At 43.2% G+C, this 52,008-nt stretch overlaps 2 protein-coding genes and 2 long non-coding RNA genes across 4 annotated transcripts; 1 reads left to right on the top strand and 3 right to left on the bottom strand.

The window, feature by feature from the left end:
• Window positions 1-26,359: 26,359 nt before the first annotated feature.
• Window positions 26,360-28,107, bottom strand: LOC133743507 (uncharacterized). Its single transcript, XM_062171467.1, has 4 exons — window positions 28,001-28,107; window positions 27,315-27,384; window positions 26,750-26,801; window positions 26,360-26,476 (listed from the first exon to the last, which is right to left on the bottom strand). Exons 1-4 carry the CDS (start codon window positions 28,095-28,097, stop codon window positions 26,360-26,362), a joined length of 336 nt encoding a protein of 111 aa, XP_062027451.1. The 5' UTR covers window positions 28,098-28,107.
• A 5,003-nt stretch (window positions 28,108-33,110) lies between these two features.
• On the bottom strand, window positions 33,111-35,092 carry LOC133745699 (uncharacterized). The gene is made up of 2 exons (XR_009863743.1): window positions 34,875-35,092; window positions 33,111-34,675 (listed from the first exon to the last, which is right to left on the bottom strand). It is a non-coding gene; the product is annotated as an uncharacterized LOC133745699 (long non-coding RNA).
• Window positions 35,093-38,735: 3,643 nt separating this feature from the next.
• Window positions 38,736-40,635, bottom strand: LOC133707477 (protein ECERIFERUM 2-like). The gene is made up of 2 exons (XM_062133054.1): window positions 40,114-40,635; window positions 38,736-39,871 (listed from the first exon to the last, which is right to left on the bottom strand). Exons 1-2 carry the CDS (start codon window positions 40,558-40,560, stop codon window positions 38,990-38,992), a joined length of 1,329 nt encoding a protein of 442 aa, XP_061989038.1. The 5' UTR covers window positions 40,561-40,635; the 3' UTR covers window positions 38,736-38,989.
• A 7,963-nt stretch (window positions 40,636-48,598) lies between these two features.
• Window positions 48,599-50,843, top strand: LOC133707478 (uncharacterized). Its single transcript, XR_009845129.1, has 3 exons — window positions 48,599-48,796; window positions 49,020-49,070; window positions 49,838-50,843. It is a non-coding gene; the product is annotated as an uncharacterized LOC133707478 (long non-coding RNA).
• The last annotated feature ends 1,165 nt before the right edge of the window (window positions 50,844-52,008 follow it).

Here is a 52,008-nt window from a genome sequence, read left to right as displayed (position 1 = left end):
ATGAGGAAGGATCTGAAGAGGGCGTCCGTGAAGAAGAAAAAATGCGGACCGACACATGTCAGCCAGCCAATCAACCTAATTTTGATGCGGGTCCCACACACATTATCTTCCCTGGAGTTAGACCCCGGCTCTGTGCGAAACCACCGAATCTTTCAATGAAATCAAACACAGAGAAGAAAAGAAAAATAGGAATAAGAAGAGCAAAAATGGTGTGTTTCGTTACCTCCCCAAATTTTAGTGCTTTACTCTAAAATCAAAAACTACTGAAGGGAAGGGGAGCTTCGATATGAAGGTGAAGCATGAAACGCATCATCTTTACTTACTCTGTTCTGATTCAATACAGTCGAGCATCTCGACCTTCCCTTGATTCTCAAATATATTGGAATTTGATCATCTGGCCGTCATTTCTATTTTGCTCCCTCAAAGTTGCCCAGGTCCTCCCAAAATAACAACAACAAAGACCCAACTCCGGCAAATTCTTCGATCTTTCACTTTTCCACAATTTCTCTGTCGGATGATGATTGTTAGTTCCTAATTATACATGGGTCTTAATTTGTTAATGTCTAAAAGTCCGGCGGTAGCTGAACCTTTGTTAACGCTGATCCGATGGGCGGATCGATACTTATGGTGCTCTCAAAGCCTCCGCTACCTGTCAAGTAAAATACAAAGGGCGTCAGAGGGAGACCGCGTTGGGCGGTCTTCAACTCTCCGATGCCTAAGTTAGTCAATGTATTTGTGTTGACAAAGTAACAGTAGGTAAGTATTGAATGCGTAATTAATGAGGAGAGAGGAGAGAACCTTTTATAGGTGAGGAGGAGGCTGACCTCCTCCTTGTTTTCGATGTGGGACTGATGTGCTTCAGTTCCCAGCTCTGGGAGCTACTGATGTCATTTTGGCACAGCGCGTCGGCGGTGACCTGGGGGTGATCCGACGCTGTGGTTGTAGCCCGCCTGGCGGTGTGTCTGCATGTCATTCTTTGGTTGGAATTAGTACCTTTGGCGGTACAATAAGCGTGGCCCATTATAGTTAATTATGCTTGCAAATGTACATGTATGTACAAGTCCCCCAAGTCCCCAGTCAAGGAGGACAATCTTGGTTGGGGAGTTGCTCGGCGGTTTGAAGCGTTTTGTTCCGCTAGACTTGCAAGAGCATAATTAGCGTCAGTGCGTTGTCAACCATGGATTTTGTGAGCAAACGCTTTATACCCTTTCGGGTGGGCCCCTGCTAGGCCCCCCAGGGAGTCCCCCACTCCCCGGCTAAGATAGACCTCCAGATGGTCGGCAAATTGTTTGTTGAGGGGGAGCTGCACGGAGCAGATGGTGTTGGGTAGCGAACCCAATCTTAGTACCCGAGTGACGGGGGTCAACGTGCCTGATCAGGGCCGTCGTACACTGTTGACAAGTCCCCGTGTCCCGTAGGGACCGTCTGACCGTAACGCCGCGTGGCGGTCGTTGTCAGAGTGAGGCGTGGCCTCGGGATCCGCCGCTGGCGGATATCCCCCCACTGACTGCAGCAGGAAGCAGCGTCCAGTAGACGTGCCTGGCGGTACTTCATTGAGCGATATTGCGGTGAACAAAGCACGCAACTTGCAAGATGAAAAAGGGGGTCCGCTAGATGTGTGTGGCGGAAGACGCCCCGCTTGCAGGATGGCAAGGGAGAAGTTTCGCTGGCGGTGTTTCGCTCAGCGGATACTTCGTCTCTTGGAAGATGACAAGGGAGAAGTTCTGTTGGCGGGGTTTCGCTCAGCGGAGACTTCGTCTCTTGGATGGTGACAAGGGAGAAGTTCCGCTGGCGGGGTTTCGCTCAGCGGATACTTCGTCTCTTGGATGGTGACAAGGGAGAAGTTCCGCTGGCGGGGTTTCGCTCAGCGGAGACTTCGTCTCTTGGAAGCTGACAAGGGAGAAGTTCCGCTGGCGGGGTTTCGCTCAGCGGAGACTTCGTCTCTTGGAAGGTGACAAGGGAGAAGTTCCGCTGGCGGGGTTTCGCTCAGCGGAGACTTCGTCTCTTGGAAGGTGACAAGGGAGAAGTTCCGCTGGCGGGGTTTCGCTCAGCGGAGACTTCGTCTCTTGGAAGGTGACAAGGGAGAAGTTCCGCTGGCGGGGTTTCGCTCAGCGGAGACTTCGTCTCTTGGAAGATAACAAGGGAGAAGTTCCGCTGGCGGGGTTTCGCTCGGCGGAGACTTCGTCTCTTGGAAGATGACAAGGGAGAAGTTCCGCTGGCGGGGTTTCGCTCTGCGGAGACTTCGTCTCTTGGAAGATGACAAGGGAGAAGTTCCGCTGGCGGGGTTTCGCTCAGCGGAGACTTCGTCTCTTGGACGATGACAAGGGAGAAGTTCCGCTGGCGGGGTTTCTCTCAGCGGAGACTTCGGACAGTTGGGGAAGTCATCCCCAGTGGTTACTTCCACCAGACGCTTCGTCTGGTGGTGGTTGACACGTGTCCAACCCGTAGAGGGTTAGCGTGCGGAGGTTTGTCTCCTAAGCCTGGCCGTCTTCTCGCCATAAATGATAGTAATTATGGATTTCGTAACCGAGGCGATGCCTCGGTTAATCCGGAGAGTAAGTGGAGGTCTGCGACACGTGTACGGCTGTTGTGTGATGTCGTTTTTGAGCGGACGGCTGAGAACGCGCTGATGTTGACATAAAAGGGGGGGAAACTCAGCGAGATTTGACACTTTGGTAAAAGCTTCAAACTCACAGTCGTCGTCTTCTCGCTCTGTTCGTCCGAGACTGAAGAAAGAGGTTGCCGGAGCTTTGAGATACCGTTCCCGGAGAAACGACAATCTCACCTCCCTAAGATTGCTGCGCACCATCACATCGTAGGCTTCACCACCGAGGTTGGTACCTGGATTCCCTTTTCCCTGTTTCATTGAATCTGCTATTTTCTGGGTTTTTGTTGTTTTTGGGTTTGGGATGGTTTCTGTTATGTGGTGTGTTCTGAGGTGTGAAGTGAGATTTGGGGAGGTTGGGTTATGGTGGTTGGCAGGGAGTTGGCGTTTAGGGATGACCTAGATGGTCGAATCTGGGTTGAGTGTGTTTGCTCTTATTTTGGTATTTTCTGGGTAAATTGTTCTTGATGTTCTTGGCTATAACTGATGTAAGAATACGCTAGATCTGTGTTTGTGCTAACTGGTGTGGGTTTTAGGGTTTGGGATGGCTAACGTCATAGAGATTTCGAGCAGTGAGGATTCCGGGTCTGACGTGTCGTTCAGCGCGGCGGATAGGATATTTATTGACTCGTTGTGTCCGTCCGCCCATGCGGGAACCTCACTGCCAGAACCGCTAGAGGTTGAGCCGCTACAGACCATACCTTGGGAAGTAGCTATGGGTCGTGGTCCACGTCCAGAGAGCTCTAGGGTGGGTGAGGCCGCTGCTGCCAAAGCTAGGCGCGACGAGCGTTTGGCGAGCAATAGCGCTGCCAGCGGCTCCGCTGGGGAAGAAGAAACAGCGGGGGAGAATGCTGAGTCACCGTGGTTCCTCCAGGATGGCACCGCCGTTGACGAGGCAGGAGGGCGGATGAATGCCGCCGCCGTCACTCGAATGAAGAAGACGTTCCGGTTGCCGGGCTCGGTGAAGCTACGCCCGCCGTCGGTAGATGAGAAGGCGTCGATTCTCCCAGAGGGATTTGCGGCTGTGCATGAGGCGATATTCCGCCAAGGAGTGACACTCCCGCTGGTGCCTAATCTCCAAATCTTAGTGTGCGAGTTTGGCCTTGTCTTCGGTCAAATTTGCCCCAACATGTGGCGGTTGATGCTGGCGATGAACTCACTGTGGCGGTTGTCCGGGTGCGAGGGGCCTACTGTGGCGGAAGTGCTTCACTTCTATGAGCTGGTCTACGTTAAGCGCCAGGGTTGCAGAGGGCAAGTGAACCTGAGCCGCCGCCAGGGAGCGCCCAAGCTGATCGAGAATCTATGGGATTCAATGTCCTACTGGTGGGGGACCTTCTGCGTCGCCACAGAGGGGTGGGAGTATCAGGCTGGGGCGAATGATGAAGGGCCGACGTTTAGGATTAAGTCGGAGTTCCAACCTATCCGAGGTTGGTAACCAGTTTCTGCTGAATGTAGCTGGCGGGTGCTTGTATTTTGCAGATGTACCTTTACTAATCGATTTGAGTTTGTGCAGCGGGATTGCGGTACAACTTAACGCGCGAGGAGGAGTGTCGCGTGGGGCGGATCAGAGGTTGTTGGCGGAACCGCAACTTGCTGGACTTCCGACTTCTGACTCGCTCCGTTGGTAAGAAATTTCCGCCATACTGCTCTTTTTTGTAATAAGTAGCGCAGACTGACTGGTTTATTGTTTTTTGTAGAAACTCCGCCAGGTAACAAATCGAGCCGCGACGCTTTCGAAAAAGCAATGAACCGTGCGGAGATTGATAACTTCCTTGAGACAATGTACGTCGAGGGGTTGGCGGCCCAGCAGACTGTAGTAAACCCCGAGACACTGGCGCTGAGCCAGTCCGAGGTTCCGGTGGTGTTGCAGATGCCGCTCCACTCTCACCTTGGCGACGACGGCCTGCCCGTCGTTCAGGCGGGGGTTCCCGTAGCAGGCGGCAAAAAGGGGGCCGCAACAGCGGCTGCTCCAAAGGAAAGGGTACCCGCCAACAGGCGTGGTTCCCAGAAAGAAAAGTCGGTGCAGCCAGCAGGGACTGTCACCGCCCCAAGGGAGGAACCGTCGCCGAGGGTGACGAGGGCCGCTGGCGGGACCACAAGGGTGGTTGAGAGGAAGCGCCGGCAGATAGACTCCCCCGACGAGGAAGAGGGGGAGGATGTGGAGATTATCGGGGGCCGGCAGCAGAAGAAGGCCCGTCAAGCCTCGCTTAAAGCTGCTGTGGTGGAAGGGGAGGCGCCCGCCACCAGTGACCTGGACTCCTTCGCCGCCTACGCGGAGTTTATGACAGATAGCGAGAGGGAGTTCCTCTTCCATCTGTGCGAAAGGCTAGGGTTTGGCGGCCTAGCGGGGATCTCGCGCCCGACAGCGATTGACCAATCACCCTACAGCTCGGCGTTTGGTCAGATATCAGCTGGGCTGCACGACATGTTTGAGGCGGCGCAGAAGCAGCCTCTGGTCGAAGGGGAGCTGAGGGAGGAGATTCAAAGCTTCCAGAGGGAGATGGCGGAGGCGAGGGAGAAGCTGGCGGAGACACAAAGGCTGCTGGCCAAGGCGGAATGTGACTTCGCCGACGCCCGCGGTATGCTCAACGTGGCCATCGAGCGGGACTTGGAGAGGAATGACCGCGTCTCCAAGTTGGAGGAGGACATCGCCCTGCTGAAGGAGCGGATAGCCGCTAAGGACAAGAAACTTATTATTGTGCAGCGGGAGTCCGCCACCAAGGCGACTGAGCTGAAGCGGCTGGAAGGCCAGGTCACCCGCCTGAGGGCTGAAGGGGAAACTGCCGCGGCCGCCGCTGTTGAAGCATTCAAGCAGTCGGCGGAGTATGCGAAGGCGATGACCGAGTCAGCGAAGGCTGGGGCCTTAGCAAACATAGAAATGCTGAAGCGGAAGGGCGCCATCGACTTCGTCAAAGCGTCACAGCCCGATGCGCCGCTGGCCAAGAGTGCCCCGCCGGAGAAAGATGTCCTGCCTGCCACAGCGGGAGGCGCCCGCTCAGGCAGTGGAGAAAGCGGCTTACATCCGACGGAAGGGTCCCAGCAGACCCCCAATCCCACCCCGTCGGAGGTGTCGCGTGCTGGATTCCTGGCGGCGCACACCCGGGCGGACGTCACCATAGAGACCCCAAGTCCGACAGCCCGAGGGTCCGATCAAACGAGTCGAGCGATCGTGCCGCCGCCTGCTGAAGCAGAAGATGCCGAGGGCAACCCCTGAAGCCAGCTGGGACCGCAATAGATTCTCTTCTTTTTTTTTGTAGCCGCTGAGGCATAATAACTTGTAACAAATATTTTGAAATGGAATGAAATTTTCGAAGTGTTTGCTATGACGTGTTTGTACCGCTAGTATTTTGACTTATATTTTTCTTTTGTCAATCAATGAAACATTAAAGGAATTAAGATTGGTCCAAGTGCACCACGTAGCGGACGAGGTCCGCTGACGATTGCTGGCGTTGCCAGTTGCCCTCAGTGCTAGACTTGGTAATAATGGTTTGAATAATTCCTCGTTTCATTGATAGCTGATTGATCAGCGTGTACAAAAGTGGGGTAGTACCCGTTGGGTAGCTTCCCTTAGCTAACTATTGAACAAAAATTTAGCTAAGTCAAGATGCTCCTGGGTAGCGGCATGACTATTTGTAGTAATACCGAAGGTGTTCGGTATTCCAATGGTGGGTCGACTTGACGCCATCCTTGTCGATTAAGTAGAAGGTGCCTGGGCTAACGACTTCCACAATTTTGTATGGACCTTCCCAAGTTGGCCGGAGTTTTGTTGGCGGTGGAATTACTTCCTTCATTACCCAGTCCCCCAATTAGAGGTTCCGGGCCTTGACTCTGGCGTTGTAGAAACGCGATACCCGTTGTTTGTTTTGCAAGTTGTGCAAATGGGCCTTGTGTCTTTTTTCTTCTAGGAGGTCTCTGTCCAGGTTAACGCCGTCGCTGTTGGTCTCTGGGCAGTAACCTTCGACCCTAGCGGTAGGCTGAGTTACTTCAACAGGTAGGACAGCCTCTGTTCCGAACATCATACAAAAAGGGGTTTCGCCGGTGGCGGTGGTTGAAGTTGTCCGGATGGCCCATAGGACCTCTGGAAGCTTTTCTGCCCACAAACCCTTGGCGTCGTCGAGCTTCTTTTTTAGCAGCTTCTTGATTATCTTGTTTGCTGCTTCGACCTGGCCGTTGGTTTGGGGATGGGCGACAGATGCAAAACTCAACTTGGTGCCAAGGTTGGCGGTAAAGGAGATGAGTTCCTTGTTGTTGAACTGTGTGCCGTTGTCTGTAATGATTGTATGTGGGACACCATAGCGGCAATAGATGTTCTTCCAGAGGAAGTGAATTACCTTGGCGGTGGTTATTGCCGTCAGTGGCTCCGCCTCTATCCACTTGCTGTTGTAGTCGATGGCGACAATGATGTACTTGAACTGGCCCTTGGCGGTTTGGAACTTTCCCATCAAATCGAGGCCCCACGTGGAGTGAATCCATGGGCCGATGATGATGGACAGCGGTTCTGCCGGTGCATGTGGGAGATCTGCAAATTGTTGGCATTTGTGGCAAGACCTCGAAATCCGCCGGGCGTCATCACCAAGTGTGGGCCAGAAGTAGCCCTGTCGCATTGTGCGGTTGGCCAAGGATCTGGCGCCCGAGTGGTTTCCACATTCTCCGCAATGGATTTCTGCTAGGACGACCTTTCCTTCCTCTGGGGTTAGACAGCGGAGGTTGGGATGGGTGAATCCTTGGCGATAAAGCTTGCCATTCTGGATGTTGTAGCGGGTTGCTCTCTGCTTGAGCTGTCTCGCCTGGACCTTATCTTCTAGCAGTGTGCCGCTGCGCTTGTATGCGATGATCTCGTCCATCCAGCTGGGACTGACCTCAATGCTGAAGATCTCCGCCAGGGTCTTTGTGATACTCGGCCTGTCAAGGCACTCCACTCTTGTGTCCACTGGACTTTGATGTGGTTGGGCGGTTGCCAGTCTCGCCAGTGAATCAGCCTTAGCATTCTTTTCCCTGGGGATTTGTGTGATGGTGTGAAATTTGAACTTTTTTAGCAACGTTTTGACGTACCCCAAATATGTCGCTAACTGCTGGTCCTTGGCTTGGAAGCTGTCGTTGACCTGGTTAACGACTAATTGAGAGTCGCTGAATATGTTGACGCTGTCAGCCCCCGAGTCAATGGCGAGGAGCAAGCCGGCAATGAGGGCCTCGTATTCCGCCATGTTGTTTGAAGCTTTGAAGTTGAATTTCAACGCGTACTCCGCGTTCAGTCCCCCGGGTCCTGTTAAGATGACTCCGGCGCCGCTGGCCTTGGTGCTGGCGGAGCCGTCCACATGTAGGTTCCAATCTGACTGTGGGGGAGTTACCTCTTCAGCGGTTACCATTTCTGTTCCGGGCCCTGTCTCGGTACCGGGTTCCGGCTGATGCTCGGTGAGTTCAGCGATGAAGTCCGCCACTGCCTGGCCCTTCATGGCGGTTCTTGGCTTGTATTCTATGTCAAACTCGCTGAGCTCAATGGCCCACTTGCTGAGGCGCCCTGAGTGTTCAGGGTTCTGCATCACTTGCCTCAGCGGTTGATTGGTTAACACATGGATGGCGTGAGCCTGGAAGTACTGGCGGAGGCGTCTGGCGGCAACAATGAGTGCGAGGGCTAGTTGCTCCAAGGGAGGATATCTTGTTTTTGCTCCGTTCATGCCTCTGCCGGCGTAGAACCCTGGGAGCTCGTCTTGGCCTTCCCGCCAGACAATGGCGCAGCTTACCGCCGACACCGAGACCGCTAGGTAGATGAACAGTGTCTCTCCTTGCACAGGGACAGAAAGGAGAGGGACTGCCGCTCGGTATTCCTTCAGGCCCTGGAACGTCGCCTGACACTCTGGGTTCTAGTGGATGACTTTCTTGTGAGTCATTTTGAGGAGCTTGAAAAATGGGGCACACTTATCAGTGAGTCTGGAGATGAATCGAGAGAGGGCGGTTAACTTGCCCTGGAGGCATTGGACGTGCACCTTATACTCAGGGTCCGCCAGGTCAAGGATGGCCTGCACCTTGTCTGGGTTATCCTCGATGCCCCGCTCGCTGACGATGTAACCCAGAAATTTGCTGGCGGTGACCCCAAAGAAACATTTTTCTGGGTTGAGGCGCATACCATAGGCCAGGAGAATGGTTACTAGATCTTGAGGTTTGCCACATGTCCGCTGGCCTTTATGCTCTTAACTAGCATGTCGTCCACGTAGACCTCGATGATTTTTCCCAGATGTTCAGCGAACATGGCGTTCATCAACCGCTGATAAGTTGCGCCGGCGTTCTTCAGACCGAAAGGCATGACATTGTAGCAGTAGAGGCCTTTGTCGGTGGTGAAGGTGGTGCATTCCTGGTCGCGGGGATGCATCTTGATCTGATTATATCCGGAGAAAGTGTCCATCATGCTGAGGAGCTCATGTCCGGCGGTTGCATCGACTAGCTGATCGATACGAGGTAGCGGGAAACTATCCTTGGGGCATGCCTTGTTGAGATTTTTGAAGTCGACGCACATCCACCACTTGCCGCTGGGCTTCTTGACCATTCCCAAATTGGAGATCCACTAGGGATAGATGACTTGGCGGATGAATCCAATGCCCTGGAGCTTGGCAACTTCCTCTCCTATTGCCTGGTACTTTTCCTCATCAAAGGCCCTCCGCTTCTGCTTGATGGGATAAAAGGAGGGTTTGATAGTCAGCTTGTGAGTTATAATTTCAGGTGAGATACCTGGCATGTCAGCGTAGGACCAGGCAAAGACGGTGGCGTTATCATGCAGGAACTGAGTGAGCTCCGCGCTACCTCTGGGTCAAGCTGGGCGCCTATGCGGACCGTCCACTCAGGGTGCTCGTCCGAGATGGAGATGACCTTCAACGACGTCTCCGGGTTGACCGGTTCCTTCATTACGTACTTCTTCTCCTCATCCCTAGGATCCTCAAAGATGTTTGGTGGCGGTGCCTGATTACCCACCGTCAGAATTTCATGGCGGCGGGCCGACCGCGCCACAGTCGTTGAATAGCACTCTCGAGCCAACTGCTGACTTCCTCTCACACAGCCCGTGCCGTTGGGTGTGGGGAACTTCATGAGAAGCATGTATCCGGCGATGATGCACTTGAGCTTGTTTAGCGCTGGTCGTCCAATGATGGCGTTGTACGAACTGAAACAGTCGACAATAATGAACTCCGTATGTACCTCCGCCATGCATGGACTAGTACCAATAACCAGTCGCATGTAATCCGACCCTAGCGGTTGTGTGACGTCGCCGGAGAAGCTGAGCAGTGGCTCGTGATCCTGGAGTAGTTTCTTATTCCGCTTGAGGTGGTTGTAGCAGCCGTTGAAGATGACATTGACAGCGGACCCGCTGTCCACTAAGATTCTCCCTATTGAGAATTTGCCAAGGATGGCGTCGACCAAGAATGGGTCGTCATGCGGTAGATGCACTCCGCGCTCCTCCTCCTCCGAGAAGGTAATAGGTTCCCAACCTGATTTCGGGAGCTTGGCGGACCTCTCGTAGCGGATATTGCAAACCTCCTTTGGGTGATTGGCGCGTGCATAGCGCTTTCTGGCCCTGTGAGACATGCTGGTGATTGGAGCGCCGCCATCGATGGTGTTGATGCGGCCCAAGGTCTCAACGTTGGCAATTACTGGTGGTGGTTGGCGTACCTTGAACTGCTCCAGCTTGCCGTCACGGTACAGGGTCTCAATGGCCGTTTTGAGAGCATTGCAGCTGTTGGTATTGTGGCCGCTGTCCTCGTGGTATTTGCACCACTTGCCGGTGTTCCTAGGTTTGCCGGTCTTTGGGTACTTTGGAGGGGGTGGCGGTGGGATCTGATCCTTGCACTGATTGTAGATGTCTTCATATGAGGCCGTGAGGACCGTGAACATTGCGTACCGCTGCGAGGACTCTGCCTGCTTGTTGCGGTTATCCCCATGGGTTGGGCGGTTGCCCTTGTTGTAATTCTGGTCCTTCTGCAGCTTGCTCTGGTGGTGGCCCTGCTGCCACTCCCTCTTCTTGTCAGTTGGCGGTGTTGAAGGGGTCTTGTTAGCAGTTTCCTGATGACTGGGGGATGGCCGTGACGACTTTGTTGGAGTTGCTGGTGGCGGTGGGGTTTCTCCATATGTAATGAATTCCGCCTGGGCGTGGATGACCGCCTCACTCATGATGTGGTCGTACGCCGCATTTGGGTGGTTGTAGTTGAGGTGATAAAGGAATGGTCCCTTGAGAAGTCCCTGCTTGAAGGTCGCCGATGCCATTGTTTTGTGTAGGTCACGGCACTGAGACGCTGCCGCTCGCCACCTTGTGACGAAGGCCTTCAGTCATTCGTCCTCCCCCTGCTTGACGCTGAACAGCTGACTTGTGTTGTGATGCCCGGCGGACAATAAGATGAACCGGGAGAGGAAAGCGTGTGACAGTGCATGGAATGAGCTGACAGACCCCGATGGACACTCAAAGAACCAGTTCATTGCCTCGCATCCAACGTTTCGCTGAACAAGTGGCACAAGGTGGCGTCGTCGAATCCCTTATTGTTGGTGACCTTCTTGAAGGTGTCCATGTGGACGAAGGGATCAGACATTCCGCCGTAATGCGACATCTTTGGGGTTTTTGCAGACGCTGGTCTGATAGCTTGCAGAATCGCAGCGGTGAAGGGCCCAGGTCTGGAAGAGAAAAGTGGATTCTGAGTTGGCGCTGAGGCGCCTGACTCCGCCCGGATCAACCTTTGCTCCAGTTGGTGCATCCTTTCCAATATCTGGGCGGTTGCATTGCCGGCGGAATCAGCCTGAGTACTCCGCTGGACCTGCCTGCGCCTTGGCGCAGGCGGATTGCCTTCAGTCCTCGCCCTAGCCTCCGAGCGGTTGGTATGCGGCAGTGATTCCGCCTCCTGCTCTATCATTAGTTGGGGGATGGGCGGTGGTCCCATTCCCAACAATTCAGGTAGGTCCAGCGGTACCTGCATCTGTATGACTGGCCCCGGTACCAATGTGCCAGTGCCGGGTCGACTACGCCTGGTGCTACGTGACTGTTCGCTCTGTGCTGGGCGGGCGGTGGCCTCCAGCGTCCTCTTTAGTTCCTCAAAACGTGCCATGAGCGTAGCCACCTGTCTTTGGGCTTCAGCCTTTTCCTTGCGCTCCTCCTCACGTTCTCTGTTTGCCTTATGAAGATCCGCCAGTGCTATCTCGTACATAGTGACGAGATCTTGGCCCGGCGGGCGGCTGCTGCTTGGATTTGCCTCACCGCCGGGGTTGGCCGGGGTTGTGAATAGTGCGCGGTTAACGCCTACCGCTGGGTCGGAGGGTTGGGGAATGGTGGACTGGTCCGCCTGTTCCTCAGTGTTTCCTCCGCTACCGTTAGTCATGGTGGATGTAAGAATTCCCACAGACGGCGCCAATGTTAATGTCTAAAAGTCCGGCGGTAGCTGAACCTTTGTTAACGCTGATCCGGTGGGCGGATCGATACTTATGGTGTTCTCAAAGCCTCCGCTACCTGTCAAGTAAAATACAAAGGGCGTCAGAGGGAGACCGCGTTGGGCGGTCTTCAACTCTCCGATGCCTAAGTTAGTCAATGTATTTGTGTTGACAAAGTAACAGTAGGTAAGTATTGAATGCGTAATTAATGAGGAGAGAGGAGAGAACCTTTTATAGGTGAGGAGGAGGCTGACCTCCTCCTTGTTTTCGATGTGGGACTGATGTGCTTCAGTTCCCAGCTCTGGGAGCTACTGATGTCATTTTGGCACGGCGCGTCGGCGGTGACCTGGGGGTGATCCGACGCTGTGGTTGTAACCCGCCTGGCGGTGTGTCTGCATGTCATTCCTTTGGTTGGAATTAGTACCTTTGGCGGTACAATGAGCGTGGCCCATTATAGCTAATTATGCTTGCAAATGTACATGTATGTACATAATTGATTTCGTTGTTTGACTCCATTAACACTGAAAAGATTGAATTTTTTATTACCTCCTAGCTTTGTTCGATTGTCCTTCTTCTTTTTGTTTTGGATGTCAATTTATAGCTCTGAAGAACGACTAGGTTCTTTCATTTTGTGTTTATGTTTTCATAGTTCAGAGCTTTTTCGAAACATGGGATAGTCTACTATGAGGAATATAGGTAGAGGGTGCCGATAAGGATTTTGGCAGTGATGATGAATACGCCGCCCACCAGAGGCCGGCTCAGGGAGGCAGTGAAGGATTAGAGAAGATGATGGAATTTTGACTTCTTGGAATTTTCTTTAAACCAACCGATGGATGACATGTATTTCGTCCGCGTTTTTCCAAATACACGGACGTCCTCTTCTGATCGTTTTTCCCCTATATATATATATATATATATATACACGGAGGCATTCCAAAGAGGACGTCCGCACTTTCTCTAAAGTGCGGACGTCAACGCTGCAGCTCTGCTCGGGGCTCGACGGAGTGGCGGGGCTTGCTGGACGGAGGCCAGGGGTCGGAAGGACCAGTCTGCAATCGGGTGGAGTTGCCGGTGACGAGGTTGCAGCGCTGCCCAGAACCTTGCAGTGGCAGGTCAGGTCGCTGCCTAGAACCTGCAACCTCAATCTCCTCCGACCTCGACCGCTGTCCAGAACGGTCTAGGATGCCTCCGACCTCCGTCCGGCAAGCCCCGAGCCGCCGTCGCCACCTGAAAATCCGCAAAAGTGTCGACGTCCGCACTTTAGCGAAGTGCGGACGTCCGCTTTAGAACGGGCCTATATATATATATATATGAGGGCCCTTTCACTAAGATATCCCTTTTATGGTCTTTTATAGGGATAGGGCATTAGACCAACTTTTCGATCACATTTCGGCATCTCAACCGTTCAGTTTTTAGGTCCTAATGTGTAGATCATGTCTGCAAATTTTCAGCCAAATCAGTGATCGTTAAGGAATCAAACTAGAATAAATCAATGAACGAACCAAATATGTCAAACTTGAACCGTTCATACTTATAATCTTAAGTCGTCGTTTTAAATGCCTTAACGATAATCAATTTGGCTGAAAATTTGTATAAGTGATCTACACATTTGGACCTAAAATCTAAACGGTTAAGATATTAAAATATGATCGAAAAGTTGGTCTAATGCCCTATCCCTAGAAAAGACAAAAAAAAAAAAGGATCCCTCATTAGAAGGGCCCTGTGTGTGTGTGTCTATATATATATATATATATATATATATATATATATATATATATATATATATATATATATATATATATATTGTTAAAGGAAAAACACATTATGTGCCTTCATCAAAGTGATTGACTGAGAGGGAATCAAGCAATTAGCAATTACCATCAATCAGCATGGATTACGGACCAATCAGTAGTTAATGTCATCATTGTAATTGTTCTTTCCATTGTAATTCTCTCCCTATATAAAGGGGTTATGAAATGAAATGAGTAGACCAATTCCAATTGTCATTTTACTTTTACACGTTATCAGCACGCTCAGAGCAAATAGCCAAGAGAAAAAAAATCCTAATTTTCTAGTTTTCTTTCTACCAGAAAAAAAAAACTAAACCCTAGAAGAAAAAATATATATTTTCTTCTGCCGCCACCAACAACCAAAAAAAAAAAAAAATCCCCGTCCATCTCACCGGCTTCAACGATCTCCATCTTTCTCGGCGGCCTCAACTTGATCCCAGCCCACCTGCCAAGCCGCCCCCCCCCCCTCGGCGCATCAGCCCCTCCTGCGCCGATCCCAGTAGCCCACTGCCTTGCCACCTACAATACACAGGCTTGCAGCACACCACCAAGCCTCCATCCTGCGCCGATCCCGCCTGCAGCAGCCCGAGCAACTGCCCATCACAGCACCGATCCCTGCAGCACCAGACCCAGTCGCTTCCCCGCACCTGCAGCAGCCCTCCCCGCGCTTGCAACAGCCTGCCCACCGTGATACTTGCAGCGCAGCACCCTACTGCCCCTCGCACGCCTACACAAGCCCCTGTCGGCGCAGCTCATCGCCTTGCAGAGCCCTCTTGCGCAGCCCAAACCCACCGATCCCTCCTGCGCAACCCAAGCCCACCGATCCCAGCAGCCACTTTTCTGCACACCACAGACAAGAACCCAGCAAACCAAAAAATAAAGAAGAAAGAAGACGCGAAGAAGAGAAAAAAAAAAACAAGTGAGCCGGCCCAAAGAAAAGGTCCGGCCCAAAGCAGAAAGAATTCCGGCCCAATCTCAAAAAAAAAAAAAACCAGGCCTTGCGGCCCAGGAAGAAAAAAAAGGGGAAAAGAAAAAAAATAAATAAAGCCCACTACTGAAAAGAAAGAGGAAGCAGCCCAGTTTTCCTCAAGTCCAAAAACATCGCTACGCACGCCTGCATCAACACGCGCGTGCGCTAGGATTGTTTTATTTTCTCGAAATCAAGTATGTTTTCTTTTTTTTATTTTATGATTTTAATCAAGCATGTGAATTTTATTTATATTTTCTATTTTTTAAGCATGCTTTATACCTTATTGTTAATGCTTTTATTATATTTTGTTATTAAGCATGTTTAGTTAGATAATTTTGATCATTTTAAGCATGCTTTGTCATTTATGCTTTATATAATTATCTTTAAGCATGATTATATATTTTATTTTTGAGCATGCCATATATATATATTTTGTTATATATTATTTATGAAATTTTGAGCATTTTTTATTTTATTTACGCTTATAGAAATTATGTCTACACCTGCTTTGTATTATGCTATTGTTTACATTTTATTTTATTCATGATATATTCTTGCTATTATTATGTGTAGTATATAATTTGTTGTATATTTATGAAATTTGAGCATGCCATGTAGTTTATTTCTTATATATGCTATGTTTAAATGTGCTATGCTTATTTTTAAAATGCAACATATATAATCTGCTTTGCCATGATAATGAAAATTCATGCGCATTATACACACACACTTACTGTGATAAAGTATTTTCACATAGCATCGAAAAAATGTGACCATTACGAATCTTAGTCTTGAAATCTAATTCATACGTTTGGAAAATAATTCACGTGGATGTCTTTATGACTGCGTAATTTATTTCTTCTCTCTTGTTTATGTAGATGGCTGATCCAACTCGACCTGAATTTGACATTTTGGACTCAGACGGACTTGAGTACCACTCTTGGGTTTCCGATGTAGAAACTGCCTTTGTGGCAAGAGACTACACTGCCACCATTACCGACCCCAAAGACAATGGACCGTCTGACAAGGTGAAAGCAAATGCCTTAATGTTTCTGAGGCGACATATTGATCCTAGCCTCCGCTGGGAATACCTTCAGTTGAAGACACCCAAAGAACTGTGGGATGCCCTTAAGGGACGTTTTGGGAACATTCATGACACATTACTCCCAGAACTGACAGTTCAGTGGAATGAAATCCGCTTGCTTGACTATAAAAGGGTAAATGACTTCAACAAGGATATGTTGCGCCTAAAAGCACGTCTAAATTTCTGTGGAAAGGAACTCACAGAAGATGATATGATCCAGAAGACTCTTTCCACTTTTCCTACTTCAGCAATTATACTAGCGAACCAGTATAGGCTGGAGTATGATAACAAAAGAATCACAATCTTCAACAAGCTGATCAACCTACTGCAAGTGGCTGAGAGGCATAATGAGGTTCTGTTAAACAACAATGCCAGGCCTGTTGGAACAAAGAAAATTCCTGAGGCTAATTATGGCAAAGTGAAAGGTAGAAAGAACCCCAATGCAAAGGGGGTTGGACGTGCTGATCCCTACCCACGTGGCAACAATGCACCACATGGCAAGGGACGTGGGGGTCGTGATATGGGCCGTGGAGGCCCTCCCAATGAATGGCGCAGAGATGGTGGTGCTGGCCCTAGTGGTCATGGAAACAAGGTGCAAAGGGCACCTAAGAACCCTTCAGTCAAACAGGATAGAGTTGGCAATGAACCATGCTATAGGTGTGGAGTCATTGGACATTGGTACAAGAACTGCCAAGCCAGCAACAGAGTAGCAGCCAATTACAAGTGGTATAGGGAGTCTAAAGAACAAGAGGCTCATTATATGGAAGAAGGAGGCCATGACCCAGACGTCAACCTCACAATTGCAGACTTTAATGGCAATAAGGAACTTGCTCAGTCAACCGATGCCCCACATTTTGACTGATCTGCTTTATTTACTTTATTTTCCAAAAACAGTTGTGAAGGCATAATGCCTCATTTTTAGACTATTACTTGGTCTTAAAGTTTATTTCAATAATGGTTTGATGAATTAGAACAAGACCTTGATTTGATTATCGTTGGCTTATTAATAAATTTCGAATTTTATTCTGAAGCACTGAATTTATTCAAATTTATTTACTACACATATTTACATGGTTCGAAAGAGCACTATAACGATGTAAAGCAATACATCTAGCGAAAAAAAATTACTAGAATGAAAAGATTATCATTCTACTAAAATAAAAATACTCTAAAGAATATGAGATATATTTAAAGTCAAAGACGCTCTGTATGCACCAAGAGCTAATCGAACCTTGTTAAAGTTTCAAAGATATTCGTGTCGACGGTTATCATGTAAAAACACACTGTGAGAATGGAACTGAATACCTTTATATTACCTCTAATGAATGTGGAAGGAAACAAATTTTAGAGAAACTTATGAGTCAATCTAGTGGACTGTACCTCACTACGATTCGGATCATTGAATCTTATGTTGTCACCAACAATGAAATCTGGGACACTGACTCATACAGGCTTTGGCATGACCGCCTAGGGTACCCCAGTCGTGACATGATGATCCGTATTTTAAAGAACTCATATGGACATCCCTTCTTTCGAGTGAAAAATAAAATGGGACAAAAATCCGTCACACTGCACGGTGTCGGTTCTAGTACTGCTCAAATGCAGTCATTGCCTTTTGAAGTATCAGAAGCACTACCTCCCTCCCATTATGCCTCATTGACTATTTCAAAGGCACATCACTCGTTTTGCAAAGCCTGCTCTTTAGCAAAAACAGGATCGAGACCTTCCTATGCTAAAGATACAAAACAAAACATTCCATTCTTACAAAGGATACAAGGAGATATCTGTGGACCTATCCATCCAGAATGCGGACCATTTTAAGTACTTTATGGTTCTGGTGGATACTTCGACACACTGGTCACATGTCGCTTTATTGTCCACAAGAAATGCTGCAAAACTCCTAGCACAGATTATACGTTTAAGGGCTCACCACCCTGATCACCCTATCAAGACTATAAGGCTTGATAACGCTGGAGAGTTTACATCAAAAGTATTTGATGATTATTGCATGTCTATCGGGATCGATGTAGAGTATCTTGTACCCCATGTGCATACACAAAATGGTCTTGCAGAAGCCACCATCGAACGGCTACAGATGGTGGCTAAGGCATTGGTTATGCGCACCAACCTGCCTATATATGCATGGGGTTATGCAATATTGCACGCAACTTTACTTATTCGTTTCAGACCCACTGCTAGCCAACTATTTTTCTGCGTACCAGTTGGTAACTGGATATGAGCCTGACATTTCACACTTGCGCATATTTGGTTGCACAGTATATGTGCCTATTGCGCCCCCACAGCGCACCAACATGGGTCCTCAGAGACGATTAAGTATTTATGTTGGATAGGAATCCCCAACAATTATCCGCTATTTGGAAACCCTTGACAGGCGATCTCTTTACCGCTAGATTTGCGGATTGTCACTTTGATGAGACAGTCTTCCCGTCGTTAGGGGGAGATAGGAAAAAGGATTTTCCAAGGGAACGACTAGAATTATCGTGGTTTATCCCCACTCTGTCTCATTTTGATCCCCGCACTTCACAAAGTGAAAGTGAAGTGAAAAGAATAATCGATCTTCAGAACGTAGCAGATTCGATGCCTGATGCGTTTACTGACATCACAAAAGTGACGAGATCACATATACCAGCTGCAAATGTGCCTGCAAGGTTAGAAGTCCCCAACAAGGGGCACGGTGCCGCAGATAGAGGCACTGCAACCGCACTTAGTGGAGGTGTGGTTGAGGCCGTGGCTCCCCAAGGAAGAGGGGGAGGCCACTTGGTTCGATTGACCCTCACCCAAGGAAGAAGAGGGTGAGTAAGGCACAAACCAATCATCAATGTATAGAATCTCTCTCATGAGATTGTCTCTGATTATAGTTATGTCCATGAATCAATACTGGAGGACGCTCCGATGTTAAAAATGATTCCAGAGAACAAAGAAATCTCATAGGATTATGAGAGTGCGTATGAGTTGATAGAAAGATCTTCCATACACATTGATGATATATACTGTTGCTCAAGGAATCATAGAGCACGATGATATCGAACCACGCTCGGTTGCAAAATGTCAACAAAGAGCAGATTGGCCTAAATGGAATGAAACAATCCAGGCAGAATTATATTCTCTGACAAAGAGACAGGTATTTGGTCCGGTAGTGCTAACCCCACCAAGTGTAAAGCCTGTAGGACATAAATGGGCTTTTGTCAGAAAGCATAATGAGAAGAATGAAGTCCTGAGGTACAAGGCTCGCCTTGTGGCGTAAGGTTTCTCACAACGCCCTGGAATTGACTACGAGGAGACATACTCTCCCGTAATGGACGTTATAACGTTCCGCTACTTAGTTAGCTTAGTAATTTCCGAAGGACTGGAAATGCAGCTCATGGATGTGGTTACTACATATCTCTATGGGGATCTAGATTTAGAGATATATATATGAAAGTGCCTGATGGCCTTACATTACCCAAGTCAAGTGACTCTAAACCAAGGAGTGCGTTTGCAATTAAGTTGAAATGCTCACTTTACGGAATGAAACAATCTGGGCGGATGTGGTATACCCGTCTAAGTGACTACTTGATTGGGAAGGGATATAAGAACGATGAAGTATGCCCCTGCGTATTCATAAAAAAAAACAAGTTCCGGATTTGCAATTGTAGTTGTATATGTCGATGACATGAACATAATAGGTACTCTTGATGAAATAAGAGAAACCGCGAGCTACTTGAAATCCGAATTTGAGATGAAGGATCTTGGGAAAACTCGATTCTATCTAGGCCTTGAACTAGAACACCGAGTTTGTGGAATACTAATCCACTAGTCTGCGTATGTCCAAAAGTCAGGCGATATAACATGGAAAAAGCGCATCCTGCTAGCACTCCCATGATCGGTCGAAGCTTGGATGCAAGGAAAGATCCATTTTGTCCAAAGGAAGATGACGAAGAGGTGTTGGGAGCTGAAATTCCCTATCTAAGTACAATAGGCGCATTATTGTACTTAGCCCAATTTACTCGACCAGACATTGCATTCTCAGTGAACTTGTTAGCTAGATTTAGCTCAGCGCCAACGCAGCGTCATTGGAATGGTATCAAGAACATTTTCCGATACCTAAAAGGAACCATTGACTTGGGACTGTTCTTTCCCTACAGAGAGACAAGAAGGACCACAGATGGAACTACAATCCCTAAAGGAAATGTTGATGGCGAAAGCGCCACTCACTACACCGAAACGCCAAATAACCTTTTGGTTGGTTTTGCTGATGTTGGGTACCTCTCTAACCCACATAAAGGTCGTTCCCAAACTGGTTATGTATTTACCAGTGGGAACACGGCGATAACTTGGAGATCAACCAAGCAAGCCCTTGTGGCTACCTCCTTGAACCACTCAGAGAACATTGCTCTACACGAGGCGATTCGTGAGTGTGTATGGTTAAGAACTATCATCACACATATTCAAGGGACTAGTGGTTTGAGTTCTACCACTGAAGAGCCTACTTGCATTTATGAAGATAATGCAGCTTGCATCGAACAGATGAAGCTAGGACATATCAAGGGTGATAATACAAAACACATATCGCCAAAGTCTTTCTACAATCAGCAACAACATGCCCTCCTCAAGATTCAAGTTAATCAAGTAAGGTCTGAGGAGAATGTGGCAGGTTTGTTCACCAAATCATTGTCGAAGGCCATATTTGAGAAACATGTGAAAAGCATAGGAATGCGAAGACTTTCCAAGCTCTCTTGATTAATGTAAGAATCAGGGGGAAGTGTAGACGTCAGGGGGAGTCTAACACCCATATGTCATCCTCAAATGTAAAAAGTACGTTGTGCTCTTTTCCTTCGACCAAGGTGTATTTTTTGTCCCACAGGGTTTTTATTGTTACTTGGCAAGGTTTTTAGTGAGGCAACAACTCATGCACCATTTCATCTTTGACTTGGCACAAGGGGGAGTGTTAAAGGAAAAACACACTATGTGCCTTCATCAAAGTGATTGACGGAGAGGGAATCAAGCAATTAGCAATTACCATCAATCAGCATGGATTACGGACCAATCAGTAGTTAATGTCATCATTGTAATTGTTCTTTCCATTGTAATTCTCTCCCTATATAAAGGCGTTATGAAATGAAATGAGTAGACCAATTCCAATTGTCATTTTACTTTTACATATATATATATATATATATATATATACACGTGAAATATATATATATATTGGATAGCCAAGAATGATATCATAAAATATGTCGGTGATTAATTTTGAGGTACCAATGTAATAGTTTTAGAATGTTGGGAACTAAAGAATTAAATGACTTATACTTTAGGAACTGCTTGTGACATTTATTCTATTTTTTTTTTTAACCTTTTATACTTTTTCAATTTGCGAAAAAGTTCACGAATAGTATCCCAACATAGCCCACTATGAATATTTTTTATTTTTTTTAAAAGGAGGCCTACTATGAATTATGATACCTAACGTTTCAAAACTATCACATTGGTCATTTCAGAAAGGGTGATTATAGTTGGATCTCCAAATTTGCTATTCGGACCTCCCATACTTAGTACACCTCTAATTTACTTTTTAGAATATTTGAAAAGCTAAGTGTTTGTACCCACATTTGCATGTCCACTCCGACGTAGCTAATGTGTATAGTTTTTGAATGACTTCTAATTACAATGAGCCGTTCAACAAGTAATTTGGGCTGATAGCCAGAAATGGTGGCCGATGAATAATTGGACACTTTGGTTGGTCCACGTTGAGTCAGATAAAAGTTAGACTTTTAGTTATCGGCCGGCCCGTAGTCATCAATTCGAAAAAGAGATTTATTATCTAAAAGCCCATCGGCCGATTGTTCAAGTCATTCTAGTCAGTTTCCAACTCGAACTCAACTTGGGAGGATATAGCTAATCAATAAAGTAAGCTGATAAACGATAAAGATGAGGTGGAATCTAGTATTTCAGTCGAATTGAAGTTCGTTAGCCGATAAGGAGAGTTCAATCCAAGATAGTCTACTTCAAGATTAGTTACAGCCGTTGATGATGACCATCAAAGCCGATCCAGATAGAATCCAGCGTCAAGTCAGCCAACGATAAGTATTGGAGCCAAAGCAAGATAGAGTCACGGAGCCAAGAGGAGGCCGAATTCCACTCAACTTCAAAGAGTCAAGAGATCAGTTCAAGTCGCAGAGTAGCCAATATAAATAGAAGCATCGACAGAAGACATTACTCACACAACTCCAGAAACTCAAACCATCAAGCTTTTCTTATTTTCGTATTATCTTTTGCTTAGGTAGAAGTTCCGTCTGTTTCCCTAGTTTATTTGCTCTGCTAGTTACAATTTCAGTTACTTTACCTTTCTTGTAGCCTAGTATCGATTTTGAATTATTTTCGTTGTTCTCTTTCAAACAATAGTTAATAATTTTCGGTTTGCTTCGTTTATTTGTTTAGCCATTCTATATTTCAGTTTACTAGTCATGTTATTTACTGTTCGTAGTCGCATAGTAGCTATTAATCTTGAAGATTTCATTCGTTACGAGTTCACTTTTACTGTTACTTGTTATTACTTGGATCCAATTGACTTAAGCCCTGTGACCAGACAATTTATATTCACTCACACTCTCACAACCACACCCAATTCACCCGACCTTCAGCCATCAAGTCCTTGATCCAAAGGCAGCGAACTATCGGCCGAGAATCAGTTCCTTCCTCGGCCAACAATTGCTTGATAAGTCAGAACTACATCTACTACAACTACAATTGCACACTTGGCCTTCTGGCCGTGTGCTGGTACGCCCCGCAATCTACTCACCAAGAAGGACATTTGTTCCTTGATCTCTCGGCTTTCTGGCCGAGGTGATTTTCAGAGGCAACATCTTTTGGCACGCCCAGTGGGACAACGAGATTACTAATTGCTTAGTAAGGTTGAATGCAAGGGAAGGAGGTTAGTCAACAAAAACAAGACAACCCGTACAGTGTAAACAGGGGAAAGAAGTGTCTTCGGTGTGGAGAGTCTGGACATAATTCAACTTTTTGTCCATCACGGCCGAAGCTCGATCTTACTCCAATCAGAATGTCACTTAAGTCAAGTGGGAATGGGACTTCAGATTCTTCATCGGCAGAGCAATCAGCTGATGAACGTACAGCTCAAGAAGCAGCAAAGACTGCAGCAGCCGCAAGGTAGGAGGCTACACAAGCAGCGGCAGCCGACGCCGCTGCAAGGCAAGAAGACATGAGACGAGCGGCCGCTGAAGCAGCTTTGGCCAGACAATCTACTGAAAGTTCGTCTAGAGGCTCACCACTTAATGCTTTTCAGGGTGCCTCAAATAGCGCGACCACTCCCGGCGCTATCATATATGCAGCTCGAGATGGTAGAGTCAGAGATACTGTGGAAGCTGACTATTTAGAACCGGCCGGAGTGTCAGCCGAGTATATGTATAAAGTATTAAATCAAGTTTTTAAATTGCAGACGAATGAACTCGCTGCCAGAGGAGAAATCAACAATAGAACGTTGGTAGATCAGTTAGCCAATGTTTTGGGAGAGAATAATAACCGATCAATTGGAGGATTGCAAACGTCTCTTGAGCAGTTGAACCAAACAATGGCGGCTATGGTGAATGGTCAGAACACTTTGCAAACCTTGCTGATACAAAATCAACAAGGCCAATTCAACCAAGCGCTTCAACCTCCATGGCAGCAAGCTCATGCTTATGTTACACAGCCACAGACTCAGTTTCCTATTGGTGGAGAGCCGTTTCAAGCTCAACCCCAATTTGGAATGGCCAATAATTATGTGCAACAGCCGATAAATAACAACAACGGTTTAGGAGGACAAAATCCACCTAGGAATGGGTTAACAGTCGAAGAAATTAGGAGAATCTGTGAAGAAACTGTAGGGCCGGCTCCTAGGAGAACGGCCAGGCCGAGATACACCAAACCATATCCGGAAAGGGTTGAAAACAGAGATTATCCGAGGGGATTCAAATTTCCTGACTTTCCTCTCTTCAGTGGAGATGATTACCAATCAACTATAGCACATATTTCTCGGTTCACAGCACGGTGTGCCGAACACTCTAGAGATGATGACTTGAAGCTGAAGTGGTTTGAAAACTCATTGACCGGCCCTGCACATGCGTGGTTCGTTAACTTGGCACCTAATTCTATTCAAAACTGAGCCGACATGGAAAGAGCATTCCATGAGCAATTCTATCGAGCTGAACCAGAAGTCACAATTGCCGATTTGGCAAAGATGTATCAGGAAGCACATGAATCAGCCCAAGATTTCTTAGACAGATTTAAGGCCGCAAGAAACAAGTGCAGAGTTAATTTGGGGGAGCTAGAGTTTGTCCGGATAGCTCAACAAGGTCCATCTTACGAATTGCGCAAGAAATATGAAGGAGTTGATATTAGGGACATCTTTGAATTAACCACTAGTGTGGCTAGATACGAGGCAATCATCAGAGAAGAAACTCAAGCTAGATCAGCCTCAAAGGGAACTTATTATAAGAATCCTACTGTTCATGCAATGGAGGCCAATTTCGAAGGTTTGAAGGTCGAGGAAGAAGATTCGGCCGATATCAATGCTGCCGAATTGTTTATAAACAAGCCAGTGGTTTGTAAAGCCCTTGCAAAGCCAACAAACCCAATCAAAGATAAACCTCAGCCGATAACCTACCATACCAAAGATGGCACACCTTTAAGATTGACACCTACCCGCACTTACACTTTTGATATCACAAAGGCTGACATAATTTTTGATCAACTTCTTGCTGAGAAAGTAATTAAATTGCCAAACGGCCATGTTATACCTAAGGCCGATGAAATTAGAAATAAGTCTTATTGTAAATTTCACAATTCATGGAAGCATTCTACTAACAATTGTGTGGTTTACCGTGATGCTTTGCATGATCACATCGAGAAAGGAAAGCTGAAATTCCCCGAGACGAGAAAACTGGCTCAGCTTGTTGATACCGACCCTTTTCCAGTCAACATGGTGTACGTCAACTTCCCAAGAGGTCACAGGAGGAATTGGCCAAATATGAACTTGTCCGATCCTAGGGCCCGTAGGAGGTATATGCACTAGGCCAAAAAAGCGAACAGACAACGGACCAAATTCGTTGTGTGATTTGGACGATCTCCGTTGTGTATCGGAGCGTTGTGTGATGAAAAATGGCACAACGGTGGAAACCCGTTGTGTGAATCACAAACAGTCAACACTTATTTGGTTAAAACTGTTGTGCCTTCTCTCGGCAGATGGCAGCCACAGTTGCCGCGCAGTCATGCTGCACATGTCATTGGCATCATTCACACAACGAAAGTTGTTTCCGAGCCGTTGTATGAAAGGCGAATCAGACAACAGCATTTTATTTTCTCTGTTGTATGAGTTATCATCACACTACACTTTTGGAAATTTTATTGTTGTGTGTTAGTTTTAGATAACGTATTCTAGTTATTACAGTTGTGTGATTGTAAATCAGACAACGTATGTTTGTTAGAACCGTTGCATGTTATATAAGGATTCATTGTGTGAATATTAGAAATTCTATTGTGTGATAATCGTCTTTTCTGGATTTTGTGCATTGATAATAATGCTCCATTTTACCTAATGAACAGTGACTAATTGTGTGAAGTTTACTATATTAGTGCTTGAAATCATTATCCAATGAACAATGATTAATATTTACACCAAAAGCAATGTGATACATCAATAAAATTCCAATATATCCACCAAATATTGAATCCAAGTAACATGTCATTGCTATAAAGTTTCCTAGCTAGCTGAATTTACATGATGAAAGAAAATATATTTTGCTTCATTGTTTGGTATTCCATGCTTGGTCACTTAGTGACTCTTTAGGCAACATTTCACTAGATATTCCCAAACCTGCAAACAGAATAAGCAAAATTCAAGGTTATGAAGGAATGATTCAAACCAATTAAAGCTAAAATAGAAGAAAACATTGCAAGGTAACATTACCAAGCCTTGTACACTAAGAGAAGCAGAGCTATAATATATGTGTAAGCATAACAAACAAGCATTCCATACCCAATCCCAAGTATGTAAAACAATTTCCAGATCAAAGTACTTCTCCTACTGTAAGAAAACAACTTAACAATCTACCAAATACAGAATGCACACAACCTGTATAAGTGAAATACCTGAAGGAGAATCTGGCTTTTGGTGTTATGCCAATAAATCAAACTGAGCGACTTCCACAAATGCAACTAGCTTTGAAAGCTTGTATTAATAAACTTGGTGAATTTTTTTTTTTTTTGGAACACTCCATAGTCCATAAACTTGTATAAAAGCAACAAAATTAACTTGTATTTTCAGTTCTGTTTTCATCATCATACTTTTGAAAATATACCCCTCCAAGCTTCCTTTCTGCATGAATTCATAGACAAGGAGTAGCTCCTTGTCCGCGGAGCAGGGTTCTACTTCTAATAGTTCAACAGGGTTGTTGAATTCACAGACAAGGAGCCTTCCTGGTAGCTTGTTGTCTGCTGAGCAGTGTTCTGATAGCTTAACATGGTTGGGATGAGAAAGCCTTTCTGGTGGGTCCTTGTCCTCTGAGCAGTGTCCTAATTAATAGCTTAACAAGGTTGGGATGAGAAAGCCTTCCTAGAAAGTCCACCTCTGCCTGCATTATTAAATATAACCCAAAAGAAACGTACAATTATTTATCTCAGTATTCTCCAAAAATATGAAGCTAGGTTGTGGTACATGCACATTCAAAAAAAGCATCTTTTAATTTCCTCGTTAGGTACAATAGTTGAGTTTTCGTTTGAGTAATTGAATCCTAAAACCAACAAAAATTCGTCACCAAACATTGGAGAAGAGTTTGTTGGCAAATAGTGTGACGTGATCATATTAGAGGTTATATGTAGAAGTAGGAGGGTAGTTGATCGCATACCATCAACAACCAGAGGAGATTGAAATTCAGACGTGTATTTGAATATGAAGAGCTGCAAATCAATAGAAAGTAATCAAAGAATTGAGATTGAAATTCATAAGGCGTACCCTTTTTAACAAGCAGATCAGAGGAGAAAGGGTGAGAATTCCAGAAAAAATGATAAGAACAAGCATAAAGAGACCGAGGAGAAGGAAAAGATTGAAGAAGGGAAAAACTTGGTTAAGCCCATTCAAGAGTAACGATGAGAAAGAAAAGATTGAAGAAGGGAAAGAAAAAAATTTGGCCAATTATTCGACTTAATTGCAAGAATTAAAACCTTACTTCAACCTAACTGTTTCAAAGACCCACAATCAGTATTTAATGTGAATCAAGGTATATGGAAAATATAAACAAGAAGAAGAAAAAAAATAATCTAAGCATAACTTTTGAATCAACAATAAGAAAACAAAAGAGCAGAATCGATAAAGTTTAAGAGGGAGCAAAGAAAGTATGTAGCTTTGCAAAGAGAAAGAAGCTAATTTTCATAGGTTTATATATTTCAGTCAAGAGACAAAAAGATTCATACCCTATTCCCTGAAAGAAACTTGTGAAGAGAGAGAGCAATAGAAAACTGGGACTTTGTATGGAGAACCAATCTGCAACAATGAAAATGAGGGTAGGAGGTCGAGTTAAGTTCATGTTTCCCATGTAAAAGAAACAATTAATCTCTGGTTTTAAAAACTAGTAACAAAGAAACCATTTGTTTTTGTTTTTGTGAAGGAAGCACTAGAAGCTACCCAATTTGCACGGAAATATTCAATATTGTTTTACACAATTTGCACCATTCCATTAGTGCAGTTGCTACTGTCTTGGCATATTCACTCATTTTCCAATCTAAACTCAAAACACCCAACCAAAGGGGCATATAGAACCAAACCATAGCTACAAAGCCCACACTATCAACCTAATAATAATAAATGCTGCTAAAATATAACAAGACCCAGTTCGGAACTTTTGGACCAACTAACTCCAAACTCTCTTCCTCTCTAGTCAACTCCAGACCACCCAATCTCAAAAGCAAAACAAAATCAACAATTCAAACTCAAAACTCAAAACTGATTCACATGCTTATCCTACCAATTTATAAGCAAGAACATTTCAGCCAAGACAAGGTGACCATACAAAGACTAGAATAAAGCAATTAAAACCAAAATTGCATAGCTCACAAATTCAATTGGTACAAAGATTGGAAGAAAGCAAGAGAGAACACACCAAGCTTCAATTTCTCAAATTCTGCCACAAGCAAGGGTTTTGGGTATTGACCTTGGTATTTGACACCGTATCTGATGCCTGATGATACTCCTTGCATTGCTGCACTACTGCTTCACCTCTTGCAAGCAAAGCTGATTTGGAACTCTATCAGTGATTACAATTACAACAAACATATATGTTGTCATTTGAGCTATTAATTTACACTACTTGGTAGGTTCTTTTAAAATCTATTTCAAACCAGCTGCCAACTAAAATTTTGCATCTTTGAACCACATTTCTGAATTGTAAAGGCAACTAGTTGAAGCTCAGTTCTAATAGCAGATATCTTGCATCTCAAAACTTTGAAAGTTGAAAACGTAAACCAACATCACAACTAAGCAAGGGATGGACCTATATAACCATATATGAGTCGGTGGATGTATATATAAAAGACAGTATTCCAACAAACCTAAAATTACATAACTTTTTAACCAGATATACACAAAGAAAGACAGTCATAATGGAATCCCAGGAACACGACAAGATAAAGACGCTTTTAAATTGATAGCAAGGGACTCGGAGCCTAGCTGTAGCAGATTCGCAATCCCATTGAATAAACTGAGTGTCCAAAGAGTTTAGAAAAAACAATGATACAGGTCTAAAGTACAAAACTTGGTGCAAAATTGCACTACCCACCAAGCAAAAGATGATTTTTAGAATAGGAGAAAGTAAAATAGATTAGAAACTGAATCTATTGCACTTGGATCACTAATCAAACACTGCTATCCATTAATCCTCCGAATTATACTAAGCATAAACGAAACCAATACAAACAAAATGAACGCAGAATCAGAATCAGGGGACGGAAAATACAGAGAGTATAACAAGTTAGAGAAGAAAGGAAGTACCTTTGGGTTTTAGAGTTCTTAGGGTTTTTGTGAGTGAGATAAGAGAGGAGATAGAGTGTTAAGAAGCGAAGACCTCAGACAGCGCATAGGTTCGGTCGTCGTCCGAGAACCTCCGTCGTCAGAGAAACCGGGGTCGGGGTCGGGGTCGAACCAATTCTGCGTCCTTCAAAATCGTAAGTTACAGTCGGAGGAGGAGAATGGGATCAGAGGCAGAGAAATTCATACACCGATCTGGAGAGAGAAGTTGAGATGAGAAGTTGTCCTGAGATGAGAAACTAATTGATCTCGGTCGGAGGAGGAGAAAAGTGGAGAGGGTGCTCAGGTTTCTTCGAGCAGAGGAGCTGATCTGATACGGAAAAGGAGGAGGACAAGGAGGGTCGGGTTCTGGTTGGAGCAGGAGAATGAAGACGAGGAGGGTTTTGGTCGAAGGCGGAGCACGAAGAGGAGGAAAGGGAGGTTAATTTGGTCGAATAGTGTTAGGGCAAGCCTTGGTCAATGTTAGTCCAAATATGGCTAAGTGTGGGAATGAGCTTTTCATGCCCCGCGTTTGTTTAAAATTTTTTAACTTAGCCGCGTAGTGTTTTTCTGAAAATTCAAATGAAAGTTTTGTTACCGGTTATTTTAAAAAGCGATGTCAATTATATGCATACAAATCGGACTTTGAGGAATCGATGTTAATGATATTGCTTTACATCGTGTGTATTCCTCACCGATTTAATTGTCGTGATGTCTATGAGCATAATTCTATTAGTGAGGGAAAGTTCCCGCCTATATGCAAATACTTTGACAATTTTGGCGCTAGGTTAGGCATTACTCATTCATACAACACAAATAAGTCACTTGGTTGTGGCATCATCAATTACCAGATATATTTCAATCAAAATTTAAAGGTCTTGAGGGGGAATCAGTGCTATTTTGGGGCAAATATAGGCACGTCCAAACCTTTACCTCTTGATCGTACAACACAAAGTCAAAAACTGTTGTATGATATTTTGCACGCTACTCTCATACAACAGATATAACTATTCTGTTGTACTATATAGTATCAATTTAAAGCTAAATTTGAGTCAAGCTGGGAGGAAAATCTGTCGCTATTTTTTTTTTCATTCACACAACGAATTATTCTTGTAAGTGTTATGCAATGATCTTCTAGCTAAAAACTTCATAATTTTAACAGCCTTATACAACGTAAGTTTTGTAAACGTGTTGTATGATTCACTTTCCGTCATCACACAACAAATTTTTTTTTTTCGTTGTGTAAAAAGTGTTGTATGTTAAGGTTATTGGCCTAGTGATGTTTCGTGACCAGAGGAGGGAGCCAGTTTATGACAGTCAGGATGAGGATACATATGATATGACAATGCCACCGGCTTTGAAGGCCTCATCGTTCTCTACTTCAAAAGCATCGCCGGCCAGTGCTATGATTCTGTGCAGCCGTTGCAACTGTGAGGTAACCCTCAGTAATCTTCTGCAAATCAAGAACCTAGAGTTAGCTACTGATCAACAGGTAAAGCCAGAGTTAAAAGCTCCAACTAATTGTGAAGAAAGTAAGAAAAGAGACACAGGAAAGAAACATGCTGGCAATGAATTGGAGACTCCCACGGCCAATTCGGCCGAGGATGAAGTACTTAAGCTTTTTGGCCCTCACAGTCCCAAGGGATTTTATCAGGGACAACAAACTTCCCAAAGTGTTTTTAAGAGGATAAAGGAATCTGAAAAAGCCGAAAGCGGACGACTTTCGGTGAGGAGGAGGTTGACTTTTGAGGATGATGATCTAGAGGGAAATTTTGCTGACGGTTTCAATGGCCGACGACGATCAGGTTTTGACCAAGATGATCGATTTTATGACCAAGATTACTTTGCTAGAAATAGAGGTCGTAGACCTTATCGGACATATCGGCCACCAGTAACTCATGACAATAGGTGGTATGGCCGAGCGGCCAGAGATTAACCATTTTCCCCTTTGACAAAAACTCAAAAGAGACGCATGCAAAGGGAAGTGGCGGCCGCAAGGCAGCAAGGGTCTGAAGGGCAGGAAATCAAACGCTCAACTGAAGCCGATAACAGAGAAGCTCCCATAATAAGAGAGGACTTTCATAAGGATTCAGAAGAAACTATGGAACTTGAGACCATCGGTGACCAGTTTGAGAATGTTCTTAGCTTCCCAAAGCTACCTCATCTGCGGTTTACTGAAGGAGGGGTTAAGATCTTCAAACATCTCAACCCTCCATTTAAGTTGGCTGAATTAGAAACAATGAGAAAGTTCCATTAGAAACATTCAGCCCTTGCAGTCTATGGGCTTCCGAGGAGTCAAGATTATATTCTCAATACAATAATAGCAAATTATGATGCAGATCATGCTCTGATTCGGCAGGGTTTCCATAGCTGATTCATTACTCCTGGTTTGAAAGCCTTGTATCAAGCACATCGCAAAGGAATCCAAAAGAAGGATATCGTCGCTCAAATTCCAGTTTCAGAAGCCGACTTTCATTTCCTTAGATGTTTTCATAGAAGTCACTCGGCTGAGGAGACCTATGGTATAACGCCAGAAGAGGTCCAGCTCGCAAAAGAACTAGATGATTATTTAGAAAAGAAAGACTTCGTAACTGAAGAGCAAGCGAAGGCCGATGCCAAAGCTAAAGATATTGAACAACAGAAAGAAATACAGAAGGCGGCTAGGGATAAGACGCCAAATGGGAAAATCCCCACAATAAGAGTACTGAGAGGACAGGATCCGCCGTTCTCAAATCAAGATATGGGGATGATGAAGAAATATCATAGGATGTATTCAGCATCGGCCACTTATGGCCTAACTGAGGAGGAAAGCGCGATGATGAAGATGTTGGAAACGGATCTATCTTCTGAGTCTTACCTCATTACAGAGGATTCTAGTATCGGCTTAAAGATCAGTTATCAGACTATGATGGAGAACTGTAAGATGGAAGCCAACACTGATAACTTGCCCGTTTCCGATTCTGACCTTGCTTACCTTCACACTTACCATAAACAACATCCGGCTGCTGAGATGTATAGATTCACATCCGCCGAGAGCAAATTATTGGACAACTTGTCCAAATATCTGCGGGCTCGTGCAATTGAATGGCCAGTTGAGACAGAAAAGGCGTCCACCAAGCTGACAACTGGGGCCATTGAAGAATTAAAGAAAGAGCAAGCTAGTCTCAATCAGCATTTGAAGGATGAGGAAATGGTAGAAGGTGCTGCCATGAACAATGGCAAGCAAGACGATTTTGGAGACGAAGGTGATGAGGAAGTCGATTATGGGGAAGAGGAGGAACAAGGTGACTATGATAATGAAACTGGAATCGACTACGACATAGGAGATGACACAGCTTTTGACATAGAAAACTTATCCCCATTTTACAAGGACGAGGTCGCCTTTGGAAAAGGAGAAGGTAATACAATGGACATCAACATGGTTTATGTCCTACCTTCAGAACTCAAAGCTCAACCAGGTCAGTCAAATGAACTAATCGGCGACTTCGTTGCCGATCAACAACCTCGATTTGAGATTGATGAAGTCGATGCCCAGTTGAAGGATGAAGACGGCCGTGTGGTACTCACAAAACCAACGGCCAAAATGGCTCAACATTTGAAGCCGTTATACATCACGGCTTACATATAGGGACATCCAATAACGAAAGTTTTTGTGGATAATGGTGCGGCAGTTAATGTGTTACCTACAGCCGTCATGAAGAAATTACGCAGAACTGAATCTGATTTGCTCCCTTCAGACATTACAGTGAGCAACTTCTCTGGAGGTAAAAACAGGCCAAGAGGTATCCTCCCACTCGATGTCACTGTGGGGGAAAAGACAAACATGACGGCTTTCTTCGTGGTCGATTCATCTGCTCATTACAATGCATTGCTTGGCCGCGATTGGATTCACCAGAACATGTGTGTCCCTTCTTCCCTGCATCAAGTATTGATCTTCTGGCATGGCGACAAAATTTAGGTCATTCCGGCAGACAATAACCCATTTCAGGCATCCACCAATGTAGTGGAAGCAAGGTTTTACAAAGATGATATTGGTTATTTCACTTTCAGTGGACGAGATAGCAAGGGCCGACCTACCCAAGTTACGGCCCAGAAGATTGTCAACCTGTTTAAATAAAAAAAATCACATATAAGGCCCATCTCACTAAACGAGAATATGAGTGCTTTATTTGTAAAAAGAAAAATAAAGTACAAATAAAAGCCTCTAATAAAAAAAACAGAGAATGGTCGAGATTGATAGCTATTGAAACTCTAAGCAAAAGGAAAAGCTTAGAGGCAGCAAGGTGGCCCATATTGGCTTTTTACAAAACCGTGTTGACTCCTAGCTTTGTTAATTAAGAATCTAGATAACAATGCAATTACAAAGATAAGAGTGCAGCCTTCACGGGTTCTTGGAATACAAGTTCCCAAACTGTTTCAATTTCAGTGGGACTCTAAAACCCTCCATGTTGATTAGAAATCAAACTCATCACCAGTTCACTATAAAAGGGCTACGTGAAAAGAAACAAGGGGGAGGATGAAGGCGAAGAGGATAGCAGCCGAGGAGAGGAAGAAAGCAAGGAAAAAGAGGGTGAGACTTTCACCACCGATGTGCACCTTTTCCTTTGCTATTCTCAAATGATGCAGGCCTCCAGCGACAGATACCCTACGGTATATCATATATGCTCCGACACGGCGTGCCTTAGGGTGCCGATATTGTCGTCGAGCTCCTGCACGGCGTGCCTTAGGGTGTCGTATCATCTTCAAGCTCCGACACGGCGTGCCTTAGGGTGCCGATATTGTCGTCGAGCTCCTGCACGGCGTGCCTTAGGGTGCCGTATCATCTTCAAGCTCCGACACGGCGTGCCTTAGGGTGCCGATATTGTCGTCGAGCTCCAGCACGGCGTGCCTTAGGGTGCCGTATTGTCATCGAGCTCCGTCTCCCAAAGCTTTCAAAGGTATGATGCTTCACCGAACTCGCTCTCAGCAGCAACAAAGTAAATACAAAGCTGCTGGGGTTGACGATGGTGCTAAACGGCAACAAAGGGCCATAACCATCCCTGCTCTCTGTCAACCGTCAAGGCCAAATAGCCTGTCCCAAATTCCATGTTCTCTTCCCAAAAAGCACCAACTCAAATTAACACAAAAAATAAACAGAGTCTAAATAAACAGAGGCTCACCTTCAATTTGAAACTCTGGAACTTTGACTGCAGCTGCTGTTCTTGCTTTGTACCTGCACAAATCAATAAAGAGTCCTCGAAGTTGCAGCAGTAAGCCATACAAGTCGAATGCAATAGTGTCATGTTCACGAAGAATGGGATACAATGTTTCCATGCTCACAAAGAATCAAAAGCATTGTATTCTGGGAACAAAATGTTTCCAGTAGTTGACAAAGCACAAAGCACAAAAATCTTTTCTTGCGGTGCTAGTGTTGAAGATTGAAGGAATTTGGTATCAGAGGGTGGCCAACAAAAGAAAATAAAATTAAAAGTTGTGAAGAGGTGCCGACACAAGAAAGCAAAATAAGAAAGATCTTGGTTTGTGGTCTTCCAAGGATGAATGTTTAATTAATCATGCCTTTCCTTTATGCAAAGTGTGCTGGAGTGTAATTATACCACAAAGAAGAAAAGACAAAAGAAGCAAAATTAATATAAGCTAGTTTTGTTTCTTTACAAATAAAGGAGGAGGCGGTTACATTCAGATCAAAAGCATCAAAGCAAAAACAATACAGGAGTCCAGAGGCTTTGATTACCAGACCACGATGAAAGGCCAGGTACTTTCTCTTTAGCGGCACCTGCAAAGAAAAAATAAGAACCGAGCTTTGAGTGTGGTATTCCAGCAGCCAAATCAAATAGCCAAAGGCGAAACAAGCTCCTAAGCAGTGGGTACTTCTTCAAAATGATTGTAAAGTACAATAGAATTAAGTGTTGTCGGCACTTGGGTTCCTGAACTACAGAAGTTAGAAGCAAGAACAAAATGGAGAAGGTACTTACCCATTTTTCCATAAAGAGGAGCAATTAAGACAATTGCAAGCTTCAGAGACTAAGAAGTTCTGTTTTGTCGAAGACCCAAGCGCACTTCGATCTACAAGTCAAATTTCATCTCCAAATCCAAAGTCCTTCATCAATTGGCAGGGGTGGAGCATTCTGCCAATGCTTTGGGTTCGGCCAGGAGAAGAAAGAAAGAGAGTTTAAGAATGGAAAAGAAGACAATGAGGAGTTACAACTTACAATTCCTTCGCAGCTGGATCATTACGGGTGCTCATATCAAATTTGGGGCCCAAAAGCATTAATTGGTGTAGACCAAGCAACATAATTCGCAAGCAAAGCCCACCACAAATTTTGGGCCCGTTGGAAGAATTCGGCAAAGCATGACGCTATGGGTTCCATTTCCAAATACCCAGGCTTTGGTTTCGTAAAAAAATGCTCCGGAACCTAAAAAACATCCTTTTGGTACAAAACCAAGAAAAAGCCCAAATTCCCAAAATCCACAAAACGTCAGAACTATAATGGTTTGATCCCTTTACAGGGTATATAGGCAATCTAGCGACCCACTAGATGCAACCACAAATTCAAATCGAATCCCTGACTCCACCAGTCAAATTCAGCCAATCCGAATCTCTGACTCCACCAGTCAAATTCACCCAAACACCAGAAAAATAAAATCATTCCCAAATTTTCCAAAAGCAAATGCAAGGGCTCTAAACCCTCACAAATATCTCAAACACAAATCCAAAAATAAATGGGTCATCTACCCATTTAAATCCCAAATGCTGGAACTACATATGGTTTGATCCCGCAAGGGTATGTAGGCAATCTGGAATCAAATAATCTAGATGCAACTGCATCCCAAACACTATTCCTATTCCAAAAATCCAAGCCTTCCAATGAGTCATTCACCCATTGGAACTCTTGAACTACGAGTGGCTTGATCCCTTCCCGGGTACGTAGGCAACCCATTCCAAAATCCGGGTGCAGCCGCAAAAACAAACAACACACATTGGTTTCTCTATAAATGGAATCAAAGGGTGTTTCCCTGTAACAAGGGATTGTAATTAAGAGACACATTCTGTCTTGAATGGGTCGAACCCGAAATAATTAAAACTCTGTTCTGTTAATGAATACGAGTGAAATTACGTTGGGTGACATTTTACACATTGTGCAATTTTTAACTCAACACAACCTAGGGATTGAGGATGTTTTGCAAGACGTAGAGCGTCCAACCTTGGTTGACCTATTCAAGGAATGGGTCGAACCCGAAATAATTAAAACTCTGTTCTGTTAATGAATACGAGTGAAATTACGTTGGGTGACATTTTACACATTGTGCAATTTTTAACTCAACACAACCTAGGGATTGAGGATGTTTTGCAAGACGTAGAGCGTCCAACCTTGGTTGACCTATTCAAGGACAATATCAATGTCTAGAGACCCAAGGTCTCTAGAAAGAAAGGTCGCAGTCCGATCTATTTTAGGACGTTTGCTGGCCTATTGGGCCGACAGGACTACCAAGTCTAACTCGGCCATCAACTTGATGGAATATATTACAGAACAACAGGAAGAAGAACTGCAGTTGGAAGATATCGGCCCTGCCCCGGCCGAATTGGAAGATACTGAAGCCGAAACTCAAGATCCCGTAGATCAAATTAACTTGGGAGACGAGGATAACCCTCGGCTGATCTCTATCAGTAGACTTCTCGATCCAGAACTGCGAACAGCGATGGATGCATTATTACGAGAATACAAGGATTGTTTTGCATGGGAGTACCATGAAATGCCTGGGCTTGATAGAAGTTTAGTAGAACATGTGTTACCTCTTAGAGACGATTGTAAACCTTATAAACAAGCTCCTCGGCGATGTTCCGCCGAGGTACAAATTGAAATGAAAGAGGAAATTGAAAGATTGTTACATGCTAAATTTATTAGACCTGCTAGATATGTGGAATGGGTTTCTAACGTTGTACCTGTAAGAAAGAAAAATGGCAAGATGAGAGTACCTGTTGACTTCAGAAACTTGAACTTGGCAACTCCAAAAGACGAATATCCTATGCCAATGGCCGATCTCTTAATTGATGGAGCGGCCAAACACGAAATATTATCTTTCATGGATGGTCATGCCGGCTATAATCAAATATTTGTAGCCGAAGAGGATGTACATAAAACCGCCTTCAGGTGCCCAGGCTTTGTTGGAACCTTTGAATGGGTAGTGATGCCTTTCGGTTTAAAGAATGCCGGAGCGACTTATCAAAGGGCCATGAACGCCATTTTTCACGATTTACTTGGCAAAACTGTGGAGGTGTACATAGATGACATAGTTGTTAAATCAAAAACCCGATCGGGACATCTAGCCGATCTTGAGCAAACATTCAAACGTATGCGAAAACACAAACTTAAAATGAACCCCAAGAAGTGTGTTTTCGGAGTATCAGCGGGGAATTTTCTAGGTTTTCTCATTACCAACGGGGAATTGAAGTTGACCAAAATAAGACAATTCATATTCACTCACACTCTCACAACCACACCCAATTCACCCGACCTTCAGCCATCAAGTCCTTGATCCAAAGGCAGCGAACTATCGGCCGAGAATCAGTTCCTTCCTCGGCCAACAATTGCTTGATAAGTCAGAACTACATCTACTACAACTACAATTGCACACTTGGCCTTATGGCCGTGTGCTGGCACGCCCCGCAATCTACTCACCAAGAAGGACATTTGTTCCTTGATCTCTCGGCTTTCTGGCCGAGGTGATTTTCAGAGGCAACACTAAGTAGACCTCCTTATTTTTACCAAAACACCCTTGAACATGAGATACAACAATCTGTTACTCTATTTTTTATATGTATCTTCAACCACGAGAAGAAGAATGAATCAAAATCACATGATATTGCTCTCTTATGAGTAGGTCTCTCCTCCACCAAAATTAATCAGATGGTTGGTTCTCTATCTTGATATGTTGCTGGAATCCCTTTGAATTTGCTAAAAGAAGTATTTCAAGGGTTTTGGGTTGGAAGATCAAATAATAACTATATCATGATATTCACTTAATTTAGTTTAAGAAAATTTCAAATCAGATTGTTTTGAATTTATTTTTGTATTAAATGATGGGTCATCTATAGAAATTATTATTTTTACTTAATTGTTTTAGGTAAATTATAAAACTATATAGGTAATATAAGAAAATTTCGGGGAAAAAAAAAAACAATTTAATTGAATGTTATATTTGGGGAGGTAAGAAGAGTATTTTTTTTTTCTTCTTTTTTTCCACTTTTTTTCTCTTTGTCCTTACTTGTCTTTTCATATGACTTGACAAAGTCTATTAATAATTGAAAAATGTTGGAGGTCTAAATATTAAATTTGGAGGTCAAACTAGAACCACCCTTTCAAAAAACAAAAAACAAATGATCACGTTGGTACCATAAGTTATTATCTCAACCCACTAATAACTCCATTTGGAATATTTTCATGGGTATTTTGGTCCCTTCATGTTTTTTCCCAATTTGCTGGGCACCCAACAACCAAGTCACACCTTCTCTCTTCACACTAGCCTTCACACAACACTAGCTTCGGGTACTGAAGACGGACGGTCTGCCATGTCCTCCAAATGTAACAGATTAGTTGTTTCTTCCCATTTCTGGGCTTTTTGTCGGATTTTTCACTCTGTTTCCTGTCTGATATGATAGGTGGAGTTTGATCAATCCCAGTTTCTTTCTAGCTACTTTAATTGTTATATGGGTTGAGGCCCCCTTTGGGCTTGTCCCTTTAATGGATTTATCCGTTTCTCCAAAAAAAAAAAAAAAAAAAAAGCCAATGAAATTTGAGGAAGAGAATGAGTAAAAGAATAAATGAACCGTGATGGGCATAAAGATAGGCGTTCCTCCATGAATAGATGTGATCACCAGCAATGACTATTATTCATAGCGAGTATTATATGGTTGAATGGGTAGATGATTGAATAGATATATATGATCACTCATCTTCCCATTCAAGAAAAAAAAAAATACACTTATAGCTATCGAGTATTATTTGGATTTTTATTAGGTCATACAAATTTCATACTAGCCCATATACTTGACGAATCTTTAGTATCATATTACTAAAGCAATTCGATTTCAAGCAATATTCCAATTCTTTTTTAGATCAACTTTCAGCTGTGTAAGAAGATTTTCAGGCAAAACCACAGTCACAGTTCGATCACCATTAACATCATCTCTATCCTTACCATATTTTGGCCCAGCAGGAAGCACCAAAACAACTCCTTCATCACCAACTCCATTAATGGAATAATTTGCATAAACTGGCTTTTGCCCCTTCAATTCAAGTCCATAAATCTCTGCCGCTTCCAAATTCACAAATGTCAAGTTTGCTCCATATGCTATAAAGTCTGAAGATAACTCCCCACTTCCATTATTCCCCGTCATTTCTTTAATCATGCCATTCTCATCTGCCCTTTTGTTCAAAATCAGCTCCACCAGTTCTGAGACCTCAGCCTCTGCAACTAAGAAATCTGCTTCAACTGTGCTCCACACCATCCCATTACTTAGAAATTTCATTCCTCTAGGGGATTTGTTTGTATAAACAATAGTCACCATCCTTGACTGTTCTGGGCTTTCCTTAATCTTGGACAAGGATTTCCATATGATTGCAGAAAGTACTTCAAAAGTTGAGACCTTAGCTGTTTGGTTTGAGAGAAAATGGTCCACTTTGTCTGTAGGAACATGAAAAGTGTGTGTCTTCATCTTGCAGCTGCTTGGTGTGAGCCATGAATCACCAACTGAATCAACCTTTTTAAAGGCATTTGGTGTTAGCTTGGGAAGTACTAGAAGTGGAAACTCAGATTTTGCTGGATCTGGCATGTGCTGAGACTTAAGTGGCATGTGACCTGCCATGATCTTCCCCCACAGGTTGAGGAATTCAGAGGCTGAAAATGCATCTCCAAGAACATTTGCCCAGCTAAGTCCCACTGACAGTCCTCCACATTTGAACCATGTGAACTGCTTAGAAGTACATCAAACAACAGATACCATGGAATTAGATGTAGCTTTATTATCGAAAAAGTTAAAAGTATCTTGAAAGAACGTACTCATGCCGGATCGAGTAGGCTCATCTCTTACTGTACTATCTATAAGCTGCAATTATTTTTCTTTGTAATACACGACCGTACCAGATTATTACTGTATCGATATCGTAGAGGCCATTTCCAGAATTGACAAGAGTATTGAGCTAGTGATTTTACCTGTACAAAGACCAAAGGAGAGAAACCAAGATCAGGATCACCAAGTGCTTGATTATAAGCCAGGCCATCAAACACAGAATCATCCTCCACAGCCATGGCCAACCATTCATCAACGGTTTCGTCACAACATGCCTCCACAGTTCTTACACCGCCGTCGTTACACACGATGAAAGGCCGGCCTGTTCCGGATCTCCGGATCCTCCCAGAGACGGCGAAGTATAGTTGGAGCAGTTGGAACATAGGCTTCTTTAAGTCATTCACCGTAAGCCCCTCAACTGCATCACTTTTGAAAAAGTAGATCCCTTTGATGTAGTGAAGCTTCATAGCCAAGTCCATGTTGGTCAGCTCATGGACCTTGTGCTCTCGGCCGGTCACCGTGGCTGGGACAACCGTAGACAGCCTCATGCTGGACTTGAGGCAGTGGATGGTTTCAGGTGATGACACCATTTTTAGAGAAAGAAATAAGGAAACTGATCGATCGAGTCTGAACCCTGAAGGGTAGAATGGCACAATATATAGATCGAGATGCTTTTTTTTAGGCCGGTCTGATTGGCATCTCATAATGAGGTCTTGTTGGGCGGGTGGGGATATTTAATTTCCTAGTCAGTAACTCAGTACCGACACATATCTTTGATGGATTTGGACAAGTTCATCTGCTGAGGTCCTGCACAGAACATAAGTATAATTGTATTAAGCTATTAATGCTCAAGTCACATGCACATGCACAGTGCACCTTATTTTTAAATGAATATTAATCGTGCCAAAATTCGGGCGGCCTAACGCATATTAAATGAATGCAAGGGACGGTAAGTGCTAATTTAAATTTGATGCGACAAGAATTTTTTTTCTTTCTTTTTGAATAAGCAACAAGAATTATATAAAGACATCAATCTAATTTAAATGATTTGTGGCCTCAATGAGGCCTAAGATTTATGACATCAATCTTAGGTGTCATGCCATGTCACCTATACACGTCACTTATTTGTCAGATCATGTTATGTAATTCTTGAGAAAAAGACCATCTTATCCTTCCAAAATCTAACGACCCTAAATTAGTTTGGCTTTTTTCTAAAAAAAAAATTATTTTGGCTTTTTTTTTTTTCATTACACTCATGCTTCAATTTAAACAACAATTTTTTTTTCTTCAATCAAGAACAAAAAAAATTTCATATAATTCAGTCAATAGATTTGCACATACATTCGAACAAAAGATTTGCATAACACATGTATATAAATTCAACCTTTATTGGGTTCCTGCAAATTTTGAAAATATAATGTGAAAAATACATATTCATATTGTTCATTTTTTTCTCTTTATGTAGCTAGGGTTTAAACATTGAATTTGAGTTTATTATTTTTGTTTGTTTTTCCCTAATATTTAGATTGTAGATGATAATTAATGACTGCTACTAACATGAAATTTTTTCATACCTCTTAATTTAGACATACGTATTTTCCAAATTCAATTTATTAATGCTATTTTTTTTATGAAATTAATCAATATTTGGAAAGAAAATTTAATGCCTATTTCTTGACACCTAATTCAATATATTAATGCTATTTGGAAAGAAAAATTATAGGAAATAATTTAATTAAATGAAGAAAAATATTTGACAAATAATTTGTAGACATATCTCTTAAATTAGTACATATCAGTTTTTTTCATCACCTAATTAAATTTATTAATGTAATTGATTCACCCCCTAACATCTAAAATGAAATATAAAAGGGGGGTAAAGTTGGTGTTGCAATAGTATGATGTGGCAAGATATATTATGTGGAATTAAAAAAAAAATTGTATTTACTTACATGACATAACACCTAGGATTTGAGGCCACAAATCTTAGGCCTCTTTGAGGCCCCATATCATTGCCCTTATATAAACATAAATAAAATGGGGTGTTTCTAAATGTATTGAGCAAAACTTGTAGTGCACCCAATAAATTGTTTAACAAATTACATATAAGTTATTGACAAAAAATAACTTCACAAATACGTCCTCTAAAGATTGAATTAAACATATAATGACTAAATCTTACAAATAAGGACAATGTGCTCTCCACTTGCCACATATCATGAGTAAATTTACTTTTTTACCCTTAACTACTTCTTTTGACTTCTAATCCCTTTATAAAAATTAAATCTTACAAATAAGGACAATCTGCTCTCCACTTGCCACATGTCATGAGTTAATTCACTTTTTTACCCTTAACTACTTATTTTGACTTTTAATCCCCTTATTTTACTTTTTTTTTCTGAGAATAATCCATTTATGTTTTTTTTTTTTCTGAGAATAATCCGTTTATGCTACTTTTCTTTTTTCCTTGAGAATAATTTCTTTAGGTTACTTCACAAAACCTCACTCTCATACTACTCTCATCTCATCGTCTAATCATGCTACTGCACTCGTCCAATCCTTCTACTGCACTCGTTGTACTCATACTCGTCCAGTTCTGCTACTCGGGTTCTGCTCCTGCATTCGTCATCGCCTAATCCTGCTACTGCACTCGTCATATCCTACTACTGCACTCATACTCGTCCAGTTCTGCTACTGCACTTGTACACTCATACTCGTGTAGTTCTGCTACTCGTGTTATGCTACTGCACTCGTCATCGTTTAATCCTGCTATTGTACTCGCTGCACTTATACTCGTCCAGTTCTGCTACTGCACTCGTCATCGCCTAATCTTGCTACTGCACTCATCCAATCCTGCTACTGCACTCATACTCATTTAGTTCTGCTACTACACTTGTAGTCATGTTCTGCTACTGTACTGGTCATCACCTAATCATGCTACTGCACTCGTCCAATTCTGCTACTGCCTTTGCTGCAGTCATGCTCATCTAGTTCTGCTACTGCCCTCGTACTCATGTTCTGCTGCTACACTTGTACTCATGTTCTGCTACTGCACTCGTCATCGCCTAATCCTGCTACTGCACTCGTTACACTCATACTTACAGAATTAATGAACAACAAATCTTAAGACTTGATAACTATATACATATATATTGATAAAAAGGCAATCCAAGTTGATTTCAGTATAAATAAAAGAACTCAAAGAATACTCACAGAAAGCAGATTAACAAGAACAAAGCAAAGCTGGTCATATTGCTCTTGATCTGCTTCCTCTCCCCTACAGTTTTTTGTTTACCGCACACGTGTCTTTCACCTCACGTGTGGGACTGACTCCACCTGCCTCCTCCCTCATTGATCCGCCTTTCGTCTTCCATCTGTCACCAATGTGATGCCGGCCACTCCCATTCTTTATTCCCAGACGAAATTATCACTGTTAAAATCAATTCCAAACCTTCCTGCAAATTCGCAGAGCTCCACTTACTTCAAACCAAGGTTTTAAATTTCGTTTTCGGTTTCAATTTCGGTACTTCAAATTTAAGGAAATTTCGGAGAAAGTTTCGATTTCGGTGGAAATTTCAGTTAAAAATAAAGAAATCAAATTAATTGCATTTATAAAATGATATTTTTGAATAAAACTGTTACATAGACTAAACTAACCTATAATAAACCTATTTACAATGTAACATCTCTAAAATTATACATTTATAATAGAATTATGATATTTTATATGGACGAGTAATTAACTAGTACTGTAGTAGGTTGCTAAACTAGTGTTTTTATACTCTCTTTGAGAGGTAGGTGGAGGCCGTGGTCTTATGGCGGCGGCTCTGCAAATTGGGCTGGAGGAGATGGAATTTCCCTCTCATCTGGTCGCTGGGAGATTGAGGGCTGCCGGGTTCCTCGTAGTCGGCATCTCAAATTTAGGGGTGGTGGTGAGCCTATGTTGCGAGGAGTTTCTCGCGGCGGATATGAGGGATCTGGGTCATTCGGGATTGAGGATGGCTGGACAGGAATGGATCCGGTGATTGGTGCTGGTTGCGAGGTCGCGCAGTGGAGCGCCGGGCGGCGATCTTCCTCGTGTGTTCGTGCTGGGCTGAGTGGCTGGGTGCTGTCAGCGAATGGTGATATAGATGGTGATTGCGGTGCTGGGCTAGCAATGGCTCCACCGATCTGTCCCGGAGTAAAGCTGATTGCTGTTGGGAGCGGCGACGATGGCGGTGGGCGGTGGGCGGTGGTGGAAGTCTTCCTCGGCCGGCGCCGTCGAATGGAGGTGGACTGGTACTCTGCCTTGCTGGGTTTGGGTGTCCATGGGTTTAGGTGGCCTTAGCAAGTCCAGTTGGGCTTTGAACCCTTCTGGGCCTAGTGCTAGGGTTTCCCTTTCCTTTGGGCCTCTGTCTGGCATATGGAGTAGTTGGGTTGCTGGGCTAGTTTATTTTCATTTTAATTACTTTTATGTAAGAGTTCAATCTCCTATGGAGAATGAACTCGTAGCTTCTCTCTGAGTTTTGTCGCCAAAAATAACTAGGATGTCTTGGCCTCTTGATTCTCTAGGATGTTCTAGGTTAGATTTTGGCAGGGCTTCATGATCTTTAAAAAGGTTGAATTACTTAGGTAGTGACTCTTTTGACAGTCCCACAGGGATGGGTCATTATGTGTAATTTCGCTGATCAATGCCAGTTGACAATTCTCTCAAAAAAAAAAAAAAAAATCTATGTGTATTGATAATGTGTTGTATATTGATAATGTAAATATGATTTACTTTTTTTAATAATTAGAAAAGTACAAGGGGATGGGGCGGGGCACGTAAAACCAAAACCATGTGAATGAAAATGAACAAGTACAACAAAATGAATATAAAAGCTACTACGATGTGGTTCGATCTAGGTGGTTGAACTGCTTTCATTTAATATCATACAATACTGCTCCCAAGTACATGAATTTTGGAAATGATTTTCGTACTTCATCACATGGTTATTGTATGTGTACGTGTTGTTCCCTTTCCACATGCAATCTATATATCGGATATTAAGGAAATCATGTTATGGTTGGAGCATTCAACTTTGTAGCAGATAAAAACAAAAAAAATTTTGTTGTATTCAACTTGATTGCAAAAAAAAAAAAAAAAATCAAAATTTCATATTTTTTCTATAAAAGTATGAAGTAAAAATTCATTGTAGGTGACATAAAAATTTAACGGAAATTTTAGAGAAATTTCGGTGTGAATTTTTAAATATATATTGTGTGTGTAGATATTTCGGAAATTAAGAATTTCGTGGAAATGTACGGAAAATTTCAGAAAATTTCGGGAAACTTCTGACGGAAATGATATAGCATATGAATTTCGTTTTGGTACTTCAAAATTACGGAAATTTCGACTGAAATTTCGGCAATTTCAGAGAAATTTAAAACCTTGCTTCAAACCCTAGCTTTATTTCCTTCTCCTCGAGATTGGAATCTCCGGATAGATTATTCCAGTCTGCAGATCACTCCGGGTTTCAGGTAAGAGTTTTCGCTCGATTCTTAATTCCATGAGATTAGCTTCAACAATTCATTTGCTACTGAACTGATCTAAATCAATTACTAATTGCAGGTGGTTTTATCTGTACGAATTATGTTTTGATTATATTTACAATCCTCAAGATTGAACAATTAACAGAGTCATCTACATTCATCATTTTATCTATAATTACCAGAAATTCATAATTCGAAACCTGAAGCAATGAAGCTACAGAGCAAGCAAACAGAGGAAAAGGAACAGAGCAAGCGCCGGCATCAAGAACTGCCCGAATGCCGGCATCGAAACCGCAGGCGAAGCTTCCGAGGGCAACGGCAGACTGAACAAGGAGATTAGAATCGTGATCGGCCTAGGAGTGGACCTGGGCTTTAGAGGCCCAGAAGTAGATCGGCGATGAGGAGACGAACCAGACGCCGGTGGTCCGCCGTTATTTGGTCGCCGGAAACAGAAATTTAGGTCTTCTTCCGGGTCGCTGGGTCTTGAGAATGCGTCGAGCTGTCTTGATGCTTCGCTAGGGGTGTTGGTATTTGGTCAGTGGCATACGCGTAAATATTTAATCAAATTGAGTATTTTGGTCATTTTTTATTAAAATTGAGAGTCAAGCTTGCATCATTTGACTTTTGGATCTGGGCTCATGTCCTTATTTGTATAAATCCTTTTGAAAGTGAGTTTTCTGTGTTTATATATTTGGTCATGTGCTACTACATAATTTTCTATAAATTGTTTATATTTAAATATTTTATAAATTTATAATTAAACTCCAAAGTACGCAAATCGATGCACCCAGTAAAAACAGAATTTCCAACGTCCTGTTGTTGACTTGTGAGCCATTATTAGAATTATTAAAAAAATGTATATGTATTTAGTAGTTACCTTATAGGAATATGCTTTCTATATTAGGCTGTACTAACTTGTAGTGCAATTGGTTGTGTAGTACTTTAGACTAAAGAAGATGATCTCAGCCCATCTTCCTGGAATCCACAAGATGGGCTATATCACCGATACTATCAAGGCGCCGGTGAATGAGAAGAGTGAAGATTATATGAAGTGGGAAGTTGTTGATGGACTTGTACTATCAATTTCGTACAAGACCATGACTGATAAGGTGATCCAATTAATTGATCATTGGGTGTGATACTGTTGTAGAAGTTTGGAAGACACTCAATGATCTTTACCTGAATGAATTTGACTTCTCTCAAATCTATGAGTTGTTGTGCAAGGCAACAAGGATGAAGCAGGATGGGCAGGCAGTTTCGGTGTTCTACAACGAGCTGAAGAATGTTTGGGCCGAGATTGATCAGCGGCGACTGAACAAATTGAAGAATGTTGAGGATATTTCTTCATACCAAAAGTAGAAGGAGTTGGAGCGAGTGCACCAGTTTCTGAGTGGATTGGATGCTAGGCATGACAGTGTCAATGGAGAACTACTTATCTACATCCCTAAGGATGACTCTTGAGAGGATAGCGCAAAGGCAGTCCATTCAGAGATCTCTAGCTTAACCATCCAAGCCAAGCCCCCACGAGCTCAAGGTCCACCGCCTGGCTTCTCTACACCACCATCTGGATTTCGCCCTATAACTCAGGGTTCTTCATCAGGAGCCAATTCTGGTGGGTCTGTTTGCTAGCACTGCAATTTGTGTGGGCCCCACACGCCACATATCCGACCACCCAATTGGGCTGCAAGACTTGTACGAAAATGTTCCTTACATCAATCCCAACCATTCTGAAACAATAACAACGTCCAATTTTAAGTCTAGAAGCAGGAATTTACTTCAAAATGATTTTGGGTCGAAATCTTCAAACTCTCGATTCGTCCTTCACGTTAAGAATCGTCCAACACCGCTTGGAGGGTTTGATATACGTCGGAAAAGCTCCAAAACACAAGCGGTTTTGTCACTGATGGCGGCCGAAAATCAGAGCTCCAACAAGGTCGAGAGGGTTTTCAGCTTGTTTCTCTTTCCTCAATGCGAATCGCCTCGAACCACCACCACAAACCTCAAGGGGAAGATGGCGCGGTTCAAACGGCACTGGTGGCATGTCGTCAGGTGGTTGGACGACGGAGATATCAACATGTCTCCCGGTTCAGGTCGGATCTTAAACCTGGTCGAGCTAAGAGAGAGTCTCGGTTAGGTTTTGGGTAATTTCTGAAAATGGAAAGTTACCAATTACTCTTTCGAAAGAGTAAATTTTTGTTTTTAGACCATAACTTCTTCATACAAACTTTGATTTGAACATACCACATGTCCCCGAACTCGGTTTAACGCGGTCTACCAGTTTCATGAAGAAAGTTTTCTCAAAAAGTATATGGAATAAAAAGTCAACTTTTGGGTCTACTAAATGTTCGATACCAAGGTAAAAAGTTAAGTTCATTGTCGTTTACTGTCCAGATGACTAGTAAACCGGTAAATTAAGGTCTAGGATGTAACATTTTCTCCATTCCTTCTTTCCGTAATCTTCCCGCTCGTGTCTTTGACTGTGTTGGTTTTGTTCACATACCAAAAAATCAGAAGTCAAAGTTGGGTGCCCAGGCTCTCAATAGCATCTTTATAGGTTATGGCTCTCATCAATAGGGCTACAAGTGTTATCATCCTCCTACACAAAAGTTCTACATCACCATTTTTTTTTTTTGGTCTCCATTCTATGAAGACATGTGTTGTAGACACCCATACTTTTCTTGTTTATTTTATTTTGTCGTACAACATATAAGACTACGTATTCGTAACGTACAAAGGTATTCGCGCTTAGATAAGACTATGAGACTATTTTAAAGGATTAAGAATTTAGAGAAAATCCAATTTGGGTCTAGGAAACTTTTCTTGAAGTATCGAGGCTTAGGGAAAGCCCAAAAAAAATTTTCCAAAAAGATTCGGTGAAGTGTCAGAGAAATAAGGATGTTTGGAGTGGTATTTTCGAAGTGTGCTTGAGAGAAATTAAGAGAAAAACAAAATGGGAGTAGCCAAGCCCTTTTGGCCTAAAGGGAAGGGCAAGTTGGACTTTTTACACTAATCAAATGGGAAGTATTTAAGGCTTCACATGACTAAACCCTAGCCTCAAAACTTCATTTTCTCACTTCACTCTCTCTCTCTTCAGCTCTCCCTCTCTCTCATCCTCACTCTCTCTCTGCGTCGCCAGCCGCAGCACCGCCGGTACCCCAATCAACACCAAAAAATTTAGATTTTCTCCTATTTATTCCTTCTATCCATTTCTCAAACCAAAATCGTGAGATTTAGCCATCCAATCATCCAAAAATCCTAGAACCCGAAATCAATTTGGGAGTTTTTGTGATTTCTTCATTCCAAGTCCAAATCAAGGTAATCTCCCTCCTAATCTAACCTCTATTCATCCGATCTATACTTATTTCTTATCAAATTCGAGTTTTTGATTTTCATTTGTGATTTTGTTGCATGAACCCGATTTTCCCTTAAACCATGAGGCTAGGCTAAGGGTTTGGCAAGGATTTGTGGTAAAGATCTATCTCATACAACCTTATTTCGAGTTTTTGGTTGTGATGTTAATTTTTGGACGGATTTGCAGGTGAAGAAGGCTAAGGAGGAGGAGAGACCGTGAGTTTTTGGAGAAGAAAGGGTAAGGATTGGGTTTTGGACAAACCCTTAAATTTTTGGAGTTGTTTTGTTGATTTTACACTTTATTGAGTTATTTTGTTGGTGGAAAATTGTGAGAGGTGGGATCTTTGAGGAGGATTTATTAGTTTAGTTTTCAAAGTGTTGGGAATTTGTGTTGAAGATTTTGGTGGTTTTTGTTGTGTAATTTTGACCAAAAGAAAAAGAAAGGGAAGAAGAAAAGAAAAGTCTTTATTTTGGAAGAAAAAAATAAAGAAATGAGTAAAAGTTGAATTAAAGGGGTTTTACCATGGTAAAGTGGTAAAAAGTGAAAAGGGTGAAAGTAAAGGTAAAATCGGTGAAAGGAGGTAAAAGTGAAAGTAAAGAGGTAGAAACCATGGTAAAAGTAAAAAGGTGAAAAATGAGGAGTCAAAGAGTAAAAGTAGAAGTCAAACTTTATTTATAATTATTTACTTAATGGTAAATAAAGGGGTATTTGGTCAAAAGTCAGAAGTTGAAGTCAAATGTCAAAAATCAACTCCGAGGGTTGACCAACCTCGTAAAACGCGAGGATCGACTCGACTTTGGTCACTCGAATTGGCGATAGTTTAATGGAGCAATAAGGATGTTTTCCTTTTTAAGAAAGAAGTTAGTTTCCCAAATTGGTAAAAGTTGAAATAAATAATAAATAGCCTCACTAAAATAAAAAAGATTTAGTATGCACGATTACTTAGAGTTAGTCACGATGTTTACCAGGATAATTACTTACAAACTAATTAAGTAATGGTTCAGGAAACACGATCATTAAGGAAGCTTAAGCGGAAAGCACCGGAGTGTGGAATACGCCGACATTTCCAGGTAGGGTGAGCTGTCTCTTCCTTGTTAGAGACTTTTCTATATATGTGGAATGCTCTAGTATAATAGTACGTTGCCTGTAAATAAGTTTTTGGTTGTTCATTAGTTGATACCTCATGATATCTGTGTTTTCATAACTGATAATTGTTGATTGCGAAAACTGAGGCTAGACTTGCGTGTTGAGATATTGTACCCCAATGTATGTATGTACTTGTGATCTGAAAGTGAATGGGACCTAGACATGTTGATTCCTAGTCATCCCACAGTGTCGATAACCGTGAATCTCCGGAGGGGGCTGTGCTTCTATGTGCATCGAGGAAAGATAAGTACCAACGGTGAACCAGTCATAGGACACTCAGGGCCAAGAAATGGATACTTTCGCTACTCGTATTGACAAGGACTACAGAGTAGTTGGCTGGTTCTCGAAGAATGATGAACAGGTCGGTCACCGATTGTTTTAGAATAGCCGGCAGGTAAGTATCTCGGAGCTCCAAATTGTGTGAAGCATGCTGCATATGATTTTCTGAAAAAGACAACGATGATTGTTTTTGTTTGAATTTGTTTTACTCGATTTTACAAATGCGCACAATCTATATTCTAGTAGCTATGTTCTACTTATTAGTTTTCAAACCTAACTAAGGTTGGGTCGGCCCCTATTGGGCTAGTGAGGACGAAATGCTCACCCCTACATTTCAGGTTACAATGAGGTCACTCCAGACGATCTGGAATAGAAGTGGGTCATTGGCCGAGTTCGTGTGTTGATGTCCCTGTAGCTTGAAGTCCTTCCCTTTTGGTACTATATCAATTTACTCGTTTTCCTTTCAATGTTGAACTCAGTTGAATTCTATGAGGTCTACCTATCTGGGAGCGCGCCTCACTCTATGCTTTATTGTTGCTATTAACCTCCTATTATTTCGGTTATGATGTAAGCCCTATGGCGTCACAGTGCACTTGCCTACTTTATTTTGAAGTATTTCCAGACTTGTTAATTTGAATATTGGTTTGTTGATCGAAAGTCTTTTCTTAAAAGTTTTAATTGTTTTCTTACTTTCTAAAAAATCGTATTTCAAAAGGCCTTATAGTATTAAGTTGGTAGGTCTACGACGTATCAAGCTCCTATTGGCCTAATATTACAGCGCTATGATATACCCATTCGGGTCGCCATATGTGTTATTCCTCCCCCCCCCCCCCCCCAACCAACACTTCTCTTCAGGGGGAGAATGAGTTTTTCAAAGAGATGTTTGCTAGTGGAGGATTGAAAAAGACTCAAGACACAAAGGAAACTATTGGGATAGAAACTACTGAGATGTAACAAGAGGAGCCATTCACGATCAAGGAGGGGATTCTACAAGCTTTGGAGGAAGAAAAAAAGACCTGAAAACGAAACTGAAAATATTGGAATAGAAGGAAATTCGACTAGTCGAAAATTATTTTCGACTAGCCGAACTGAGGAAAGTTAGCAAGCCGAGAGGTACTTGACTAATCGAGAACAATTATCGACTACTCGAACTGAGGAAAGTCAACATGCAGAGAGGTACTCGACTAGCAGAACCAAAATTTTGATTAGTCAAAATTTGGAAGATCATGACCTGCCAAAGAATTCCGTACTCGACCAGTCGAAGGATAATTTCAACTAATCAAATTCTAGAGCTAAAGAAGATTCTACTCAAGTTGTTCCCTCTTCTTATACTTCACCCTTTGTTGCTGAACTCTCTGGTCAAGAAGCTTCAACTCATGTATGTCCAGTAGCTACTCCTAGTGATCCTATAGAGTAAGTTTCTTCTACATATGTGTTACCTAGTAGAACTACCCGTGGTAAACCAGCTAAAAGATATGAGCCTTGCCACGCCCCGATTTTCAAACACAAATACTCCGAGCGTGATGGTTCGAACATCAACACTAAATACTTGTAAAAAAAATTCTTTAAACAAAGGCAACCAACGATGTCTTGCACCCACAATGTGAATATAGACTCGTTCTTTAGAGTCACATATTATACTAAACAAAGTTTACAAACTAAACTGAAACATCAATTCAATAAGTAAGCGTACACACTACACTCATTACACAGCGGAAGACTAATAAGTGCATAGTACAGTTAGTTTTGT

The sequence above is a fragment of the Rosa rugosa genome, chromosome 4, assembly GCF_958449725.1.
Source record: "Rosa rugosa chromosome 4, drRosRugo1.1, whole genome shotgun sequence".
Taxonomy (NCBI): Eukaryota; Viridiplantae; Streptophyta; class Magnoliopsida; order Rosales; family Rosaceae; genus Rosa; species Rosa rugosa.
This window is presented reverse-complemented; position numbering and strand designations above follow the sequence as displayed.

Bases quoted from the DNA above. Each gene is read 5' to 3' on its own strand.
- LOC133743507 (XM_062171467.1), bottom strand. From the start codon at position 28,097: ATGCAAGGAGTATCATCAGGCATCAGATACGGTGTCAAATACCAAGGT. The intron at 26,802-27,314 runs GTATGAATCTTT...ATTGATTTGCAG, and splicing joins AGTTTCTTTCAGGGAATAGG to CTCTTCATATTCAAATACAC. The intron at 26,477-26,749 runs GTATGCGATCAA...TTAATAATGCAG, and splicing joins ATCTCCTCTGGTTGTTGATG to GCAGAGGTGGACTTTCTAGG.
- LOC133707477 (XM_062133054.1), bottom strand. From the start codon at position 40,560: ATGGTGTCATCACCTGAAACCATCCACTGCCTCAAGTCCAGCATGAGG. The intron at 39,872-40,113 runs GTAAAATCACTA...ACTTCTAAGCAG, and splicing joins CTCCTTTGGTCTTTGTACAG to TTCACATGGTTCAAATGTGG.